This window comes from Barbus barbus (assembly GCF_936440315.1).
Source record: "Barbus barbus genome assembly, chromosome: 15".
NCBI lineage: Eukaryota > Metazoa > Chordata > Actinopteri > Cypriniformes > Cyprinidae > Barbus > Barbus barbus.
In genome coordinates this window covers 29533884-29605972 of record NC_136743.1, presented here as the reverse complement: position 1 = coordinate 29605972, position 72089 = coordinate 29533884, and the positions used below count along the sequence as shown (strand labels likewise).

Here is a 72089-nt window from a genome sequence, read left to right as displayed (position 1 = left end):
TCTCTGCCCCTCCAGGGGACTGTGCCATGAAGCTAACTGAACAAACTCAGGGTTACAGGAATGGTTTCGAATTGACTCACCCATTCATGCTTTACTGGTACGGTCTTTGCCAACTCAGGCTTTGACACTGAGTTCATGATTAACTTTGGAACATGTGCAATTAAAATGTGACTTCAGTGGCATGCTGTGAAACACTGCGAACGTGTGATTCACTTCTCGCAGGAGAATCAGTGTTGACTTTTCACTTCCGATGAAGATTAAGAGATTGTTAAGAAAAATATGAAGAATGCATTTACACAGCAAGAAAAAAAATGTTTTTTAACAAAGAAAGATGACTAAAAAATATCTGGATATAAAAGTACAAGTGAAGCAAGCTAGGTAATATTTAAGCTTAGTAATATTTAATGTTTTGAATATTGATTTTAAAGCTTATTTATTACAGGCTGTCTGTATATACAAATTAAACTAAAAGCATATTAATTGTAAAATTATAATTGTGTAATGATATTGTAACGGTTCAGTGGTTGTAGTCAGTGAGGCGCAAGACGAAGGTATAAACAAAAGTAGGAATCTTTAATGAACAGCTTCAACACACTTAAGACACTAACCCCCGGTTTCACAGACAAGGCTTAAGCCTAGTCCTAGACTAAAATGTAATTCTGAGCTGTTTCAACTGAAATAAACGTGCACTGACTAGTCTTAAAACATATCAGTGCCTTTGTTTTGTCTCAAGATGGACACCAGTAATGTTTTTTCTAAGGCATGTTAATAAAAATTACTTAAATGTCCTAATTGAACTATGGCCTAATCCTGGCTTAGTCTAAGCCCTGTCTGTGAAACCGGGCCTTAGTAAACTTAAGATCGGACAAACATAATGGCAAAACTGAGGACTTATAAAGGGAGAGTAGCAAACCAGGAAACAAGGTAATTAATTAAACACAGGTGATGACGATCATTAATTAACAAAACTAGAACACAAACTAAAACAGGAAGAACCAAATATGGTAGAAACAGAACAAAACCAAAACTGACACGTTACAGATATGGTATAATATATAAATCATAGAAAATAATGGTAACACTTATTAGGACTTATAAAGCATGTTAATATCTTATTCTGCATGACCATATTCTAGATCCCTTAATCCGCCCCCCTAAACTACATCACTAACTATTCATAAGCATCAATTTAGTAGTTTATTGAGGGGAAAAGTCGTAGTTAAAGGGGTCCTACTATGCTTTTTCAATTTTTGAATTTTAGTCAGTGTGTAGTGTGTATGTTTGGGCATAAAACGATACGATAGAACTACAACGAACGGCTCGTTTGGACTACAAAGTTGTTTTCCTGTATTTGTGACATCACAAATTTTAAATCCTGCCTACTGAAATCTGAATGGTTGGGGGGTGGGGAGAACGCTTGGTTGAGCACTGCACGTTTCAAAATAGAAACCCGGTGCGGGTGTTTTTATATCATAGTATTTCTGATGTCATTTTCATTTCATCTTGCATGTAATGTCTGATAAAGCAGCATTTGTGAGCGGAGCTCTGCTTTATGTACAGCGTTACCGGGAAACCTCACTCTCTCCCGCTCCAACAGCACCTCCTGCTGGCAGAGAATGGATTTTTATATATATGCCGCCACAAATAGTGTAAGTCTATGGGACTATGGTATAAGTAAATTCAACTGTATAACAGTTTCACTGCAATTCACGTTATAATATTAGAATTAAAGAACAATAAGCATAATACATATTACCGTTGCACTAATCTGTACATAGTAAATTTAGTTATTTTTAAGCTGTTGTTGACATCCTATCTAAAACGTGATCCCAAAAAAACAAAAAAACAACAACAACAATAAAGTTACCACTTTAATATGTCTTGCAATATCCGTGCGTGCAAAGGTTCTGCGCGATCCTCTTGTTCAATATTCTCGGGGTCTGAATTGATATGGTAATATTGATGAACTTGCTGTTTTGGCAAGGGGCGGGGCAATACTGAAACACCGTCTAAGCTGTTCGCCAATCACAACGCACTGGGACAGCTAACCAATCACAACACATTTCATTTTTCGGAAGGTTGGCCTTCATCAAACCCGGAACTAATCGAGTCGTTTGTGCCAGGCTGGAGAGAAAGGTATTGTAATAATGTCAATTATGTGAAAAATAATGCGATGCATGAGAGCATGTTCTAGTACACCCCCAAAACAAAATCAAGACTTTGTAAAAGAGCATAATAGGACCCCTTAATAGTGAGAATCAGACCAAAATAATTTGAATTAATTATCACTTGATTATCATTTTGTCTTTAAAACTCTTTTACTGTGAACTGACCTTTAATTTGGAGCAAAAAAACCTGAGGGAGTGACTTTATTACAACAGAGGTGTCACATTGCTTACAGCTGCTCCAATTTCGGTTTGAGATCTCTTACCCAGAACAAAAGCAGACGCGAAGCAGGTTAGCCATGGAGTGTAAGTTACTGTGGCATTGAACGCTGGTAAGAGGCCAAGCCACTTTCTTGGTGCCTAAAACCTAGGGTTGGCACAAACTAAACTGAATCTTACTTGGTTATAGCAACCTATATTGGCATGGTATAGGCCTCAGGACCAGAGTTGAGGAGCCTCATTCTAAGATGATAAATGGTTGTAAATTACAAACCACTAGAGGTCAGTATTGTTTGAAAGTCTTGTCATAGCTGTGTGTATTTTTGAAATATTTAATTCTATTCTAGTTTAATATGCAGGGACAACTACAAATCATCTGTATGTTGATTCATCTGTTTCTTTTAGCATTCCCATCATTGTGACTCAGCAACATTGCCTCAACCACAACCAGTGGCGTACATTTGGGGTAGAAGTGTGTTTGTCCAACCAGTGGCAGATAGGGGTGTGTTCAGGAAACCCACTTTTATAATTGTATAAAAGGTTTTTAGTTGCAGAGAAATTACACGTTTAACACAGGTTTAATTTATAGCTTCTACAATGTGTAATTCAACTGATTCAATAATTATAGAGACAAATAAACAATACATTTCAGAGCCAGGAACACCAGCAGAAACATTAATGCATGCTGACATTTAAAAGCCTATAAAAAAGCACAATAGTCTAATAACAAATGTTACTTACTCTTCAGGGAATGTGATAGCTAAGTTTAGCTAGGCATTGTTAACCGCAGCATACAAATGTGCAGCATTTGCAATCAAACTGTCAACTTTTTCATGACTCACTGACAACAGCCTGTCTTTTGGTGTTGAGCTAAATCTATAAGAGCGTTCTGAATTCCAGAGGAGAATGTTAGGACAGAACACAATGAAATACCTGTAGCAGTCAGTCGCTTTCAGGTGTTTGATCTGTCTCGCTCTTGCCAAACATCTCAGGCCAGTATGAGAGCACTGAGTAAGGAGCAAAATGTGGAGTGAATATGGGACAGATGAGAAAATAACTTTATGAGAAAATAGCCCACAAATTTGGAAGGGAGTTCTTGCAGAAGCACGTGTTTCGCAAAGGATTATGTATATGCAGCCGTTTGTTATCACAGAATAAACCCAGACCTGAAGAGGTTTATTTTATTTTGTGATAACAAATGGCTGGATGTACACGATCCCGCTTATTACAAGGCTTGACTCTGAAGTAAATACTAAAGCCCTATTCGACCGGTAATTGTTTCTCAGGGGGATGTAAGTGATTTTCACCATTTACAGGGGGTAGTTGGTGATTTTAATGCCGTCCGAATCCAGGATGTCAGTGTTTTTCTCTCACCACCCCTGTAAAAATCCCCGGCAGAATTACCTACTGTTTTTTACCCACTGTGCTTCACTCACTGCAGCCTTTAAACTTTTCCATCATTATGACAATTATGTTTTGTATGATTTATTAAAATATTCCTTTTTTTTCACAGGATTTCTGTGAGTATCCTTGAATTAAAACAGTAACACTAAATGGGAAATAAAATGAAAAAGTTATTTTACAAAACACAAAACAAAACAACAGATAAAACCAGCCTAAGCTGGTCTATTAGTCTTCTGGTCTAGTCTAAGTCCAGTCAGCCAGCTGGAGTATTTTTGGCAAACTGAAATACATTTTTTGCTGAACTTGTTCAGTGGTTAAGCAAGTGACCGGTTTATTATTAGACCTAGTGACACAATTTCTATGCTTAAAGTGACCTTTTCTGAGCAACGTTTACAATAACTCAGCATGCAATGTATAGGTTTGCTTTAATAACTTCATTCTCTTGGTGCTGCACATCAGAAACCGTGACACGGCTTATCGCGCTGTGCTTATTTTCAGACTAATTTCCTCACAATTGCATTATAGTTTTTGTTGTTTATCTAAACCATCATGCTGTCATGAGGAAGAACAAAGAGTTCTTGCTGAATGAGCCAGGTTTTGTGATAAAAAGCACACACAGATTCTGGTAGAGAATGATGTCCAACCTCCAGAGTATGTGGTAAAGAGAAACATGTTACTTTTAACACATACTTTTTCTATTATTCATTTGAATTTGTCATGGATTTTGAAAAACAATCCCTACAAGACTGACCCCAGTGTTAAGCCTATCTTGCGGCAAATATTAATCTTTTTTTATTCATTGCCTCCACCTTTTGAAACAAGAGATGAAACGCGACATCTGACTGTGTCTTAGTTACTCCAGACATTAGGATCGTTACAGCCACCTCCATCTGCGTCAACTTTATTCCATCCAATCATTACATAGCTGAAATCAGTCGGGTGGATGCCTCGTTCCTCCCTTTGCTGACTTGCTTATCTGACCCCGGCCTTAGAAAACCGGGCTCTTCCCTGGAAGCTCTCGCCCACGGCTGTCACTTTGTCAATCCCAGAGTCTGAAGAGACAGTGAGGGGCAGGAAAGGGCTTTTTTTTTGCTAAAGGTAGTGCCGCCTTTGATGATCACAGAAAGCTTTCATCAGCCATCAGGTTTGATAGACTAAGACAAAGCTCTAAGAATCATGGTCTATAAGGTTAACTGCAGGACAAAGTAGGCAAACCCCAAAAACCCTTGGTTGAGTCAGTTCACTGAAAACGACTCTCTCATTCACTGTTCCCTATATACTGGACAAATAAACAATACATTTCAGAGCCAGGAACACCAGCAGAAACATTAATGCATGCTGACATTTAAAAGCCTATAAAAAGAGAATGAAAATGAGATGAAATTTATGGCAGGAGGTGGAGTACAGAGGTCTGGTGAACAGTTTTGTGGTATGTAGCACGCATATTCTGGCAGAGAATGATGTCTAAACTACTCGCTGTCATATAGACAACACACACTGGGAATATGAGGGAAAGAGGAACATGTTTAGCAGTTAATCCAGCATCATTGCAACAGAAAGTCCTACAGGTTTGCGCCTGCTGCTATAAAACCTTCCATCTGTGTGGTGCAAGCAAAGAGGCCACCTGTAATATCATTTTACTTTACTTGACATTACTTTACTTTGAAACTATTTTATTGTACATTATAGCACATTATAGGCCTTATTTAGAAAGATGCAAATAACAAATATTCTTTACACGGATTATCCAACAAGCACAAAGCATTTTTTAATGAACATTTTTAAAAGTACAGCACAATATGGCTATAGTGTGACTAATATAATGTGTGAACTTTATGAATGAAAATGTACACGGTGTGATCTCAAGTTCAAATCGAATGGCCACATTAATTTTTTGAAATCCGAAATTGCTAACAATGATTTTTGAAATGTCCATGACAAAGGTTCAAACCTTCATGTTTCTGTCTCGCGATCATGCTGCATGCATAATGATGTTATATTCGTGGATGAATCTGCATTTTTGAGCAATTTGAAAATGAGTAGGGAATGAAAACAAGGGAAAAAAATTCTGCTTTGGTGTCATGCAGAATACGTTTACATTTAGTCATTTAGCAGACGCTTTTATCCAAAGTGACTTACAAATGAATACTTAACCACTCTCTTTGGAGGCTTTTGTACACACATAAAATTTAATAAAAAAACATCAAGACTTGTTGGTTCTTGAAGGACTTTTTGTTGCAAAGTGTTTTAAATCTGAACACTAGACATCATATACAGTACTTGCTGAATTTGTAAAAAGTTGCAGAGGAAAAAAACTAGGCATCAATCATTAAATGACTGAGGATCACACTTTTTTACAGACTTTCTGAAAACAAACTCACACAGAAACACATGCCTTTTTGCTTGGAGAATGAAAACAATATGTGCTCTAAAGTGGGCTCAAAATATCAAATGTTTGATATCTTCTCACTGGAAGAAGTCATATTGTGACCATCATACACTGTACGGTTTTCTATGAAATCTGTCAACTCACATCTGCAGACTGGCTCTGACTTTAAACAACTAGCATCAACTTGTCCAAACTGTAACACAGTCTGACCTGAACACAGGGTCAGTGAAAGAACTGAAATATTTTTGGTCAACTAATTCAAGCATGTATTTACATACAGTTGTATTTTACATGCATGTTGTAATAGAAAAGAATAAGCAAATTTATGAATTACATAAAACACAATTGCATGGCAACTTTAAATTGCATTGAGTTGCATCTAAAATTTGAGCTTTTGGCACACTTTGATTTAAGACATGCTGATTCAGTCTGCCCAACATGGTCAGTGTTTACAATTACATTGCCACCTAACTTACCTTGCTGCTTTCAACATTTTTACACTACAAGCAATCAGCTTATTTTCTTGTGATGTTGGGGTTGATTGCTATGCTACTGTGTTTCCCTCAGGGCCAGCAGCCATGGAATCTAAGCCCCAGGAATCCTTTTCCTTTATAATGTTTAACTAAGAAAACTAGGTTGTATTGTGAGGACAAGGAGTCTACAGAGAAAGCCTTAAGGAGATGGACATGCTCCTACATGCCATTACATATCAACAGAAGCATTTCACAACAATTAGAGAAGAGATTTGCACCAACAGTAGCTGACTGATATTTAGAACACTAACAGACAGGATCTTTCCATAGACAAACTTTGCTGCTCTACTACTTAGTAATGCACTAATGCATGCTATGCAATAAAGTCCATTAATGCACACTGTACAAACAGCAGTCTGTGGTTTCTATAAAAGCTGTATTCTGCTTGCACATTCCTCAAACACCTTGAATGGGGGCTCCTCTGGACTAGATCTATAAGTTGAGGAAATTATGCTTAAAATAATTCTTTACATTCTTTTTACTTGCCTGTTGTCTTTCACCAATATGCTAGATAATTGTGATGTATGAAGAGAATAGCACTGGTATATCTGAGGAGCAATTAAGGAATTCTGCAAGACAGGGTATATGCATGTGAAACATGGTGAATTCTCTCGAAAAATAGGCTATATCATATCAAGCCCATTTGCTTTCATGCTACTGGACTTTATTATTCACTGTCAATATATCCAATTTTGGGTGATACTTAAAAAAACTCTAATGAATGCATATGGAAGTAAATTGGCTTGTGAATGCCATTGCATATTGACTTTAAGTGAAATTTCTTAGCCACTATAGCAGCATAAAACAGAATTGCTGTTTCTTAACCAACCAGAAGTTGGTTAATGTTGGACCACTGAAACAACCAACCATTTTACTTCGGCAATGTGACGTGTTTCAAAGTGAAACAGGATATTCGATGAGAAAAAACATGTAGGGCGAAACTTGATTTTATCCATCTGGAATTGATTGGGTCATGAAAAGTGGTCTCTAAATGACAGGGGGTTGGAGGTGGAGGAGTTGAAAAACAAGAGAGCTTGGTGACATCAGCCAAAAAAGAAAGGCTTTTCAGAGCCAAAGCAAGATGTTACATTTTCTTTAAAGATTAGAGAGACAAACTTTTTTTCTCTCTTTGGAAAGGCTTTGCACCAATGAGTTGCTCACAATAAGACCAAGACCAACTTTCTTATAAGATGAGAGAGTAAATATGTGGCCAGGGTGTAGTGATGGTTGTGCTCTCAGATGATTCAGAGAAAATAAACACTAGAGGGTGACTCCAAAGTTGTCTGAAGTGCGAGACCTGAGACAGCCCCGCTCTACAGATGCAGTGTCAGCCTCCACATCCCAAACCACTAATGATGCCTAAAAATCCTGAAAATACCACAGGGCCCCGAAAAGGTTGGCAAGGGAGTCTGCCTGTGATGCGTTAATGTTAACTGGATGGAAGTTACAACTTATACACACAGCCATAGTCACTACATGAGGAATATATGTCATAAAAAGAACCTCACAACCCAGTTCCCAGCCTAGCTGTCCTTACTGATGGTAATCACAAGGGATAGATAGGCAGGAAGCACTGATTTATTGTATAATAGGGTTTTATATGCAAAGAGAGAAAGAGATTATTTCGAGCTTCACGTGAGTCTACATCTACATGCGAGGCATGTTGAACAGCTGTTTTCTTTGCAATAATTAAATCAAAGCTAAAATATGTGGAACACATTGAATACAATATACATTGCTTTGTATCAGAGGAAATTTTGAAATAGAAATTCTAAAATAGTACTGTACTTTCTTGTACAACTTAGTTGTTTTGTTTTAGTTATAACTTTGCAAAACTAATTTTTAATAGTGTAAGAGGTGGTGTGCAAATGCTATTAAATATGATTTTTACTAATGCACACTTAAAAAAAATGAAGTTAATTTTTTTTTAAGTTTTACTTAGAATCTCATTAAACTCATAGCATTTTGAATGGGCATGCACATTTTATGTTATTCTTTCTTATTTAATTGAAGGACATTTTTATTCTTATCTATACTTGACATTTGCACAGAAAAAACATAAACCATTTTAAGTGGTGGCTCAAAATGCTAATTAATTTTTCACTGGTTAATCACTCCTGTGCACATATTATTCTGATAATTTACCGGTGCATGTTTGGGCATGTCTGATCTGGAAAAACACAAGTATAAATCCACAGACATGGATGCACTGTGTGTACGAGTGAATTTGTCTTACACACCTAACCAAAAAAGCCTTGAAGGCAACAGGCTCGATTATTCACTAACCATGACATGGCTTTACACATCATTGCAAATGGCCTGTCAATCATCTTCTTCAGCTGTCTTTTTTTTTTTTTTCTTTGGTAAATCTCCATGCATACCTAACAGAAACATAAACATACATGTCTCTATGAGCTAATTCTTTCCATTAAATTCCACTCATACCCAATTCATTGAAACTGGTGTGAACATATATTGCAAACGAATGGGTGAAAAAAGTGAAGTTTTGCTACTGCCCCCTCAACATTTTATTAAGTACTCGTTTTATACCAGTGCACTACTGTATGTAGAACTTAAATTCCTCGTATAAAAACCAGTTATGAAGCAAGTCTGTTACAGTACAAATCACATTGTAATAATACAGGATAATACAATGGATTTCCTATTGTGCTATATGCAGAATTAAAACATTCGTTTTAATAACCATTAGTTGGAATTAATTAGTTATCCCCCGGTTTCACAGACAAGGCTTAGGCTAGTCCCAGACTAAAATGCATGTTTGAGCTGTCTCAACTGAAAATATCTTGCTCTGACATATCTTAAAATATGCCAGTGTCATTGTTCTGTGTCAAGATGCACACTTGTAATGTTTTCTTCTAAGGCATTTTTGTAAAAGTTGATTAAATTTCTTAATTTAACTAAGGCCTAGTCCTGGCTTAAGCTAAGCCTTGTTTGTGAAACTGGGCCTATATCTTTTCAGGAATTATAACTCCTATACTTCAGAATCTTTATAGATTTTAAAGTCTTGTCATAAATGCGTTTATGGAAGAATAATAGTGAATATAGTGAAATAGTGAATTTGTCACTATTGATTAGGAAATTAAAGAAACATGATGGTATTTAACATGTACAATGCATCTCAAATAAGTTTACTTCTCCTGTTCTGAAAAGTGAAGCTAAAAATGTTTATCGCCCCCCCAGTGGCTGGCTGCAGTATAGGTCATAAAATGGGACATTAGCCAAAAAAATAAAATAAAAATTGAATTAATATTCCCAAAGATGGTTTCCATGTAGTTCTTTTCATGCTGATATATGCTCAAGTGTTTATGTTCAAGTTTAGTTTTAGTTTATTTGATGCCATAAATCGGGGTATGGCGTCATGACAGTGTGTTTGTGACTGAGTCTGCGGGAGTTCGGGTGGGACTTTGATACTCCACCGCACAATCACTAGGCCTACTGCACATACACGGGCTCCAAATCATTGGCACAAGATTGCAGCGGCCATACTTGGGACATTTAGCATCACTTTTCAATAAAGATGTCTCATCCATCATTTTTTCCCCCTTTTACAGACTTCGATCTCAACACTAACATATTTTGTTGTATATCCTTGCATGCGTGCTTTCTAAAACAACAAATATCATATAAGCAGGTTTGGACTCTGAAAAGACTTAACGAAACAGACTTGTTTAGAACATGCTTGATGATGCATTTAGTGTGAACCTCCCGTTAAATTGCTTTCATTCAAAAGGTTATAAGAGATGATGGTGGTCTTTCCAAGCAGCACAACACGGTCTGCTGTCCAGGCCTGTGCTTGAAATTAAAGGAAAAGTTCACCCAAATTGAATTAATTACTCACCCTCATGCCGTTCCAAATCTGTATATGTTTCTTTCTTATGTTGAACACACACACACAAAGATATTCTGAAGGGTTTTCAAGAACCAAACAGTTGTTGGTCCCCATTGACTTTGTAGGGAAAGAAATACTATGGAAGTGTCACGGTTCACATATGCATTGCTTCCTTCTCGTCCTGTGTTGTGTCATGTGCGTTGTAATCATGTGTGTGTGGGCGTGACCAAGCCATCACAGCAGATCAGCGCCTCAGCTGAGGCTCGTTTGCAGCACCAGCTGCAGCTCATTTACGCACCTATAAATATTCACCTGGTTCTCTTCTCCATTGTCAGATCGTTGTTGATGTCTTCACGAAGTCCTCTGTACCTGTTCATGTCGTCATTGTGGATCCGTGCTACTGTCTGGAGTCGCTGTCTAGTTCGTGGATTGTTGCTGTGTTTCTTGTTACTCGTCTGGATGCATCACTCTTCACCCACGGTAAAGAATACTTACCCTTTGCCGTTGATGTCTTCAGCTTTCGAGAGGTTGCAGGGAGCGTCAATTTTCACAAAATTGGATTTACGTAATGCTTATCATTTGGTCCGCATGAGGAAGGGGGATGAGTGGAAGACTGCCTTTAACACCCCCAGGGGGCACTTTGAATATTTGGTCATGCCCTTCGGGCTGTCCAACTCCCCGGCGGTCTTCCAGGCACTTGTCAATGACGTGCTGCGAGATATGGTAGATCAGTTCATATATGTCTACCTGGATGACATATTGATTTTTTCTTCATCTCTCCAGGAACATGTGCAGCACGTCCGGCGAGTGCTTCAGAGGTTGCTAGAGAATGGGCTTTTTGTCAAGGCGGAGAAATGCGCTTTTCATGCACAGTCTGTTCCTTTCCTAGGGTACATCATTTCGTCTGAGGGAGTGCGCATGGATCCTGAAAAGGTTAAGGCTGTGGTGGAGTGGCCAAGTCCAGATTCCCGTAAGGCCCTACAGAGGTTTCTGGGGTTCGCTAACTTCTACCGGCGTTTTATCCGCAACTTCAGCCAACTAGCCGCGCCTCTGACGGCCTTGACCTCCCCCAGAACTACGTTCAGGTGGTCTAACACGGCCGAGGCCGTGTTTGCCAAACTGAAGGGCCGCTTTGTTTCAGCCCCCATCCTCATAGCCCCTGATTCCTCACGTCAGTTTGTGGTGGAGGTCGACGCGTCAGAGGTGGGGGTAGGAGCAGTGTTATCTCAGCGCTCTCCCACAGACGACAAGATACATCCCTGCGCGTTTTTATCCCATCGTTTATCACCAGCCGAATGTAATTACGACATTGGTAACCGGGAGTTGTTGGCAGTCAAGCTAGCGTTGGAGGAGTGGCGTCATTGGTTGGAAGGGTCGGGGGTACCTTTTATCGTCTGGACCGATCACAAGAACCTAGAATATATTAGGACTGCTAAAAGATTGAACCCCAGGCAGGCTCGGTGGGCACTTTTTTTCGGTCGTTTTGATTTTTCTCTCTCGTACCGCCCGGGTTCCAAAAACATCAAACCCGACTCTTTATCGCGCATTTTTGACCGTTCCGAACGCCCGTCTACTCCCGAGTGCATTTTACCCGAGACTCTGTTTGTCTCCGCTCTCACATGGGAGGTCGAGTCGAAGGTCAAGGTGGCCTTAGAAGGGGTAACGCCTCCGCCCGGATGCCCACCGAATCGGTTATTTGTGCCTGAGGGTTTACGGTCAGACGTTATTCAGTGGGGGCATTGTTCCAACGTGGCTTGTCATCCAGGAGTCAATCGTACTAATTTTTTGGTTAAGCAACGATTCTGGTGGCCACATATGGCTCACGACGTTCACAGTTTTGTTTTGGCTTGCTCGGTTTGTGCCACTGGTAAGACTTCCAATCGACCCCCAGATGGGTTACTTCAACCGCTGCCCGTCCCTTCGAGACCCTGGTCCCATATCGCGCTAGATTTCATTACCGCCCTCCCGCCCTCTCAGGGCAACACAGTCGTTTTGACTGTGGTGGACCGATTCTCGAAGGCGGCCCATTTCATCCCCTTGCCCAAATTACCCTCAGCCAAGGAGACAGCGTTGACAGTCGTAAACCACGTCTTTCGCTTACATGGCCTCCCGGTGGACGTGGTTTCCGACAGGGGACCCCAGTTTGTGTCCAAATTCTGGCGAGAGTTTTGTAAATTACTGGGAGCGACTGTTAGTCTGTCCTCAGGGTTTCATCCCCAGAGCAATGGCCAAACCGAGAGAGCCAACCAAGATCTGGAAAGGGCGTTGCGATGTTTGGTTTCCAAGAATCCTTCCTCTTGGAGTCAGCAACTGTCTATGGTGGAGTACGCCCACAATACGTTGCCAGTGTCGTCCACGGGCCTATCTCCGTTTGAATGTAGTTTAGGTTACCAGCCACCCATTTTTCCCAGTCTGGAATCCGAAGTCGCGGTCCCCTCCGCCCACGCCTTTGTCCAGAGGTGTCACCGCACTTGGACTAGAGCCCGTGAGACTCTACTCCAAGTGGGGGCGCGCACCAAGGCCAAAGCCGATCGCCACCGGTCTAAGCCTCCCGTTTACGTCGTGGGTCAAAAAGTGTGGCTTTCAACCAAGAACATTCCTCTCCGCTCCGTTTCTAATAAGCTTGCTCCCAAATTTATTGGCCCGTTCACTGTCACCAAAATCATTAGTCCGGTGGCAGTCCGCCTCAACCTTCCTCCAGTGTACAGGAGAATTCACCCCGTCTTTCACGTGTCCAAAATTAAACCCGTGTTTCGCTCTACTATTAATCCGCCAGCCCCGGTTCCCCCCCCGCCGCGACTCGTAGACGGGGAACCCACATTTTCGGTAAATCGTATTCTGGACTCAAGACGGAGGGGACGCGGATTTCAGTACTTGGTGGACTGGGAGGGTTACGGTCCGGAGGAGAGAAGTTGGGTACCTGCTAGAGACATACTGGATCACTCCCTTATTGATGATTACAATCGACAGGTAGGGGAACCTGGGAACGCCAGGAGGCGTTCTTAGGAGAGGGGTACTGTCACGGTTCACATATGCATTGCTTCCTTCTCGTCCTGTGTTGTGTCATGTGCGTTGTAATCATGTGTGTGTGGGCGTGACCAAGCCATCACAGCAGATCAGCGCCTCAGCTGAGGCTCGTTTGCAGCACCAGCTGCAGCTCATTTACGCACCTATAAATATTCACCTGGTTCTCTTCTCCATTGTCAGATCGTTGTTGATGTCTTCACGAAGTCCTCTGTACCTGTTCATGTCGTCATTGTGGATCCGTGCTACTGTCTGGAGTCGCTGTCTAGTTCGTGGATTGTTGCTGTGTTTCTTGTTACTCGTCTGGATGCATCACTCTTCACCCACGGACCCGCCTCAACTCACCATTCTTCTGTGTTGTCCATCTTCGTTCCTGCGCCACTGATCATCACTGTACTCTGTGTTTTCTGACCTTTTACAATTAAAAGCTTATTCACTCGCCAACTTGCTTCCTCCTCCTTCGAGCGTGACAGGAAGTCAATGGAGACCATCAACTGTTTGATTACCATTCTTCAAAATATCTTCTTTTATGTTCAACATAAGAAAGAAACAGGCTCATATGGGTTTGGAATGACGAGGTAATGATGACAATTTTTTTATTTTTGAGTAAAGTATTCTTTTAAAGTATAGGTGGTCATATGTTAGGATACATAGCTCCTTCCAGTGGAATTGATGGGATTCGGAAAACCCATATAACAGGTGCTTGGACGGGAAGGGTTGATAAATGAGAGGGATTTGTGTCGTCAGATGAAAAAGAGGTGGAGTAGATGGCAAACTTTTTTATTTGAAATAACTTACATTGAAGAATGCATGCTAAGAAAGTAAATAAGATCCATATTGATTTTGTGTTGACATTAGGAGACCTAGGTTTAAAGGAATTATGTAATCTTGCCATTTAGTCTTTTAACTCCGGTTCTTTAATTTGTGAGGTCGAGCTCCCCATCATCCGGTGTCAACAAAGCAGACGTCATTGCCTCGTGGCTGCTCAGGTAGATCCTCAGTAATGCCATTTCACCCTGCATCTTAGCAAACAGAAACTTGGCAAAAGCTTCCAGTAGCCCACCTGTTGTTGCTACTGTGATCCTTGTGATGAAAAGGTCCATATTGTTGCAGCATTCAAGGGCTGTCATTTCAAGCATGTCAAGGGCTCCTTCCAGGTGTACCCAAGAGTGAGCTGGAACCAGCTCAACAGATCCCTATCTCGCCAACAACTCACTGCCAAAACAAAGATGTGTAAGTGGTGGATAATCATGCCAAGTTTTGTGTTTCATCTGTGCTATTTATCTTATGTTAATGACACATCATTCTTTACGTGTCAATAATTGGTATCTCCTTGAAGGGAGAGCAGATTTGCTCATCAATAAAAAACATTCAAACAAGAATAGACAACCTCTTCTCCTCCGCTCTTGCCAAAACAAATCTCTCATCATGATTTATAACTTCCAACAATTCATTTTTTTTCTTGCTTATCAAACGTAAAGATTGACCAAAAATAATAGACCAGTATTCGCTCACTGCTGCTGAACTTGTGCCAGTGTGTCCTCTCAGAAAGGTATAAAAGAAATCTTGACTCTACTGGGTAAGCTTTAAAAGGATTGTTCACCCAAAAATGAAGATTATGTCATCATTTACTCTTTCCCATGTTGTTCTAAACCTGAGTTCCTTTCTTATATGGAACTTCAAAGAAGATATTTTGAAGAATGTTGAATATTGAATACAAAAAAATGGAAGTCAGTTGGGACCAGAAATTATTTGGTTACCCACATCCTTCAAAATATCTTCTTTGGTGTTCAACAGAAGGAAGAAAATTCACACAGAATTGGAACAACTTGAGGAAAATGATGACAGAATTTTCGTTTTTGAGTGAACAACCCCTTTAACATAATGGAACATGAATAATGGGAAAAATATTCATATGCTGGTTGAGTATGCTCAATATCTTTCATCAGCTCGAGAGATTTTCTCCGATATTAAAAAGTTATATAGTATAGCCAGATGCAGTAGGCTATATAAGAAAACCGGTGCACTTACTCCATTTCAGAAGTATCAACATTATTAGTGCACATGCTTAGAAACAATCTAGCTTTCTTATTACAGCAAACGCAAATAATTAAACCAGACTTTGAAAATCCAGCTGCCCATTCAGTCCCCCCCACCCCAGCTCTCTCTCTCTCTCTCTCTCGTTCTCTCTCTCTCTCTCGTTCTCTCTCTCTCTCTCGTTCTGTTCTAAGTGAATGGGAGGGGCGCAGAAAGTGTATAAGAAGTGCCGTTCTCACAAGCAGGGATTTTACGCAGCAACTCAGGACGAACGAAATGAGCTGCCCCAGAGACGCTACAAAATGCTGGATGGACACCTTCTCCTGGGATGGTTATCATTTACCATTATAGTGCATCTGATCAGCTTGCCTGGACCGTGCACAGCTTACTTCGGGTAGGCAGAGGAACTCTTCCTCAAACTTTAAATATTTTTCAAGCCTCACGTTTGTAATGAATAGACTAAAGATAGATTTGAAAATTATGAATCAAAAATCACACAAAAAGACAACGCAATCTAGGAAATGTTATGTAAACTTCTCTCCGCAACAACCTGTAGAGTTCAGATTCAGTGATGTTCTCATTATAGCATGTCTGCATTAATAACTTATTTATAAATGAAATAAATTTGCCCTTATTTACAAGTTCATTAAATAGTGCATACCGGCGCATTTATCAATATTTTAATTCAATAGCGTGCTTTGAATGGCAGGTACTAGCCGGTCAGGTTTGTCTTTTTCATAGATGCTTGTAGAAGAATGAAAACAGACACGAGCAGCTCTCAACAGCTGTTAACAATAAAGCTACGAAGATCTCTAACCTGGTGGCCAAAACGTCTGTTCAGATCGCAGATAATATTTCTTCATCCAGCATAAACACTCGTTTGGCACCCCATCGCTCGCTCTAAGTTTAATAAGCGCAAGTTCAAGAATGTGTGTTGAATTTACAGTTTCCCCAGTTCCCCCTATAAACATTCCCCTAGCATAATTTTAATTGAGGTAATTGTGATACCGCGGAACGCCTTTGGAATATGTTCCTCAATGACGCGTACATTTCTGCTTATTGATATTCTTCCATTACGCGCCTTCATTTTTCAAGAAGCATGTGTTTAACTTTTAATCATCGTCTTTAAAACATTGTCACTTGCATCAACAAGCTTGAAACCAAGTTTGGAAGGTAAAAGTAGAGAGGTTGACTACAATGAAAGTCTTTTATATACAGACACAGAATATGTAAATTACATAAAAGTGCATGTAATCCAACATTATTGGACGTAATCCACGGACAGGTGTGCGTTAACGCTTAATTTGTAGTGATGCACAAGACAGCATTTTTTCCCATTCAACAACTGCTCAGAGGTTCATGACACTATCATTATTTCTCTTGGCTCAACAGTGATGGAAGATTCTGTGTGAAAGGTGTGCTAAGGAGAGGATATTGTTAGGGCAAATCAAGGGCCAGGGCGGGAGTGGCTCCCTCAGGCCCCATTGAACATTATGAAGCAGTAAACCGGTTTGTTGGGCTGCAGTGGTTGTAGACTGGGTCTAAGCCTATTCTACCCCCTCTTAGGAAGTCAATAAATTTAATAAATGCTGGCCTGCGTTCGCATGGGTGGGACAGTACAGTACTTCACATAAAGATTTATAGTCTCCATTATTTGATCTGAAAGATTGTTATCAATTGGAGTTAGCCTCTTAAGAATATTTTCCCTTTGTTTTTTGGCACATTTAATGGAAAACAATAAACTACAATGTCTGATAATGAGCAGATATGCAGCGTCGAGAGGCTGTGTCTAATAAATGTCTTGATATTTTTAACATTCAATTTGTCATGCTTATGTGAGCCATTGTTTAAAAGTACTCAAACTTTTGCCAGTTTCAGCACTTTGTCGACTTGTGCTTCCATGTTATCGGGTCATGAAAACAAGCTATAGGAAACTCATTAGTGATATACTTCACTATGGGTGTTCTTTCTTATCTCACACAATGAGTGTTAATTTTGAACGCTGATATAGGTGTCATTTTCTAGGCTTTTTGTTGAACTCTATAGTCAAAAAGGGGGGTGACTCCTCAAGACAAGGACACAATCACAAATCAAACAAGTCATTTCAACCTTGTGCTAGAAACAGCACGAACCCATTACCTTCTGATATGTTGTCACACTTGCTTCCACTAACGTGCAAATAAATACCTTCCGTGAGATGAATGCATCTTCTGGCCACTGATTTACTTAAATAGAGGGTCAATGTTGCATACCCAATTTCCCCGGTGCGGTGGAGCATATGTGAAACTTAAACACAGTCTCTGTTTGACCTCGGTCTGTGTCTCTGAGGGTTGGGTGGGATTCCTTGCCTAGTTGAGCCGCTGCTGAAATTGTCATCCTGGCCACAAGAATGCAAAGCCTTAGTTTTTACCAGCCGTCCCCTCCAGCCTGTAGCAGCAGGTGCCCAGTGTTTATTTCAGCTGTATCTCATTCAACAGCAGTCCCAGAGAGACCAGGTTCGGTTGGATGGGGACAAAATGGTGGTGGAACATTGCAGCAATACGGGGGCCTCACACTTTTTGTCTAGGTGTAGAGCTCACCTCAAACAGCCTGAGGGACGAGAGGGGAAGAGGTTACGTGCTGGGAAAACATAGGGAAAATAAGTGGAATATCCATGGAATGAGATTCTTTTGTACCTGGCTTTGACAAGGTTATGCAGATCTCCTAAGGAAGCCAGCCTGGGGTCACACGTGGGGAACCTGAATTGAAATGAGGGTAAAGACTGATTCGTGAGAAGCTGGTAATTGCCACCTAAATTATGATTCTAGAGATGCAAATTATGTGATGCGTTTACATTTGAAAAGCCCCAAACTGTTGCATTGCTATCAGTAAGTTATGACGGATGTCTTGCCATTTAAAAGCAAGACTGGTGAAATGCACTCGACCTGTTAATAAGGAAATATTTAAAATCTTTATTAGTTGATAAATGCCAGACACTTTATTTTAACACCAGCTGTTGCTCACATGTTCCAAAATCCTGTGTTGAAGATGTTGGCTGCAACAAGATGCATGTGTATGTGCATTATAACCCTGTAATAAGGGCTCAACCGATTCTGGTTCTGTTGTAGTTCTGGCCCCTAGAACCCAGTCAGAACAGGCCCAAACCTCCCACAGTATTTCTTTAGGAAACACTCAGACTCTTGCCTTTTGCATTTGTAGATCTGCAGTGAAAAATGTGCATCACTCCTCATGTATTCATCTGTCATTTATTTTGATTTCGTTAACTAAATAATGAGTCATGTTTTGTCACGACCTGTCCATCAGTAGGTGCAGCAGCAGTTGCAGTGCCTGATGTTTCCACCAGGGGGTGGAGTCACTACTGTAAAAGCACCCTGCTCTTCAATCATCAGCTGATGCTTTATGAAACCTTAGCACAGTGGGAAATGAGTGGCAAAAACAGATATGAGCACAGAGAGCTACGTGACGAGGATACATGGAGAAGGTCAACAGAGCAGCAGTTTTATTCAAAGGTAGTTGTGGTCAGTTTGATCTGTTTGCGATGGCATTTTTTGGCTGCGACTCTCAGGAAAGCCCCTGTACAGAAGCAGTTCACTGCATAAGACTTCAGATTAAATCTCCTGACTAGACTTGGGCTCGGGAATGTTGATGAGAGCGGCTGCTTGAGCTGTGGTGGATCGCCTTTCAGTGCCAGAGAATAGCAGTGTCTGCAACTGAAGATCCTCACATGTGACCACTTCCTATACACACCCACAGACATTTGACTGAATCATATGCATGTTTTCTTTACATCAAACTTAAACTGTGTTTCACTTAACAGACACGTGATGGTCTTTTCTAAAGGTGAAACTCCACCGAGGTGTGTGTCATTGCTGGACAGCTTAACACAGTGTAACGTTTCTACTATAAACACACTTACGATTATGAACATTTCTATGGCTGTCGTGACATTTCAAGTAACCACTTGAAAAACATCAATCCGTGTCTCTATATTTCTACCGGTTTGTTTTTCCTCAATGGCTTTCTCGACAAGCTGTGAGAATGGCTTCTCCCGCAGGAGTCATCCCAACCCTGCCTTGATTATATGGTATTATTGCTCTGGGGAATGTCTTTAAATGTGTTTGGCACACTTGCATCCAAACGGCTCAATATTCTGGTAGTATGGCTCCAACCACAGTTTGGAGGTCTGCCTCGATTTTTTAAGAGAGGGCGGGTCCGCTTCTGCCATAACCCAGTCAGCGGTGTGTTTTGTAGATATGTAGGCTGTTGTTGGGAATGCAGTGATGGGCATCGCAGACAGGAGCGCATTGCCAGGCAAAACCGGAAAGCCAATATGGAATCTGAATAGCTTTTGGTGGTCAAAGATTGATGAAATGACGTTAATTAGTGGCACTACCATGTCATGTGTTTTCCGTCTCCCACCACAGGCTGTTTTCCGCCACAAAGGGCTTTGGGTGGACTCTGGGCCAAAATGATCAGTGACTACGGCCAAGATTAGATGACTGAAAAACCATAAGATGACTGTAAAAACCCTGAGCTATGAACCATACATGCACATTTATTACGTGGACTGGGTGTTGATGTCAAAACAGTAGGAAAGGCAAACCAAGAATGTACCTCGAATTCGTGCTTTTTCCGTTTCATTATGCTTGCATCAAACTTGGAGGTTTTAATTAAAGCTATTTTGCCTTTTCATTTAGTCTGTTAGAGCCGCACTGCCTGCATAACGTGAACAAACAAACAAAAACACACAACCACAGATGAATGTCATATATATATATATATATATATATATATATATATTATATAAAAATTCAAATACTTCAGCTGGTTCCTCTAGGCATCAGTAGTTGTTCTTGTACACATAGATTTCACGAGAGTCTCTAATATGTAGGAAAAGATATATAATCTCTGTCAGCAGCAAATATAAATAACCAACTAATATAGCTTGCATTTTAAGATTAATTGGTTCTGTGAAATGCATTCTGGTCTTTGGTTCCTCAAGGCACCAGCTGCAGTACTTGTAACTGTAGTACAAGGTACACTTAGACTTTACGGGAGTCTCTAATATGTAGAAAAAGCTATATAATTTCTGTCAGCAGCAAATACAAATAACTTTAACTAATACAGCTGTCATTTTAACATTAATTGGTTCCGTAAAAAAATAATTTTGGTTTTCTATTTGGAATGAAGATGATCAATGTATCAGCACACCCATAAAATCAGTGTCATTGATGCCGTGTCATTATATTGTCACGCAACTTACAATAAGAACCATAAATGCTACGTTACTAAGCCCCGCAGTCAAAGCATGTTAGGATTCCCATCTTCTCGAGTCCATTTTTATGCTTTTATGGTCAGGAAAAACACATCATTAAGGGCTATGTTTGCATGCTTTTAGAAAAGGCTTTTAGTGGAAGCCCAAATGAGAGAGTGGAGCAGCTCTCGTACCTGTCACTGGGTGCTGGGGTTCTCAGTGCCATGGTGTGAGGTCGATAGGTAGAGTCATGTGGAGCTCTGTGGTGCACCCATGCTGTGCCAGTCACACAGTCACCATCGCTGAGCAGCTGACCTGTGCCGAGCCCCGTGGTTAAACCTCTTACTAATGCTAACCACACGCACGGTACTGTACGCACCAACCTACTGTGTGTGTCCTACTCTACAACCACTACATTTATAGTTAAGTTATTTTCTAAGATATTCTGCCCTGTTAATATTGTTTCACCATTGAGATGAATGGAGACTATTGCTGTGCTGCTTCTCAGCTTAGTTTCCAAATAATACAAGCTCAGTAAATACATTAGTGACTCCTCAATTGTATTTCAAAAGAAATCACAACAATATGAAAAACTATGGCTATATTTGTCAAGTTAACATAATTTCTAAAAAATATTAGACTTTTTGTCACCTGAAACATGCTGGGACTGTGTGTTCCAAAGCGACTTATATAATGCCATTATGCCAAGTGCACATATTTGGATTCCTGCTGAATGAGTGAACTGAAGTTTATTTGTATAACGCATTTCCCACACTCAGGTAGCTTCATTTTTTCCTCATTAGACAGTCTGTTGACTATAAGTAACTTTGCCACTACATGTCAACTACTAGTCGTTAAAGTATTAGTAGACCATTTGCTTAATATCTGCTAACACTTTCTTCAGATATCTGACTTTGCAACTATAGTCAACTTAGTCCATATGTGACCCTGGACCACAAAACCAGTCATAAGGGTAATTTTTCTGAAATTGAGGTTTATACATCAACTGAAAGCTGAATAAATAGGCTTTCCGTTGATGTATGGTTTGTTAGAATAGGACAATATTTGGCTGAGATACAACTATTTTATCCGAGGGTGCAAGAAAATCTAAATACTGAGAAAATCGCCTTTAAAGTTGTCCTTAGCAATGCATATTACTAAACAAAAATTATAAAATATCTTCATGGAACATGATCTTTACTTAATATCCTAATGATTTTTGGCATAAAATAAAAATTTATAATTTTGGCCCATACTATGTATTGTTGGTTATTGCTACAAATATACCCCAGCGACTTAAGACTGCTTTTGTGCTCCAGGGTCACATACAGCCTGTCTAATAATACTATACTAATACTTTAATGACTGGTAGTTGACATGTAGTTGCAAAGTTACTTTTAGTCAACAAAATGTCTAAAGGTGATCATCAAAATAAAGTGTAATTCCAGTTTCGCTGTGAATAAATTCATTTTAGCTTGGTGTTCATAGTTTATAATGAATGATACCATAATTTATGTTTGTTTTATACTTATATTTTTCATTCCTGTCCTGTTACCATTAAAGTAAAATGATTTGCTATGGAGTTGAGGGAAATAAAATGCATGTTTATAGTCTTTCTATGTTTGTAAGCATTTCATTTTATTTACTGGTATTATACATTATTTCTGAAAGTAATAATACATTTGGAATTACACCAATGCGACTTGCCTGTGCTTTTTCTTTCAGCAATGCAGATTTGACCTGGTGTGACTTGTAGTCATTTTCTGAAAAATACGGTACCTACATTCTACATTCAGACATCAGTGGATTAAATTTTTATTAAATTAATTTGTCATCAGATTCTGCTAAGACCAGGTATTGCTCAGGTATTAAGCTAAAAACAATTTTGTTAAATGCCTAACTTGTCCCTCACCGTCTGTGCTACAGGCATGAATGATATCTCAACTCATGCATCTTGTTGAGGAAAGATGTACTACTACATTTCCAAGACTTAATGTATGATTTTGGCAGGTGAGCTTGAGACGTTTCTTTAGCAGTGGTCTAGCAACAATCCACAGCATCGTGTCAATTATTTTTTCATGGATAAACACCAACTCAACAATTGCTTGCTTATTTAAGACTGGCTCATTTTAAAACAAATTCGAGACAAACATCAATGACAACGTTGATATTTAATTCAAACATAACTGAGAAATCCTGAAAGAAATTAAGCTTTCCTTTGGGATGTTCTAGGTATTTTCCATTAACTTTTCCTTTAGATATTACACCTGGTTACAGCTGTAGTAGACTGGCAACTCTGTTAATGATTTTAAGTACATACTCATGTGACCTTGCCAAACAAAATATTAGTGCCAAGTGAATAAACATGTCATCCTCATCCATCTGGCCCCATTAACACATGGAAAACACTTTTCTTTGCGAAATGTTTCAAACATTCTGGAATGACTATCCGTGTCCGATTGATTTTTAGCCATCCTGTGTGTGTACATCTGCAGTTTTTCTGTGTTCTGTCATGACTAGAACTGATAAATTTACAATGTGATATTTCTCAACATCTCAGCTATTGTGCCAGTGACTGGTGTTGGGAATCCAGAGAGCAAGTCTCATTAGACAGCCACAGCCCACAGTGACTCTAAAGGTCATGGTGACGCGTTCACATCCTGTGTGTGTCACTCAACTGTTGCCGTCATGTCCCGTCATCTTCTTGCTGTTTGGGAGCACTTTGTTCTTGCAAGGCAGACAGTTCGCTGGTGAATTCACAGATAATTTTAGGGGTGCAGACTGTGTTCATGAAGATTTGTCATCGTATAGAGCAGTTTCTGTATGCTGTCATGATTTATTCCAGTCCCAAAAATGATAATCATAGAACTGACTACAATGCATTTTTGTCAAATTTGTGTTAAGAATTTTAGAGAAAGATGGAAAAGTCATAAGTGATATTTACCACTAGGATTTAGTCAGGTTCATTCTCTAATGTGCAGTTGTTCATATATACAGTATATATATATATATATATATATATATATATATATACAGTTGAAGTCAAAAGTTTACATACACCTTTCAGAATCTGCAAAATGTTAATTATTTTACCAAAATAAGAGGGATCATACAAAATGCATGTTATTGTTTATTAAGTACTGACCTGAATAAGATATTTCACATAAAAGATGTTTACATATAGTCCACAAGAGAAAATAATAGTTGAATTTATATAAATGACCCCGTTCAAAAGTTTACATACACGTGATTCTTAATACTGTGTTGTTACCTGAATGATCCAAAGCTGTGGTTTTTTTTGTTTAGTGATAGTTGTCCATGAGTCCCTTGTTCGTCCTGAACAGTTAAACCGCCTGCTGTTCTTCAGAAAAATCCTTCAGGTCCCACAAATTCTTTGGTTTTCCAGCATTTTTGTGTATTTGAACCCTTTCCAACAATGACTGTATGATTTTGAGATTCATCTTTTCACACTGAGGACGACTGAGGGACTCATTACAGAAAGCTACTATTACAGAAAGTTCAAACGCTCACTGATGCTCCAGATGGAAAAGCTTATTTTGGTAAAATAATTAACATTTTGCAGATCCTGAAAGGTGTATGTAAACTTTTGACTTCAACTGTATATATATATATATATATATACAGTGCCCTCCATAAGTATTGGAACAGTAAAGACAAAATTGCTCTGTTGGCTGTGGAGTCAAGACATTTGCAAATATGATTAAAATATGAATATGAGACAAAACTACAGAATGTCACATTTTATTATTGGCCGTTTCAACACATGTTTTACCAAATAAAAAGAACAGCACTTTTAGAGTTCATCCCACTCATTGATGTGAGCATAAGTATTGGGACAGTTGAACATAAGGCAGATATAAAAGATTAAAAGCAATTATTTAGTTGCAGATCCCTTGCGCACAATCACAGCAGTGAGTCTGTGACCCATAGACATCACCAGACTCTTGCTCTCATCCTTTGAAAGACTTTTCCCAGCCTTTAATGCAGCCAATTCCAATTGTTGCTTGTTTTGGGGAGTTTCTGCCTTTACTCTCCTCTTCAGCTGGTGAAATTCATGTTCAATCAGATTTAAATCTGGAGATTGACTTGGGCAATCTAAGACTTTCCATTTCTTTGCCCTTATAAATTCCTTGACTGAACTAGCAGGGTGTTTTGGGTCATTGTCCTGATGCAATATGAAGCACTTCCCAATGAATCTGGTGGCATTTTCTTGCATGCATGCCCATGCCATGACACCACCTCCACCATGCTTTACAGATGAGGCTGTATGCTTGGGATCATTGCAGTTCCCTTTTTTTCTCCACATTTTTGCTTTCCCATCACTTAGATAAAGGTTCATCTTTGTCTCATCGGTCCATAAACACAGTTCCAAAACTCTTCTGGCTCAAACTCTAATCTTGCCTTTCTATTTTTGGTGCTGGTCAGAGGTTTGCATCTTGCTGTGTAGCTTCTGTAATTCTGTGTCAAAGTCTCCTGAGGACAGTAAATTGTCAGATCATCACCCAAGCTTTCTGGAAGTTGTTGATGATTTTACAGACACGTCTTTTAGGATTAATTTTCACAGCTTTTATGATTTGTCTGTCATTAACTACAGTTGTTTTCTCAGCCGATCAGGTCGTTGTTGGTTGCTGGTGGTTTCCAAACTCTTGATTTCTTTTTTTGCTAGAGCTCTAACTCTCTTTTCTTTTAGCATCCAAATTGCTTGCTTTTCTCTCAGAGAAACCGTGAACACACCGTGAACACACCCGGAGCAGTGGGCAGCCATTTATGCTGCGGCGCCCGGGGAGCAGTTGGGGGTTTGGTGCCTTGCTCAAGGGCACCTCAGTCGTGGTATTGAGGGTGGAGAGAGCACTGGACATTCACTCCCCCCACCTACAATCCCTGCTGGCCTGAGACTCGAACCCGCAACCTTTGGATTATGAGTCCGAATCTCTAACCTCATTAGGCCACGACTTCCCCACTACGGCACATTCCCAGATTTTAATATCTGAAGAATTAATGCAACAGGACACAGCTGATCACTTAGAAAGACCTGTGAGGCAACTGTTCCAATACTTATGCTCACATCAGATAGAGGGATGAAACTCTAAAAGTGCTGAACTTCTTAGCTGGTAAAACATATATGTGTTGAATACTTTTGGAGGGCACTCTATATATAATGGTTCCATGTTTCTCAGGTAATTTTCCATGTGTGACTTCCAAACAGAGAGAAAATATTGGATTGAAGCATTGTCATTGAATGCACATTCTTTTACTTTGACAGTTTTTTGACTTTTTATGGCAGTGAAGACATTGGCTAAATGCATCTTTTGGGAGACTTCTTTACCTCTAAAGACACTGACACTAAGAACACTGAGATTCAAATTGCTTTCAAACCTGTGTACATAAATGTTGTCTAATAGTAAGTATAACTGTAAGTAGTACAGTTTAGAGTACATAAAAAACATTAACCAGTTACTGCTCTCCTAACATAATACACAACGCCTGTATACTTATCACTTCTTCACAGCTGCCACAATTCCTTCACAATTCAGAAACTCATAAATAATAAACACATCCAGCAAGTCTTACGATATATCCACCTGTCAAACCAGTAATCGCTAACCTGCAATGCTAACCGCACCCCACAGGTAAACATTCGCTTGAGCGTGATCATTATGAAAGGAGTCATTAGGATTTTTTGGCTGCCACACGTGGGGGCGGAAAGATGTAAAACAGGCTGCCACTGCTGCTTGGCTGGATCTACCACTGTTGCTTTCCTGCTGGGTCAAGCCAGCCAAACTGTAGATGGGACTCCAGCACTGCAACCTGAAATTCATCAGCTCTCCGAAGGAGATGTTCTCCTACCCCTGGAGTAGGAGGAGGTGTTTTCAGTACCCAACAGAGGAGGTGTTCTTTTTCTAGTGGAGTGTTTCTTGGGCCCCTCGTCTCCTGGAGGAACTGTTCTGACAACAAAGTCAGCTCAGACAGGGTCAGGGTTGGAGGCCACAGGTTCATTTCACTGACACTGAGCAGATATTGTGCAATTACGATTTGCTTGCTATTTTTCTGGTATCTAAAACATTCATTGTGATGTGTGAAATATCTTTAAAGCATCTTGAAACGCTCTGTCTGAATGAACATAACGTTAAATCCATCTTGCTGACACATCTGTTGAGATCTGGCTAGGATTGCCATGTTTTTGTCCAGAGAATTGAAGAAGTACATTCCAAGCCAAAATCAGAAACACGAATGGACTCCTCGAAGGTTTTTGTTTGGCTTGTGCGAGTAACTCACACTTTTCCTCACATCTGTCTTTGTTTTGGGTTACTGTGGTAGACAGCTGGGGGGGGGGGGGGGGGGGTGTCTGAGAAAAGGCTTTGTTTGGGGTCAACAGCTGGGGAGAATGATTGGCATGCATTTGAAGTAATTGGGGACCCTGACTTGCCAGCCGAGGGAGACCACACAACCAGCAAGCCCAAACTCGCAGAAAGCAAGTTCGCTTTGTCTATGTTCAAGACTGTTAACTGTCTTGTGTGTATGAGGACTTGTTTTTGTGGTGGGACCAAAGCAGTGACATTGAGTGTTGCTGTGTAGTTTGTTTGCAGATATTTACTATAAACACTACAAGATATAAACTCACTAAGTGCACACTAAAAGACAAAATAAGCAACTGTATTTAAAGGAATAGTTTACCCAAAAATAAAAATGTACCAACCCTCAGATTATCCAATATGTAAAGTTTGTTCTTCATTGGAACAGATGGGAGAAATTTAGCTTTGCATCACTTGCTCACCAATGGATCCTTTGTAGTGAATGGGTGCCGTCAGATTTGTGCCCTCACATTCAATTTGACCCCCTCCAACCCCTCGACGATCACTGGTGTGTTTAGAACATCACTGATAAATTCAAATGTGTTTTAACGCTTTGTCTGGCGCTGAGCCAGAGCCAAAGCTCAGTGCTTTTCATAGCCTATATCACAATAATTCAATGTTTTAAACCACATAACATTTACTTTAGGTTTCAGACATTTACAATTAATTAATGGCAAAAAAGACATTGCATAGATGTTTGTGAGTTTGTTAAATACACTGGTAAGGAAATCTGCAATAATAATCCTTTTAATTAAAATCTGACGATGTGTTTTATTCACATAAACGTTGTGTAGTTAAATATAAATTTCACTCTGTTCTTCTCCTAGTTCAATGGTGACTTACTTTTATGCACTTCGTGAGAAATGGGTGAATTTGTGTGATGCTAATCCAAAGATACGATTCTCTGAATGAGTATTATAAAGTTTTTAAACGACAAACACATTCACTTACACACATTTGACAATGTGTGTAAGTGCATTAGCCCCCCTGTGAATTTGTGTGTCCTGGCGCTGGGACTGGAATATAGGCAGGAGCATAGTCCTGAGCATCCAGCTCTATGAGCTCCCAGATGAACATTTCAATGAGCGTCAGCTCTGTGATGAACATGGCATCAGGCTCTGCCTCTGGGACTGAAGTGTCAGCAGTCTCTAGCTCCATGGCGGGAATGGACTCTGGCTTCATGGTGGGTGTGGGCTCTGGCTCTGTGACCATGCTGGGTGTGGGCTGTGGCTCTGAATCTGATGCAGGCTTGGGGAGAGGCTGGATGAGCTCAGGAGGGTGAGCTGGGACTGGTGCAGACACTGGGGGAGGGGGTGTTGAGATCCTCCTCTCTTGCACAAATACTGTGAGTCCAGTCCAAATACTCACTAAGCAACCCTCAAGGACCAACTCTGAGCTGACATGCTCTCCTCTAAGCTTTGAGTCATGCATGGAAAAGCATGCAGAAGCTGTCATTGGTGTAGTGGACGGTGGGCAATCTAAAACAATCCTGTGTGTGTGGTCTTTGAGGGAGCAATTCCCGTGTGAGAGGAGAAGGATCTGTACTGCTGTTAGATCCATTTTAAGGCCCGTTGTTCTGTCATTGGGTGGTTGTGGAAGCAAGGACAATAGATGAAATTAAGAGCTATGTTTACATGGGAACAAACAAGATACAAAATGAGACACAGGTGTACACAAATGTGTAGCTATGGTAAAGCTATAGCTAGAATAAATCGGAACTGATTTTAAATCACTGGGCATCATACACTGACCGACTGTAAAAATCACAGAGGAAAAACTGGCCATCATACATTAAACGACTGAGGATCACACACTACCAGACTTTTAAGTTGTTCCGATAACAACAAACTCAGACAGAGTCGTGCGCCTTTTTGCTTGGAAACGCATGACAAATAAAAACAACATGAGCAATATTGGCTGAAAATATCAAACATGGATGGAATCAGAGCCTGAAGCTAGAGAATCTGAGTCTGTGACCATAATATACTACGCGATTTTCTATGGAATCTGTCAATTCTAATCTGCAGACTGGCTCTGACTTTCTGCAACTTGCGTAAACTTATCCAAATTGTAAATCGTGTTGTGTAGTCCAAGAACTAAACAAATGAAACAAGGTGCTTCTCAATATCCCTCCTCGTTTCCTTGCACCAGTTATTAAACATGTATAAGGGCAGATCCCTTTAGCGCAGCTGATGACGCTTTATGTGACACTTGAATGGTCAAGAATATTCCAGTGTTCATACTTTGATTCCTCTGTCCTCATTTCCTTCCTTTGCATCCTTCCCTCATACCCTAAGGGGGTGGAGCTAAGACACGAGGAAAGGAAATGAGGATGCACATATAAGAATTGAGAAGCACCCACAGAGAGTGTAGGAAATATACATATCAAAATAAGAGTCCATGGATCAGAACATAAACGTGACATTTAGGTGAACTTAAGAGTGATTTTTACCCCCCCCCCCCCCATTTAGGACTTAAGTACATCTTTACATGCAATTTCATAATTACTTATATTGTCTTTGAAATACAGTTAAAGTGTACTGCTGAATGTACTTACAAGCAGGTATGGTGAACTAAAATATACTCAAAAGTTATTTCTATTGAAACTTGTATATTGTGTATTTAAATATATTTACATTTACACATTTGCAATGTACAATTGAAATAATATTAACTTTAAATGTAATGCCAAATAAACTGTAGATCAAATTATAATCAGGTACTTTACATGTACCTTACTATGTTATTCAACGCATCGAAATAGATGTACCTTTTTAAAGCACAACAAATGATTATTAAAACAATGATTTGAAATGTACTTTAAACTAAAACTTTTAATTTGACTTTTACTTTTAGAAAGTGAAAATAGTCATAAAAGTGTACTCTCAGTGGAATTTTATTTCAATAATATTATCAGCAAGTAAATTAAAAAAAAGTAAACTTTCAAGATTTGAACGGATGTTGAAGGTCACGGGAGTGATGTAAGCAGATGATAAACAAGCTCCTCCCGAACTTTTGTTTGGTACTCCATATCTCAAACTGTCAGGGTTCTGAGTGTGATTAGTTATGCTGTGTCTCTTCACATCTGTTTTCTATAATCTCTCTCCCATGCTACGAACAACATCAGGTTTTTAATGTTATCCACTGACCTTTCCTCTCCCACAGGAGCCTTTTCTTTTCCCAAATGATCTCTTCTCTTCTGACATCATGTTGTTCGTGAGCCAAACAATTTCGTAGCTCACATGCACACACTTACCGTTATGGTGCATGCAAAGAACTGTTTAACAGAAGGTCATGATCTTGAGCTTGTGAATGGAATGTAGTGGACAGCAAGCAGAGAGAATGGCAAAGTTTGAAACCCCATTTCCACACAGCGGTGTGGAAAAGTTGCAATGAGTGTTTCTGTGAACAACATAAACAGATGTCTTTTGCATTCAGATAAAGTTCTTGAGGAGAAGGCACTGAAGGAAATGTATCCATAGATAGATATTAATTTTGTAGCTGTGCTAGTTACTTAGTAAGTTGTCTGTTTTTTGTTAACAAAATTGTGTTGATAATGTTGCTAATGCGTTGCAAAGTTTCAGATATCTTACAAATCCTTCAGATTGGTTAGCTGACAAACTTCCTCCAATCTGCACTTTATTTACTTCCTTGATTGTTCTTTTACTGTTAAGGTGAAATTCCTTAGCTGGTACCCAAGGTAAAAGAGAGAAGAGTCACCTGACGCTGACTCACCTCAAGTGATGCGCAACCAAAACTTATAACATTAATTTGGTGCCACATGTGAGAACCACTACAGTCATGTGTTGTCAGTATGCAGGAACTTTAGTATTTTACTTAGTAAATCCTCAAGTTTACAGACAAGGGCATCATTTGCTTTACTGCAGTACACTGAGTTGTGGCTTTCCCTGTGTCTCAGATTCATCTTTGAAATCTACTCATCCATTATTCATAAACATTTTATTGCAAGGTCTAATCACAAATATGCTGACCAGACAGACAACAGAGTTCAGAACAAACAACAAGTTTAAGGAACCTGGCAAGAACCTCCAGAGTGTGTAATGAACCATTTTAGTTCAACCCTCACCACGGAAAATGCATATGATGGTTATGTCACGGTTAATATGAAGTGCTGACAGTAATAAAAAAGGGGCAAACAAGCCCCAGAGCGCTGAGTGACAGAACTGCAGCAAAGACTCTTGTGAGAGAGCACGATGGAAAAAGCCAAGTGGTGAAAAAATCATACAACCCTAAAGATAACACACCAGTGCTGTTATAATCTCATGCCGAATGTGAACACCTGTAAAAAAAAAAAACTGTAAATGGTCTGGGACTCATTATATGAGTCAGGTCAAATTTATTTGTCTAACACTTTTCACAATACACATCTTTTTTAAAAGAAGCTTTACAGTAAGTCATAATGTTTTTCCTATAATATCTTCTTAAATCTTTAACATAGATCACTTTTTAGAGCTGGATAATATGGTGATAACAATGGTATAAATGATCCTCCAAATTCAGAAATTTAAAATTTAGATTTAGCTATGGTATATTTATTGAATTCATTTTGTGTAGCAGATACATTGCCAACGTTCTGATGCAAGTCTTTTTTTTTTTACTCGAAGAGCAATTTATGACATTTTAAATAAAAATATTACGAGTTCAGTTTTTTAATGTCAAAACATAGATTTGGGTGAATAGTTTACAAGACAATCTATAATATGCATTTACATCTTATTAAAATATAAATATTAATCTGTTTTGTTTGAGGCAAGAGTAAGCCGTTCTCAAAAAGTAATAATTAAGATAATAATATATAATAATGAGATAAAATTTCATTTCAAATAGTAACATCTCGGTACACAGACAACACAAATAGACAGAATTATTAGGCCTATATTGTGATGTCTATCTTTATTTTGGTTGAAAATGACTCATATCATGATAAAAATTTTAGTCATGTGTTTTCGGAGTTTTTTAGCGTCCAGAGACTCTGAGTATTCCTATGGACCCTTAGTTTATTTTACATTCCTTCGTATTGAATTTCCTGGTTCACGTTTGTTACCTTAGTTCCTAATTTTATTTTATATATACACTATATCAGCCACAATAACAAAACCACCTGCCCAATATCATGTTCTGTAAATCCCCCTTGTGCTGCCAAAATATCTCTGATGCATCGAGTCATTGACTCCACAAGACCTCTGAACGTGTCCTGTGGCATCTGACAACAAGACAATAGCAGCAGACCCTTTAAAGGAGTAGTTCACCCAAAAATGAAAATTATCCCATAATTACCAATAGCTGCTCGCATTAAATTCAAGGCATTAATGTTTGCCTACAGAACCACCACTGGCTCTGCACCCCTTTACCTAAATTCTTTACTTCAGACTTATGTGCCCTCTAGAAGCTTGCGTTCTTCAAGTGAACAACGAATTATTGTACCATCCCAAAGACACAGAAAAACACTTTCAAGGACTTTTTCATTAACTGTTCCCATCTGGTGGAATGACCCGCCCAACTCGATCCGAGCAGCCGAATCCTTACCCATCTTCAAGAAACGGCTAAAAACTCATCTGTTCCATCTTTACTTGACCCTCTAACTCTAGCACTATCTATTCTAATCGTATTTTATCTGTCTTTTTATTAAAAAATAACAATAATAATAATAATTATCTGTACTGCGTTAGGCTAACCAAGACTTGTAATAGCACTTGCACGTTGTTGCTCTTTTGTTGGTTTTGATTGCTTCTTATGTCCTCATTTGTAAGTCGCTTTGGATAAAAGCGTCTGCTAAATGACTAAATAAATAAATAAATAAATAAATAATTTATTTACTCTCGTGCCAGACGTGTACGTGCCTTACTTCTTTCATGTGTCGTAACTCGATTCTCTTGTGAGCGCACGTACAGCCGTTGCTGGAATCCAGTGATAATAGATTATAAAGTTTTAAATTTGGATTTTTTTCTTACAAAAACCCATTGATTCACTTCAGAAGGCATTCATTAACCCACTGGAGTCGTATGGATTACTTTTATGATAGATGGATGTGCTTTTTGGTGCTTCAAAAACTCACTGTCATTGCAAAGCTGGGAAGAGCCAGGATATTATTTAATTCATCTGAAAGAAGAAAGACATATACGTGGATGGCTTGAGGGTGAGTAAATGATCATTTTAATATTTAGGTGAACCATTTCTTTAAATCCTGTAAATTGTGAGGTGAGACCTCCATGGATTGGATTAAACAAATTATCGTGACACAAATGGATTGAGATCTGGAGAGTTTGGCGGCCAAGGCAACACCTTGAACTCTTGTTCCTCAAACCATTCCTAAACTATTTTTGCAGTGTGGCAGGGTGCATAATCCTGCTAAAAGAGGCCACAGCAACAGGAAACACCATTGCCATGAAGGGGTGTTTGTGGTCTGCAACAATCTTTAGGTAGGTGGTACATGTCAAAGGAACATAAATGCCAAGGTTTCCCAGCAGAACATTGTCCAGAGCATAACATGCCAGCATGCCTTCTTGCCATGATGCATCTCTTCCCCAGGTAAACAAGACGTGCACCCAACCATCCATCTGGTTTAAAAGACAACATGATTCATCAGACAAGGCAAACTTCATCCATTGCTCTGTGGTCCAATTCAGACGCTCAGTGGTGGACATGGGTCATCTTGGGAACTTGTTTGTTCTGACACCTTTCTATCGTGGCCACCATTAAGTTAAGGTTTCAGTAATTTGAGCTACAATAGCTCTTCTGTGTAATCGGACCACCTTCGCTCCCCACGTGCATCAGTCAGCCTTGGGCGCCCATGACCCCGCCCATGACCTTGTTCACTGGTTGTCCTTCCTTGCACCATTTTTGAGATTGAGATCTCTGCAGAGTAAAAGAGGGCGTTTCTGAATTTGTGGGTGTTTTCAAACTGCTGGGAGTTTCTCAATCATACAAACAAAAGGATCCCCCTAACCTAACCCCACCCCTAAACCTACCATCACTATGACGTCAGCCAATCAGGACACATGGTCTAAAAACGCCCCGATCTGGTAACTCCCATTACTTTGCTGCAGAGACCTATACTTGCCATTTTTGGTAGGTACTAACCACTGCATACAACCCACAAGACTGGCCGTTTTGGAAATGTTCTGACCCAGTCGTTTAGCCATCACTATTTGGCTCTTGTCACTCAGAACTTTTCGCTTGCCCGTTTTTTTCTGCGTCCAACATATGAGATTCAAGAGCTAGCTGTCACCTGCTGCCTGATATATCCCACCGCTTGACAGATGCCATTGTAATGATACAATCAATGTTTTTCACTTCACCTTTCAGCGGTTTAATGTTGTGGCTGATCAGTGTATAGCACTCTGTTTCATTAGTTTCATAGTCGGTTCTTGTTTGATATGGTGGGTTGATATTGGTTGGTTCTTTTTTGAACATTTTATAGTTAAACTGTTTAGCTGTTATATTTGCATTTGCCTTCCTCCGTGTTTTCCTTATTGTATCATCTGCTTCTCTACAGAATATTAAAAAAGGGCTGCACTCTGTCTTAAAATTGCATGTGTCAGATGTGTTCAACTGACTTCTCAGAAAAGTTAGCAAGCTAGTCTGTTTTTGATTGATTCTGGAACTCAGTTTTTCAGTTTCCTCATTTTTTTGTGAGGCAAATTAGTCTTATATTGCTCACATCCGTACCCTGTGTACAGTTTATTTGTAGAGACCCATAACACTAACCTTGCAGCAGCAAACATGAATCTGGCAAGAGTTTAGAAAATGAGGTTCTAGACATAACCCTACTTTCCTGCAATGTTTAGTTCCAACTCTAATCAAACAAACTTTAACCAGTCAGTCGAGGTCTTTGAGTTCACATGAAAATGACAGGTGTGTTAGCGCAGGGCTGGAACTACATTCTCTGGGAAGGTGGATCTCCAGAAGCAGGATTGAACATTTCTGATTTGGAAGAACAAGAGATATGATCTTTTTTCTTCTTCATATATTTACCATATTGGCAGCAAATTCTGTTGTAGTCTCCTTCCTACTGATGCATCTCTGATCAATCTGATGGATAGAGTCATTGTTTGTTTCCTCCTTGTACTTTATCCTGCTCTGTGTTCACAAATTACTTATCTTCTATTTATCTATAATTATTTATCTATAATTACTTATCTTCTATATATCTATTTATCTTCTTCATATCTATTTTTGATAACCTGTTGTGCAATTAGTACTTAGTACAAAGAGTTGTTTTTACTTGTTTGTGAAAAAGTTCCAAAGCCGTTTCAAATAATAATAATGTAGCATCCAGACATATTTTTGAATAGAGTCAGCCTTGACAGTCGTGACAACCTGTAGGAATTTAACATTCACTCACTGCCATGTTGACAAGTACACAATTATTCATAATAATCATTCAATGGGAGATGTAATAACACTGATTATTCTGGGTGTAGTCCTACCTTAAATTTAAAAGAGATAATTGTCTTTTTGATAGAAGTTTTGCAACACTCAATATGTCAGCCTTATAGTTAAGTTCTTAATAATTCCTGTCTAACAGTTAAAACAGCCGGTTTGTTTACTCCAAAATGTGCATGTGGACAAGCTGGAAAGTCTAAAAAAAAAATGATTTATGTATATCTTTCTTTTTATTTTATTCCTTATAAAAAATTATTGAAACATAATTTTAACATTTTACCATACAGTTACCATAACATACACCATTTTAAATATGCTGAATGGAGAGTAAGCTTTTACAGTTGCAGCGAGGGGATGGATAACATCTTGTTATGAAAATGAACTGTGTGACGATTCTTCAAAAATTATCTTTTGTTGTGTTCTATGGAAATAACAGAGCATGGTTTTGGAACTGAATGAGGTTTAGTAAATAATGAAATGGCAAGTTTCCTTTTTGGGTGATCTATTGCTTGAAGAAGTCAAAGGTTTGTCCAGAGATAAAACTTCAATGTAAGATTTATTGCTAGTCTCTGTTGACATACTGTAGACACTGTGAGCGGTCTGTCAAATCTATACGGTTTTGGAAAAAGAACACACATAAAAGCTCACACATATCTGAGGTGACTTCATCTTTCAAAAGCCTGAATACTTGACTGCTCTCCATTCTCACACATCCAGGCTTGCCCTCCAGCACTCTGGGTAAAAGGCTAAAAATACTGGGCTGTAAGCCATCGCCAGTAGCCCAGGGATTAGTGGAGCTCAGTGTCTCTGGCAGCTCTCCAGTTCCATAGTAGCTTTTGTGTTTCAGATAGAAGCATGTCTCAAAGACTTCTCAGAGGCCAGACATGACATCTCTGTTTTGTTTCTGTGAGATCTGTCAGTTTGTTCGCCGTTGCTTGAATTCTTACAGCCCAACATGTCTCTGGTCTGCATATTATCGGCTGATAATGAACTCTTATTCCTTTTTTAAAGGACTGAAGGGTAAATGCACAAATGCATAAGTTTTGCTTTGGGCCAGAAATAAACTTTATGCAAGAAATTTGTAATTAAGTTACAAATCCATCATGACAGTAGCTGACTTGAACGAGAAAAAAATGACAATAGAAGACTGTCTTAGCTATTGTGGCAACAAGTACTTACAGTAAGTTGCATTATGAATGGTATTTTGAAACATGCATGTCACATGCAATTCAGCTTGTGTAGCTTGAAATGTTTGTGTTCACATACTTTTGTACAATATGTTTTGGGCTTCATACAATGACTGCATTACTTAAGTTTCAGGCATTGCCATTAGAAAGTATACAGCTATGAACACTACATCTATTTTAAAGCTTTAGTTTAACTGTTGTGTCTTTGATGTTCGATAACTATTAAGCAATGGTTACTTGTGAGTGATTGCAGTTTGCACCAAATGTGTACCTTTAGTATTTCTTTGAAATGAAGTTTGATACTAATGAATGAAGTTCACTTGTAGCGTTAAACACGGCAGTGTTGCAGAGGGATAAACTGTCATTATAAATTAAGCTATGGATGTGGGTGTTGTTAATATGCTTTTGCAAGTCTTTGCTTGCCTAGTTTCTGTTCCTTAACTTGTCAATAGATGTCAAATTGCTGCAGTAAACAGATTCCTTACACTTAGCTTCAACTTACAAAGATTTTGTTTGTGTTCATTTAAACATGCTGAACTCATGCCTCGTCAGGGCTCCCGAGAGAAGTGTCTCACAGACATTTGCAGCCACCTGTTTAAATCTGTGTTATGTGTTCAGAATTTCCCTTTAGTACTTGGAATGAAACCTGTAGACTGTATTTTTGGCTCTCATGACCCTTTGCATCATATACTTTATTTTGTCAGCTTCTCTGTAGAAGCGTCATTGCACTTGTTTGCTTATTGAGGTTACACTTACAGTCTGCCTTCTCGTCTGAGCTGTACAAGAAGAAATCACAAGTATATTATAGCCACTATATGATGATGTAGTTATAATGGAAAGATACACTTTGCTGAGGAATTGAACATTCCTTTTTTTCCATTCCCAGAGGACCGTAGTATGCTGGTACGTTGAGGGTGGTCTCTCTGCGAGCCAGGATATTACAGGATCACACAGGCAAGCCACAAGCGTGTCTAATGTCCTAATTGGATTATGCAGTTACGGTTTCTTGACAGCAAATTATTCGAACAACCTGAATCCCTCGTGTTTTCGAGAGATGACAAATAATGTAAGACAGCATTTTTGGCGTACACCTCACAATTAACTCGACTCGACAATGTTCAGACGATATCGCCAGGTAGTATGTGACCACATAGGTCAAGCTCATTCATGAAGCGATCAAGAACTTTGTGGTCATTGCTGAGCACCCCACACATTCGCTTAAATAATTCCTGGGAAAAGTTACTAGTTTTTGCCCCAGAATTCCCCCATTTTGTCAACCAGATCTCACAACAAGCCTGAAGGTTACAACTTAATAAAAACACAAGTGGACCCCCTTATATTTTTGCATGAAGTCACCTTTAAGCAACTGAATAAACATCATGTTTTTTCTGTGTCATGATTTCCTAATGAGGCAGCTTCTTTTCAAGCTCAGAATATATTGCATGATTGTTTGGAAACTTAACTGCATGACAAAAATCAGTATTTCGCAGGAAACAACTTGGTGTCTTGACATCCTCTGCAAAATTACATTGAGGTGATCAGAGCAGAATACCTCCAGTGCTGTCATTAATATCAACATCTGCTGCTCTGTTGATCTATGTTTTCTGGGCAACCCTAGGTTGTAGTTAATAATAGCCAGCAACTATATTAGGAGACAAAAGTGGCAGATTTAAAGCTATAATCTTCACTGTAATAACATATGCGTTTTAAGACCCGAGCCTGTGAGTTTTGTAAATCCATTTATTCCTCTGCCTGTCATTGAATGTGTAAAAGGAACCCAGAAATTGCACATAATGAGCTACTTCTCTGCCAGTGCTGTCAATTGGTGTGACCAATATGGTCATTAGCTGACAGTCTTGTCCCCTGTATGTGTTATGAAAGTAACTCTCAGCTCTCCTCGTTACAAACCGCAGAATGCTGGTTAGATGTTCGCCAGCTATGCGGCAGACCCAACCAGTGTGTTTTATGCTTGCATGCTCTAAAATAAACTGACAAAAGAGGTGCTGCTCCATCGCATGCTGCCTACACCATGTCTAAAACATGAGCTAACATTGGCTAAATACTGGTAAATAAGTATATGTGTCTTTCTTTGTTTTTAGTTCTTATTTTTGTAGTTATTATTACTATTATTGTTGTTAAGGGCTAGGGATTTGAACAAACCCCCAACTTTGGTGAATGATAACTAAATCTGTCTGTCTAAACAAAGCCATAGAGATTTGGCTGTTTTCACTTGGGCCACCTAGCAACCCATCAACATTTCAGGCCTTGAAAAGGTCTTGAAACAATATGATGAGCTGAATCAGGTGTGTTTGATTAGGGAGACGTCCAAAATGTGTACTTTCAAACAGTGTTGGGAACCACTTCCCAACGTTTGTAAACCCTGTTTGGGTTGTGTCTTAGGGAATAGGGAATTATACATTTAACCACATCAGAATTCATTCTTGCTATTGAGCTGACAGCACAGCACATAAAAAGTGCCCAAAGCACCCCTCATTCATTTTTCATTTCTGGCGGTGAAGCCAGGCTTGTCCTTTCACTTATTTAATTATATAGCAAAAACTGTAAGGTAGTTTCTATTAGTCTGGACTGTGATAGTATCACATTTAAGACATGGCCACACTTTGTGCTCCTTTTACCTCCATTCATACATATACAGATAAGAGATCAGCAACACAAGCTCACACAAAGAAATGGGGCATTATACTGCGTATGAAAGTTGAGGTTTGGTGAAGTTCAAGTTTGATGTAGGACCAATCCAAACACCAAAGAGCAACCTCTTGGCTTAATAAAAATACTCAAGGTTTGCAGTGTTATACATAGATTATGTATTTTCACATTTTGAATTTATTAATGTTTATATGTTGTATCATTAATTAAAAACTCTAGCCCTGAAGTATGACATCATATCCTGTTCACGGTGCTTATCTGGGTGCTGTGAAAGTGAATTTGGTTATTAACAGTTTCCTGTTATAAAAATTAGGTCCATTGGCATTACAATATACAGTCCTCCTCAGTACAAAGTTGTATGTATAACCCATTTCACTTAATAACATAAACTGCAATAGATAACAAATTGATTTTCTTATGATTTCTTTTTCTTTGAACGTCCATTGGCAAAACAAACAGCTTGGCTCAATGTGTAGAAACCTGTGTGCAAACATTAGGATTAGGAGTTGGTCGAACTTTCAATATCTTATACCATGGTATGAGAACATTTATATCACAATAACGGTATTGTATATCACAGTAAATGTACTGGAGATAGAAAACTGCCGGTCAGTATATTAAATGGACTTTTGGACTTGTCTATGTTTGTGACAAACCCCTTTCTAAATGCTAAAGACACATCTTATCTGGCCTTTTAACAATTCCTCTGTAACGGTGATTGTATTTGTCTCTCTTGTAGGCTAACAGGTAATGAACCCCTGTCCATTTTGCCACTGAGCTCACAGCCAGATGAAAGGGCAGGCAAGGCGCACTACAAGCTGTGTGATCGACTCAAACTGGAGAAGAAACAGCGCAGAATGTGCAGACGGGACCCTGGCGTGGCCGAGACTCTAATGGAGGCCATCAGCATGAGTGCCTTAGAGTGCCAGTATCAGTTTCGCTTTGAGAGATGGAACTGCACCTTGGAGGGCCGCTACAGGACTAACATTTTAAAGAGGGGTATGTAGAGTGTGATTTCGTTCAATTTCTATACAATATGGTGGACAAGGAGACACCATCCCTCACAATGTAGAGCGCTTTGAGTGCTTAGAAAAGCAGAAAAGCGCTATATAAATGTAATGAATTATTATTATTATTATTAATATTGATGGTTTACTGACTATAAGTAACTTTGCAAGTAAAAGTCAACTTAGTCGACTAACCCTAACCATAGCCTAATAGTCTAATACTCTGATGAGAGTTAGAGCCCGTTTACGCAACACCGTTTTCAACTAAAAACAGAAAACATTTTATTCCTTTTGGCCGTTCATTTACTTGACAACAGCATTTTGGAAGTCTGAAAATGCCAACCCAGGCTCACTGAAAATACGTGCTTGTCGCGACGTTTCTGCAACATTGATATTACGTAACTCATTGTATGTTTTGCCCAGTTTCAACATGAAAGGTCCAGTCAGTGGTGCTAAAATGTGTATTCATTATGTTGGTATGTTGGTACAAGTATTGTGGATTTTTAATAATGTAGCTTCAGGCATGTATTGGAGCGGTACATAATTCAAATGTCTGGGGAGTGTCTCCAAAAAAGGTTAATGTCCTATCGTGTTGGAAATACTCCCTATAACAAACCCAACCCTAAACCTACCTGATAGTGTTGCCGAAAGCAAATTCATATAAAAACACATTCGCTGATGCAACTGTGCTATTTTAACTTCCTTCTATGCAGGTTTGAGCTGTTTTGTTGAACTGTAGTTTGACGGGACTGTCCCGGTGAACCTCCGTACCGGAGCGCTTCACTTCACGAGTGCAACGCCGTATCGCGTGAGCTACCAAGTAACTACTACATTATAAAACCCTGACATATGAAGCTGTATATGTGATGCTAATGTTCAAAAGAATCCGTTTTCAAATCTCACAGCATGCTAGAATTGTTTTGAAGCCATAACACAATATTGTGCAGGAATTGTGCGAAAATTGTCCTGATTACAATTGTATATAACTCTAGTGATTTGTACTGTACGTATAGGTACATTTTTGAGCTGTGCAGAAATGTAGGTAGAGGCACCTATTTCCAATGAGCCTGAGTAGGAAAACGCAAACTTTTGAAATAGGGTTGCGCGAATTATTGGTATAACTTCCGTTAAGCTGTAAACAATCAGTGAAAGGCTCGCTCTATGAACGCAATAATACATTGTTTTAAAAACTGGGTACAATGAGATAACATTATACTACTCACCCTTCAACCGTCGAACAATAAAATGACATTTAAAAGTGTAAAAGCATAAACAAGGTACTTTTAGCAGACTGTGAATAACCCCAAAAGCGCAATTCTTTCCATAGCAATAACGGACGGGTGAAATATAACTGTAGGAATATATATCTGTATTATATAATAACATACATTGCCTTAATCAAAAATGTTCATTAATTTAAGCATTGCGTGATACTATTTCAAAGTGATTTCTGTCATTTTGGCAGATAATAAATTGTATTTACCTGTGAAAGAGACGTGAGGATTTGAGGAGAAAAACTAACAATTCCTCTTGCATTACAGGGATTTATTAATGGCATATATCGTAAATTAAATCGGGAGAATATAGTCCTTTTTCATACTATTACAGCGGAATGCAAAGGGAAAAAAGAAAATAATCATGAGGAAAAGAATGCAGCGACTGAAAAAAGCTCTTGCCATAGATTTTCTTGTTATAACATGTCACTTTAAAATACCACGTGTTACGTTATTCTCATGATGTCTAAAAAATAAAACATGAAGGAAAAATCGACAGCTCATTCAGTCAAACAGATATGTAAGCTTTATTTGTAGAGCAACCTTATGATTTGGAATGATTTGTTTCAGTTTTTTTGCCACCCATGATTCAAAACACAGTAGGCTTGTCAGGAATAAGGTGGAAAGGCATGCATGAGTTTCTTTACAAAGTGACATCGCCAACTACTGGCCTGGCATACTAAATACAGCATTTTAGTCGTTTTCAGATCCATGAGAACTGGGATCGTTTACACAATGTTGTCACCTGAGAATCTTTTCAAAAATGCAAAGAATTCTTTTTTTCATTTTATAGTACATTGTTGTCTTGTAAACGTACCCTTAGGTGACAGGTAGTTGCAAAATTACTAGTTAGTAGAATGTCTAAAGAGGACTATCAAAATAAAATTAAACTGCCTATGATACTTTTTTTCCTGTTTAAATTTTTTTCAAGGTTTCTTTGATGAACAAAGTATTTATGCAAAAACAGAAATCTTTTGTAACATCATAAATGCCTTTACTGTTATTTTTGATTCATTTAATGTGTCCTTGCTGAACAAAAGTAAGTGCAGGGGGGGCTTGGAACTGTTACTAGCATTTTCTGTAAAATCACAGGATTGAAGGTCAGGAATGAACTATTGGCTGCCTCGTAATCTCCATGTTCCTCACAGGCTTCAAGGAGACGGCATTCCTCTATGCCATCTCTTCAGCAGGCCTGACCCACGCCATGGCCAAAGCCTGCAGCGCTGGCCGCATGGAGCGCTGCACCTGTGACGAGGCTCCTGATCTGGAGAACCGCAAGGCTTGGCAGTGGGGAGGCTGTGGAGACAACCTCAAGTACAGCAACAAATTTGTCAAAGACTTCCTGGGTAAGAGGTCCAACAAGGATCTCCGCGCTCGGATAGATATGCACAACAGCAATGTAGGAATGAAGGTAGGCTGCTAAGAGATATTAAAAAGTATGGGGATCATGGGAGTTATAAATAATGTGGGAAATGTTATGTGACAGAAACATGCATGAGAAACATGGAGTTATCTGCATATATTATACTGTACAGAAGGTGATTGTATCATTTATCTTTCTTGCTTTCTCTGTGGTGGTTAAATGTTCAGCTTCATAAATTCTTTAGGGTTACTCAAATAGTCTGTAAAGGTCCCATTTTAAATCACTTAAATTGGCTATTTAATTCAGTAATTTATAATAAGTGCCCATTAATCAAGGTTAGGTTTCCCTTACAGTCGAAATAGCACTAAGTTTGTCCAAGTCTTCCATTGTTTCTGGTAAGAGAAAGAGTCGAGGTAACATTGAGGCCGTCATAAGAGTTAAAAAAAAAAAAAAAAAGACCCATAACAGAGAGCCAAAGTAAACTACAGGTCTGGCACCGATAGATTGTCTCATATTGTTAGTTTTAGTTGTAGAATGAATATAAATTACAGCAGCGCTCAGCAGACTTGCCCTCTTTGCTCAGTCCATCTCAAGTAGTCGTCCTCAGGCCATTTTGTCTGCGATAAGAGATTTACAGCACTGCATATTTTGGTCCATCTGCACATGTAAGAAGGTGTACGGGGTTTGGGGTCAAATCCCATATGGAGAACAAACTTGGAATGTGCTAGTCTCGGCATCACCTGCATTTTAAAGCTGACGTTACACATTTTCCTCTCCTTCCATTATGGTGGATTTGCAGTTTCTGTTGAACTAGTCTACAACATGTTTAACACAAAATGTCCAGACAGCACCTTTTATATGCTTATCTTAAAGTTCACTTTCTTAAAGAAATGTTGAATGAATGGAAACTCGAAACGGTCATCTTTGGTAACACAGGCTGTTCAGTGTTCAATTTTGCATTGTGCATTCATATCTTTAAAGAAAATTATCACTTTCTGATTCACTGGTTCTACTAATTTATTATGAAATTTCCTAAAACATAATTTCACCTACACTCTAGAGAGTAAATAAAAGAGTTTTACTGTGAAGTTATTAGTACAATCATTCAATATTAGAACAAAATATGTGATGCACATTTAATTATGGCATAACTGTAAACAGACTAGTAGAGAGAATACTACAGACAGTGGAATCTTAAATTCTGCATGGATATACAGTATTGATTAAATGCAATCAAATCATAACTGCTTCTTTAAATCATTGCAAAAAGCAAAATAAAGGATTAAATGATTGCAATTTAATTTGAAAACATTAATTTTAATGTGTCCTTATGATAGTGTAATTATACATTTAAGTACTGAGGAATATTAATTAACAACATGTACTTAGGGTTAGAATTAGGGTTTGGTTTAGGGTTAGTTGTATGAAACTGCACATAATGTACAGTTATTAATTTAGTAAGTAGATGCATGACGGGATCTGTTAACACTTTATTTACAGTGTCCTTGTTACACGTTGCATTGGCAAGAACACTGTAAAACAAAGTTTTAACAAATCTCGTTATCTATCCTGAAATGTTCCTGATGGAATATTTTTTGGCATTTTCAAAAAACTATGCATTACGAGTAATGCAAAAGTTACATATCATTTTGGGCAGCTGTTTCGATTGATAGTTAGATCATTGTAATGAAATTAATCATCTCAGCAACTCATCAGCAGTCATCTCAGATGTATTTTTAAATGTTATAGTTTCTACAATCCTTACGACTCGTCTCAGTTCTTAGTTCTTTGGTCATTTTTTCAAAACTCTTCACACAGTGAGCACAACAGCAGTCTATGTGGGCTAAACTGTGGATCATTTATCATTGCTTTGGCACAAAATGCATTCAATGACTACAGCTTTCAAATTACATGAATTCTTCTCTTACTCAAACACAACCACCGCCAAAACTACCTACCTACCTACAGGCCAATTTGCACGTTTATACACTTTTCAAAACTGTTGAACTTAAATTCAAAACCAAACATAATACAGAACTGAATAAGACAGCCATTTACTACATTTCTAGAATGCTACCATATTGAAACACATTCTACTAAAAAACAAAATAATGTCAAAACAATTAGATGTAGTTGAACACCCAAAAAGGTGTTAGACTTTTATTAAATCAATACAAAAAGGGACAACTTTGTGATGATTTTGTACTGTTGATGTGATGATATGTGTCCTAGTGATTATAAAATTCGGTAAATTGTGTTATTTTGAATAGGTGATTTTAGTTCAATTAACAAATGAGGTTAGGTTTTTGTGTGTTGCATCCAAGCAATTGGAGAAAGGTTGTGAGTTTTGTTGTTGGAGTTAAAAAATGTTTCTGGTTCTTACAAAAAGGTTTGGTGACAATAAGGGTTATACAAAAACTGTAATGTTTAGTATACATCTATGTGGAGCAAGATACAATTTCACAAAAGGGCTACGCAGTGTGATGCAACATAAACAGGAACAAGTGTTGTGTGTTATAGCTAGGTTAGGTCATGCATAGAACTGAATTAGCAATGAAGACATTGGATTGATGGTTTTTCACTTTAGCAGTTTGTGTCATTGTTTTGTTTCAAAATTATAACATTTCCCATTTTGTATCGGTATTGTGTAAACTATATGCAACCCATACTGGTAACTCAAGAACGACCATATTTAACATATATAACCATATATTATACCGTACTCTTATTGAATATATCATTATAAAACCCAGATATATCATATTACCATATTTGTAATAATTGTTAATATTTTTTATATTTTAATACAATATAAAAATGATTATATTGTAAGTCGCTTTGGATAAAAGTGTCTGCTAAATGACTAAATAATAATAATATTAAAAAACATCAGTAAGCCTCCACTTTGTGTCTTGTGACTAAAATTAAAGTTACCACAGCCATCATGATAATTACATATTTGATCGACCTTTTCTTAAAATTGTATATAACTGACATATTTTAAAACACAGCTTTTTAATGTAACTTATGCTGCTTTTGATAAAACCAAAATTACGGCAATTAGGTAAGAATGACGATAATGCCCTACTCCTCAATGGCCTGTATTATATCTTCAGTCTTTGGTTGGGAAAGTTAAAAGCAATCAAAATATTTGGGAACATCAAAGTCACTGCCTCAATGTGCTTTTGAAATACTTGTTTTGTAAATAGCATTGCCCATCTGTTTAACTGACCTATACAGATTTTTCAATACGAGGGGCAACATAAGGGTTTGGTAAACACTGCATTTACCGCGTCTTTGATGTATTGCAGCTGAGCGCAGTGCTGTGTCTGCTGAGATAATTGGAGACGTAAATGTTGATGTTTGGTAAAAATCTCGAATGTAATTCCTTTGATGTGTGTAGTCTGACTACTTTTAACATTTGTCCCGCACAGGTGATCAAGGCGGGGGTGGAGACCACCTGTAAGTGTCACGGAGTTTCGGGATCGTGTACCGTGCAAACATGCTGGAGGCAGCTGGCACCCTTCCACGAAATCGGCAAGCAGCTCAAGCAGCGTTACGAGACTTCAATCAAATTGGCCAACCCCTCCAATGAGGCGACTGGGGAGGGGGAGATCTCCCAGACCAGATCCCAGGGGCAGCAGCCCTCTCCGGGCCCTCGAACGGAACTCATTCCCCGCACCTCTGACCTTCTTCACATCGAGGACTCGCCAAGCTTTTGCAGGCCCAGCAAGTATTCGGCAGGCACCATGGCCCGCAAATGCTACAAGGATAAGAACTGTGAGGCCATCTGCTGCGGTCGGGGCCACAACACTCAGAGCCGGGTGGTGACGAGACCGTGCCAGTGCCAGGTGCGCTGGTGCTGCTATGTTGAATGCAAACAGTGCACACAAAGAGAAGAGGTTTACACCTGTAAGGAGTAAAACCGTCACGACCATGCAGAATATCTCTCACCAGTCTGAATGAGCGGAAGGCAAAAAGATAAGAGAATCGACAAGTTGTCCTGGTTTGGAGAACGGTCTCAAAGACATCAAACTAGTTGAAAGCACTTTTTTGAGATGTTTTGCAGGGCATTTTTTTCTGTTTTCCATGTGGAGCAGCGTGAAAGCTGTATAATATACCAAGCCTAAGGGAATGGTCTACAGCTTTGAGAGACACCTTGGAACTAGATGAAATATTTCGAGGAGTAATTTGTCTGCCAAGATATCAATCAGCAGTGAAGTCCAGTCTTGGACAGACAATTGTTTGTCCAGTGATTTAACAGTCTCTGAATAATAGCTTCAAGCCGTACGTGTAAGAGTATGTGTTTGAATGTGAATTAATTTCAACTTGGAGATGGAATTTGCAATGAAAAAATGGTGGCGTCAGATTTATTCTACATGCACATGTATCCTACACCCACACAAGAGTGTGTATGCATATGTACATAGATAAAATTACATTATAATTATATTATATACACCACTTATCTGAGTATGTTAAATAACCACTAACCACACAAATGTTTTATTGTTTGTGTGCTTGCATTCACTTTGTGTTGTAATTCTCTTTGACAAGGCCCTTAGGAAAGCAATACTTTTTTTATTTGTGTTCTTCTGTGGATATAATTTATGGAACATCTCAAGGAACAGTCCTTGCATGGAAGGAAAATGTGCTTTTCCTTCCTTTTTGTTTTTTATTTTATTATTTTCTTTTTGCTTGACAGGGGAAATCTTTGCCAGTCTATTTAAGATTTAACTCGGCCTTAAACCAACTCTACAAATGACTGTTCAGGGAACAAGTGAAACCACTAAGCGCCGTTGGATGGTAAAGAAATCTCAGAGATATCGCAAGGAGCGTTAGTCTCCATGATTTAGGCTTCCACTTGACGACAGATCTGTCCATCCAGCTGCTGATACATTGCTGTAATCGTTGCAGCAGTGCTTTTCAGGACAATGCTGGTTAAATATGAAATATGCCATGGTTCGTGGCCACTTTACGTTCTGTCAGTTTCACAGACAAATAAGAGTTGAGAATAAACATGACAGCAAATGTGAGACACAAATTTTTGTAATTTACCCCTTTTTGCATTGTATTTCTAGGGGGGAATAATTAACCTCAGAGCTAATCAAACACATTTTCCAGCAGATATTGATGTTGGAAAATTACGGTGAACATTTTTTACATTCAAGTGTGAATGATGTACTGCTTGACTGTGGTTCTCTCTTGTCACATTGTTAACTTTTACTCAGAAATTTATGCTGAATTACCATATTGGACAAATGCCCATGCATGTTGATCAAAAATGACTGTTTCATTGAATCTATTCACAATTGTGGAAAGGCTGGACATGGCATATTTTTATGACTATATGGACGTAGAAGTCCATATATCTATATTGTAAAATATAAACACTGAAATTACATATTTTTGAAAATTATTTAACATAACAGCCTGCATGGAGAATGCGCTGTGTGACCAAATGACAGGATCTAAGTTTCTGATCAGACTTTTAATCATTTAAATGCTCTGTCAGTCTAGTGGCAGCACAAACATATGACTTTGTATTCAGATCGCCAAACTCTTTTGAGATACACATCATGTAAATACAATATATAGAAATTAAGATATGACAAAATATATATGAATGAATTATATATGCTCTTTTATTTTTTTAGTTTAGTGTGAATGAACTACTGAGTGAGAGACCGACAACAAGAAAAATGGCACCATTCACGCACTGAAGCTTGGAAGCGCTTTTATTTATTTATGTATTTTTTTTTTAAGTTGTAAATAGCTCTGGTTATGTTCCTGTGGCATACAGACAAAAGTGAGGCACATGCATACCGCTTTTGGACAGCAGTTTCCAGAATAAAGATGTTTAGACCTGTCTGACTAAGTAGAGGTATGTTGTTGATGTAAGTTCAAATTCAAATTCAAACTCAAACTGTTTTTTTTTTCAAACTTTTTATGAAGTGCCAAGTTCAGTGCTTTGTAAATAAATGTCACAATTTTACATAATTATCCTCTCTGTGAGGATATCTCATTATCTCTGTGAAAATATGCATCATCTGGAAAGCACTGCATTTTATCTTATTTGTGTAAAATCTTTAAATAAGCAAAATTACTTTTTAATTTTTGATCAAATGTTGCAGAAACATCTGATGGATAATTCAATAAGGAAAGTTTTGGTGTTGCATTGAAGATGGGCAAATGCTCAACTAAAAAGACATCTACATAAATAGACAGCTCCACAAAAAAACATATTTTTTTTAATAGTAAAGAAATTTTAAAACAAGACACATTTACTTTTACAATTTTGTGTTAGATCTTAAGACTTTTTGCTTCTCAAGTAAGGATGTTCATATATTTGCCATGAGAAAAACAAAAATGCTGATACTTCATATTAATATTAAGAAAAAAACATTTTCAGTGAGGATTTTGATGCAAATGTTGAATACAAAAACCAAGGGGTGCAGGAAATAATTCTGTCTGAGAAGGGATTCAATTTTTCTTTCATTTAAAGTAACGAGCTGAATTCCAAATAGTTATTTGATGGGGAGACATGCCAATTAAAGCATGCATGTAAGCATAAACATACGCTAAATGGAAACCATAATGGCTATGCCCAGTTTTTCACCAGTCATGTTGTCTGCCCACAGCAGAAGTGAACAGAAAACAGCAATGACAAGATTCAATTCTCTTCAGCTGCCCTTTCACATCTGTTCTGATTCACTAAATATGCTGACAAACAATATAGATATCACATATAGTTGCATTTTTGGCATGCTGCATGTTCTCAGTAATCAGTAATATTTTTTTTTCATTGACAGAAGGCATTGTGAAAGCATATGTTATAAGTTTCTTTATGTTGTTGTCTTGGTTCCTTATACATACTTTCCAATGCAACCTGTATAAAATGTATTTGGTAGGAAAAATGGACACAGAGACAAACTATAACTTATTTTGAAATGTTTTATGAGCATGTGTTAATTGTACATTTTGTAAAGTTCAAGATGATTTTCTATATATTTTCTCTGTCTTGCATTTGGCTTGTAATTGGGTATTTTCTTTCTGTTGTTGAGGTATAATTTTTTTTCTACAATATAATTGCTCCCGATGGTTAAAAGAAAACATTTCCCCCCAAGATAAAGAACAATGCAAACCCTCTATAATTCAGTTCCACGTCTGAAGTGCAAATTAGTCCTTATTAAAAGGAATGTATACCAAAGATTAACAATAAATAGTATGTAAACAATGCAAAATTACAATATTTAATACGACTATACATGTCCCAGTTAGCTGTAGCAATCTCATCATTTGTAGCATAAAGGCTGTAAAATGTTATGCTATTTTATACTACTTTGTTGATTATATGAAATAAACATAACTAGCAAGTCAGTTGATTGTTTTAGACCTACATTCATTGAGAGTGGATCTCAGATACTTAGCACTGAACAAACGCACAGTAATCTTTTTCATAAATTCCAATGGCTTGGTCACTATTCTGATTTTTGTCAGGGTTTGTGCAATGCTGTAACTATTAAAAGGCATTCTTTTTCTTTTAAGGGCAGAGTATTTGTCAGTAGTTTGTCTTCGTCCACTTTTTCTTGTCTTATGGGAAGCTATTTTCCTCTAAATTATTTTCCTCTACCTCATGTGTATAGCTTGTAGGTATAAACTGATCATGAATGACTGGTAAGAATGTATTTAAGTTATTTAACATCTTTGTATAACAAAGGCAAGAAAATCTGAAAATAATAAAAGAGTTTTGAAAAGAATGTTGAGATTTTGTGTTTCTTATTTCATTTATCTGAAAATTGGTGATCAGAAATGACATTTTTACAGAAATGTAAAAAGGAAGAAGAAACCTAAATGATCAGCATTACTAAAGGTAATCCTCTCTACTGGTTAGTTGTTAAAAAAAAAAAACCCCAAAAAACTTTGGCTTCTGTTGGATTTCATTCAGCTATATTATATTTTCATTATTAAAAAAGTAACCTATGCTGGCAGGTTAACATGTAATATGATATTACAAACCTTATGGTCTTTTACTGACCCCCTTTCCTCTGAAATTTGGGAAAGCTACACAATCAAGTGTAAAGACATCATCAAGGAACTGGGAACATGAAACTTATCAACATGGTGTGTCGCAGTTTCCTGTTCTTGTCTTTATCCTATTTTGGGGGAACAGAGATTGATTACAGGCAGGAAACAGCTGTCTCAAGGTGCTTTTTTCAATGACTTATTTCTGTAATGACTTTATATTTAATGGCTTTCATATCTGTAGTGAATTTCACAACCTTGGTTCAGCTAAAACCATCAATTTCAAACTCCTGCTGGAATAGCATCTTCCAATGTACGGCTGTAATCGGGGATGGGACTGAGACTGTCGCCACCAGAGATGTAATTAGTGAGAATTGGTGAGCTGAGAGGAAGATGTACATCTGGACAGATAGACAGGACATGAGGGGAAAAATATGAAGTATACAATTCCATAATTTGTAACATATGTCCCTGTCCCTGTCTGTTGTGCTGCTGAGAGGTTTGTGAAATATAGAAAATAGAGACACAAGCCACCATAGTCCAATGTTTACCGGGAGCCAGAGCACCTGACATCTTGGCAAATTTAAAAGTGCTGGCTAATGCTAAACGTAAATTCAGTAAGATTGTTATCCACGTCGGCGCTAATGATGTTCGCCTTCGCCAGTCGGAGATCACTAAATATAATGTTAAAGAGGTGTGTGAACTTGCAAGTACGATGTCAGACACTGTAATATGCTCTGGTCCGCTCCCTGCTAACCGGGGTGATGAGATTCATAGCAGACTGTCGTCACTCAATGGCTGGATGTCTAAGTGGTGCCCGCAGAATAACATAGGTTTCATAGACAATTGGAAGAATTTTTGGGGCAGACCTGACTTGTTGAAAAGAGATGGTCTTCATCCCTCTTGGGGTGGTGCCGCTCTTCTCTCTAGAAATATGGCACATAGTCGAGTTAGTACTTGACTAACTGGGGCCCAGGTCAGGAAGCAGACAGACTGGCTAAACCGACCGTCTGCTAGTCGCCTCACGTCACAGAAGTCAGTTAATTCTCAGCACATAGAGACTCTGTCACCTAGATATCACACTATAGAGACTGTATCTGTTCCCCGAACTAGAAAATACAGAAAACATCCACACCAAAGTAAGAGTAACAATATAATTGATGTTCAACAAATAAAAAACAGATATAATACAGATAAACAAATGATAAAGCTTGGCTTATTGAATATTAGATACCTTTCTACAAAAGCACTTTTTGTAAATGATATGATCACTGACCATAAACTAGATGTGCTTTGTTTGAATGAAACCTGGCTAAAACCAGATGACTACATTACTTTAAACGAGTCTACCCCCCAAGATTACAGTTACAAACATGAACCGCATCCAAAAGGTAAAGGGGGCAGTGTTGCCACAATTTATAGCAATATTTCCAGTATTTCTCAGAGGTCGGGTTTCAAGTATAATTCGTTCGAAGTAATGGTGCTTCATATAAATTTATCCAAAGAAACAAGTGTTAATGATAAATCTGCAATGTTTGTACTGGCTACTGTATACAGGCCACCAGGGCACCATACAGACTTTATTAAAGAATTTGCTGATTTTCTATCTGAGGCAGTGCTGGCTGCAGATAAAGTCCTAATTGCTGGTGATTTTAATATCCATGTTGATAATGAAAAGATTTGTTGGGATCAGCATTTATAGACATTCTAAACTCCATTGGTGTTAAACAAGACGTTTCAGGACCTACTCATTGTCGAAATCATACTCTAGATTTAATACTGTCATATGGAATTGGTGTCAGTGGTGTTGAAATATTGCAGCAGAGCAATGAAATCTCAGATCATTACCTAGTTTCGTGTATATTCCATATAGCTAAAGCTGTAAAGCCAACTCCTTGTTACAAATATGGTAAAACCATCACTTCTACCACAAAAGACTACTTTATAAATAATCTTCCTGAATTATCTCAATTCCTCAGCATATCCAATAGCTCAAAACAACTTGATGATGTAACAGAAACTATTGACTCTCACTTTTCTAGCACTTTAGATACGGTTGCTCCTTTACGCTTAAGGAAGATTAAGGAAAAGAGTCCAACACCATGGTATAATGAGCACACTCAGGCCCTAAAGAGAGCAGCCCGGAAAATGGAGCACAGCTGGAGAAAAACAAAATTAGAGGTATTTCGTATTGCTTGGTGAGAAAGTACCCTATCCTACAGAAAAGCATTAAAAACTGCTAGATCTGCTAACTTTACGTCTCTTATAGAAGAAAACAAACACAACCCCAAGTATTTATTTAATACAGTGGCTAAATTAACAAAAAAATATAACATCAGCAGGTGCAGAATTACCCAGTGCACAGTAGTAATGACTTTATGAACTACTTTATTTCCAAGATCGAAACTATTAGAGATAAAATTGTAACCATGCAGTTGTCAGCCACAGTATTGCATCAGATAGTGCACTATAGATCCCCTGAGGAACAATTCAACTCATTCTCTTCTATTGGAAATTAATAATTGTATAAACTTGTTAAATCATCTAAACCAACAACCTGTATTTTAGACCCTGTTCCATCTAAGCTCCTAAAAGAGGTGCTTCCAGAAGTAATAGATCCTCTTCTGAATATTATTAACTCATCATAGTCATTAGGATATGTCCCAAAAAAACTTCAAACTGGCTGTTATTAAGCCTCTTATTAAAAAAACACAACTTGACCCCAAAGAATTAATTAATTACAGACCGATCTCGAATCTCCCTTTTCTGTCAAAGATATTAGAAAAGGTAGTATCATCACAACTATGTTCCTTTTTAGAGAAAAATTATATATGTGAGGATTTTCAGTCAGGTTTTAGACCATATCATAGTATTGAGACTGCTCTCATTAGTTACAAACGACCTGCTTTTATCATCTGATCATGGTTGTATCTCTCTATTAGTGCTACTGGATCTTAGCGCTGCGTTTGACACTATCAACCACAACATTCTTTTAAATAGACTAGAAAATTATGTTGTCATTAGAGGAAGTGCACTGGCATGGTTCAAATCGTACTTATCTGACCACCATCAATTTGTGGCAGTAAATGAAGAGGTATCATACCGATCACAAGTGCAGCATGGAGTACCTCAAGGCTCAGTACTTGGCCCCTTACTTTTCATGCTTTACATGCTACCCTTGGGAGATATCATGGTGTTAGCTTTCTCTGTTATGCTGATGATACCCAGCTCTATATTTCTTCGCAACCAGATGAAAATTACCAGTTGTATAGTTGATATCAAAAACTGGATGACTAGCAATTTCTTACTGCTAAATTCTGAAAAAAAAACAGAGGTATTAATTATTGGGCCAAAAACTTTTGCATGTAATAACCTAGATCACTGTCTAATACTTGATGGCTGCTCTGTAAATTCTTCGTCATCCGTTCGGAACCTAGGCATACTTTTTGATAGCAATCTTTTCTTCGAAAAACACGTTTCTAGCATTTGTAAAAGTACATTTTTCCATCTTAAAAACTAAATCTAAATTACGACCTATGCTCTCAATGTCAAATGCAGAAACATTAATTCATGCATTCATGAACTCGAGGCTAGATTATTGTAATGCTTTATTGGGTGGTTGCTCTGCACGTTTAATAAACAAACTCCAGCTGGTTCAAAATGCAGCAGCTAGAGTTCTTACTAGAACTAGGAAGTATGACCACATTAACCCGGTTCTGTCAACACTGCACTGGCTCCCTATTAAACATAGTATACATTTTAAGATCTTGCTAATTACCTATAAAGCCCTGAATGGTTTGGCACTTCAGTATTTGAGTGAGCTCTTATCGCATTATAGTCCTTCACGTCCACTGCGATCTCAAAACTCTGGCCATTTGATAATACCTAGAATATCAAAATCAACTGCGGGCGGGAGATCATTTTTCTATTTAGCACCCAAACTCTGGAACAATCTACCTAACACTGTTCGGGAAGCAGACACACTCTGTCAGTTCAAATCTAGATTAAAGACTCATCTCTTTAACCTGGCTTACACATAATACACTATCGCATTTTTATAATTAAAATCTGTTAAAGGATTGTTAGGCTGCATTAATTAGGTCAACCGGAACCAGGAACTCTTCCCAAAACACCTGATGTACTTGTTACATTGTTAGAAGAATGGCATCTATGCTAATATTAGTCTGTTTCTTTCTTATTCTGAGGTCACCATAGCCACCCAGATCCAGTCCGTATCCAGATCAGATGGTGGATCAGCACCTAGAGATGACCTCTACAGCCAGGACACCTAGATGAGCCCCAGAGACTGATCCCCAGTGAAGACCCTGTCTCCAAGACGGCCATCGGGACAAGACCACAGGAACCAGATTAGTCCTTTGCACAATCTGATTCTGCTTTAGCCTAACTGCTAGATTTAAACTGCTGATTTTGTCTGGCCAGAGGAGAATGACTATTTTGACAAACTATTTCCCTATCTAAATACTGTAAAGCTGATATGAAGCCACCCAGCTTTATATCAAGCCGATGTAAAGCTGCTTTGACACAATTTGCATTTTTAAAAGCGCTATACAAATAATATTGACTTGACATAATTTTGACATGTCTTGGTACCAAATTCTACAATGATTTGTAAAATACAAAACAGCAGAACAGCATTTATATGCACCTCTCTGCTTACACGTTTTTGCAAACCTGTTCTATATCATGCTGACATGACTCAAGAATCTCTGAATATGTTGAATCAGAAGTCAAAGAACTTTGCCAGATTATGATACTAACTCCCCACTGAGGATCTTTTGCTCGGTCAACAGCCTCAAGTTCTTCACCAGCTGTGTAAAACCTTATAGTGAGAGAGCTCTGAGTTTCCCAATAACACTCAGGAGCTAAAAACATAAGAAAATTGCTAATAAATGTGACTTGGTATCAGAAAATCTACTTGAGCAATTCACATAATTATTAATAGCTCACCCTAAGGCTTCCCCCAACTAAAGATTTATCTAGTCGACTAAAAGTCATTAATTTATGGCATTAGTTAACTAATCGCACTCTCATCATTCATATTAAATTACTTAAATATGTACTTGGGGGGGGGGTTTAATATATAGCCTATTTAGTGCTCAAGCATATGTATAAAGCTCGCAAAAGTAATGACCATAAATGTATCAGAAAAAATAGCAAGGAGATATTTTAATAATTAATAAGCTAGTGATTTCTGAGTCAGGGTCAGATGAAGTTGACAATGCTGACTCGCCGTCTTTCAGAAAGAAATGCACCTTTAATTTGGATTAAATAATGACTTTCTGCCAACTTCAGAAAAGGAAAATAAGGAAAAAACGATTCTTTATAGGAAAACAAATGACAGAATAAGGGACGCTTAAAATATTTGTACTGTACCATAGTTTGTAATTTCCATGCCTCCAGTATGTAAATAAAAGGTGTATTCTCAGAAATACCAATACTTATTTGCACAAAAACTCATACAGTGTCATACAAAAAAACATAACATGTCATAACACGTCACACATTACACACAAACCATTGGCATGAGTAAATTGTACCGTTATAGATTGTGACTGCACAAGTGGTATAGTAATTTAGGAGGTGGATATACCATAAAGTTACATACGGCATAAAATTTGAGAGCATAACTGAACGTCAATGAAACGGTCAAGGATCTGCAAGAAATAGGACCCAGATGCAAATGAGTAGACAAGGGGTTTTTATTAACAGGACCGTAGACTAGAGACAGCAGGGAGAGTGAGGAGTAAAACAGTCCAAACAGACATCACAATACGGGCAGGAGGGATGACCACTGAGACTGTCCAAGTTGGCAACAGACTTGAGCGTGGAGGAGGCGGCTCCAGGGGAAAGACTAGGCAGGAACACAGGGAACCTATAGCTTGATGTAGCTCTCAGATATAGCTCCAGTCTTGCCGCCAGGTAGAGGCTCACAGAACCAAAGTCTAGACACGAGAGAGTGGAGAGATGCTTCCAGGCAGTAGTGGTCTGTGGCCAGGGAAGTCTGGATGCAGGGCAGGACAGAACCAAACAAGACGAGACTCAGGACACCACAAGACATGCATGGGTTGCATGGTACGTAAACATGCCACTGGCTGGATGTTGGGCTCATTATCAATAATCACATTCTTTGCATATGCCCAAACTAATTTGGTGAAATTAAATGCTGACGGTGAAGAGAATTGCTGTTAAATCATCAGTTTAGAGTTTGTTATTTGTATGGTCTAGGTGGTCAAATGGCCTGGCAAACTGTGTTGTGTATAGATTTCATACAGAAAGCTTCTTGGATGCATTCAAAGAAGCAGACACTGCAGGTGAATAGGGTAAAAAAAAAAAAACTAATAGTTATCACCTTACTTACCTATTTGAATGATAATTGCAAACATTACAAGCTTTCTAAAATGTTAGGTTTAAATATGCAAATAATGCATTATTTAATGAAATATGCGCTAATTTGCATACATTTCTAGAACAAAACTCTAAACACTGGATGAAGTTGGTTTCAAAATTCTTATTCCATTTTATTGACATATTAGAGTCAAAAGTTTTTACAGAGGGAATTTTGGGTATCTCATTTTGCCACTCCATAATTCAGAAAATACTCAGAACAGACAGAAAACAATACATTTTTCACAATTTTGGGGGGAATAAAATGTTGTATATATTCAAGCAAATTATATATGAACAAATTGCTCTGTAAAAACCTTCAGGATATAGACAGGAATAAAGATGCAAAGTTTGGTGTGTGTAAGTGCTACTGAAGTGGAGATATATGGCTCAATGTAGGAGAGAAAACTCATTTTGAGAAAACGGCCTTTAGAAATATGGATTGTAATTGAAATCTATTGACACAAAGAGATAAAGTGCTATAAAAGAAACACTTAACAGTATCTTTTGGAGGTTTTCTTTCCTCTAGTCTGAAAAAATACTTTATGAAAAACCAAAAAGCCCAAAATCTCAAATTTGACAGGTGCATGAAAAAAAACGTTTCTTTGCCTGCAGTGTCTCCCCTTAACATTTAGTCGACTATGAGGGGGGCAGCCCTACAATTAAAGCACATATCAGATCAGTCCACCATTCACTTATTCTATTGGCTGCCTCTCTATTACATGGATGCAAACTGATCTTTACATCAGCCTCTATCTTCTGTTAGTCGATACAACAGAACCAATACAAACAGAGTGCTTTAACTGTTAATAAAGCCTTTATCATTATTATTTGACAGACTATTTGGTCCTGACTGGATAACTATAACTGTATGGATACTTTGAGCCTCACTATGTTTCTTCAATAACATCTTGTGGTGGTGGTTGCTATCTAATGGTGTATGTAACAGAATATTCAGTTTTCACATGGTTAATTTTTGTTAGATCATCACAGAAACCCTGTGATGTATCTGACATATGTTACAAAATGACAAGCATTGGAATGGCATCGTATTAGCTTTTCCTCCCTTGGGCTGCTCTCACCTCGCTCTGTATGACCCTTATTCCCAGCATGCATCACCCCTCCAAGCTTCCTGTCCTGTGCCAGGCTCTAACGCCAGCCGTAACTGTGCGGTGTACTGTAATCCTGCAACGTTTTGACAGCTGTTACCATTGAGGAAGTGGGTGCAACTAGAGCAAAGGCTGTAGAAAAAATACCAACCAGACAGACACATACACACACACACACACACACACACACACACACACACACACACACACACACACAAAATCAATCGGTTTCCTACGTTCTCATCGTTTTGTCTGCGAAGTCCCATAACATGGTTGATGTGGTCAAGAAGGGTGGGAATGTGAGATAATCTTCTCAGTTAAAACACCCTTGTGTGCTGAAAACAACACAAGTACGCAGCAGTCCCCTCACTAGTCTCCCATAGAGCAGAAGTGTGTAGTTGCCCATTCCACAGAAGCTTTGTGCTGAGGCATGTTTCATTCTGCCTGAGGTTGGATGTGAAATGAAGGGCTACGAGGTGAAGAAGCCACAGAAATGGAAGAGTTTGCACTGCAAGTTGAACAATGTTTACGCAGGTAGAGACCATCAGATCAGTCAAGCTATTACAGTTACAACTTCCAAATATATAAGATCTATATTTTACTCCTTTTGAAGAAAAGTTCATGATGCATGCACGTGTTTCAGACACTGGTTCGTAGTGTATATGGCATGATGCAACGTTTTTTTTATGAGCAAACTAGGTCAGCGGTAAATGAAAATGAACAATAAATGAACAATACTTTGATGTTTTGCTCTACAATGTAAATTACACACACCAATAACGAAAATGTGAATTTTGAAGTTTGATATTAAAAATGTTTGTTTGTAATAAGTAACTACATAAAAACTTTTGGGTTGTTGGACGCTGTAGTGCCAAACATTCAAGTATCGCCAAGTTATGTTTACTACAGACCTTATTATTTTACTCATGAATTTAATAACCTCATTATAAAAATCCATAGGAAAATCCTGAGGGAAGCCATGGTTAAAATTACATAGAAGTCTGTATGTACATTTGTCATATGAAGTAAAAACCTAAATAAAATGTATTAGAAATTGGAACAATTTAATATATTGTCATGTATGTATATGTAACACAAACAAATGCATATGCTTATTTATGTGAAATACATTTTTTGGACAAAATCTGTTAATATATGTTGATATTATATAAGTAAGTAAAAGATTGACTTTTTTTGGATTTATGTTTTTGATGTTTTTTTCCTTTATTGCCTTAGGACAGTATAAACAGACAGGAAGCGAAGTGGTGGAGATGGTGGGATGGGATCGGGAAAGATCTTCAAGTTGGGACTCAAACTCACGTTGCCAGAAGTGCAACCGTGCTATATCTAATATATCGCATATATTTCTGTATGGGTAAACAGGTGTAAAGAAACTGAACTCAAAAGAACCAAAACACAGATTTGTGACATATGTCTGGTCTACAGAATGGCAAATATAAAACAGCGTTAAATTATATCTCAATGCTTAAGCTTTCACTGCATCCTAACCAGCCACAAAATTTCCAAGGACAAATGTTTTGTCTGTGCACCCTTTTAAATCATATTTAATAATTCAAAAATGTGACATGAAGTTATTCATAAATTCTGACAGGTAATTACATTCAGGAAAAAGACAATAATAATAAATGAACAAAATAATCTATAAATAATACATTTATTAGGGTTAAGGTGAAGGTGGTGATCTCTAATTCAGGCTAAGATATCTGAAAGGCACACAGAGATACAAGCTTAGATTAAGTTGTCAGACTGAAATCACAGGTTGTCGAGCAAAGGAATACAAGCAAGGTATTTAATTTAATATTTATTATTTATTATTTTATAATTTAATATTTAAGTAGAGATTTAATTGAAAACAACTCAAATAGTTTTTGATATGGGTGGTAGAAGTGAGACAGGTTTTCCTTTAACACAAGATTATAATAAATAAACAAATCCATCTATAAATAATACACAAAGCATGTGTTTTTTGCATTGACGCACATACTTGCTCAGCTAGGGAAAAAACTTTGAGAGACCATAGCTGGATTTCAAATAAAATGAGACAAACATGAAGTGGATTTGTCCTTTGGGTCTCAGATTCTGGCAGATCTCACATGCTTGTGTTTGCTGTGGGTGAATCAGCACTTTACCAGCAGAGGTGCAGGGTTAGCAACATTTGAATCTAAAAGGAAATTCCACCTAGTACTCCATTATTCATTCTAATCTCAGAAGTACAGTGGTAAAGGTCTAAATAGACATTTGTGTAGAACTGTGTGTGCTGCACATTTAATTAATTACTAGTGTGTAATATTTTATATTTAGAAATTGAAAATATACTCAGCTCAGTTCCCTACATTTCCCTTGATGTTATTCATTAACCTTGTAATTCACAAATTTTGGTTAAAAACTATGTATATTTATGCTGCAATAATGGTTCATCAATAAATTTGCATGCAGACATGTGGAATGTGTTAATTGTAGAATGCATTGGTGTGCAACCCCTTTCAGTCTAGAGACCTAGAGATGCCTAGAGACTCTATAACCCGGCCCAGCAATGTTATATCAACAAGAATATTGGGCCAAACACAGATCCCTGTGGCACCCCAGACCAGAAATGAAAGTGGATTGGTTGTCATCTGTAGGTTATTCTGTGAAAGACATGCAAACATAATATGCTGCAATAACGGGAAATCAATAAATTTACATCTATTTTTTTTTTATTTGCGATAAAAATTTAGAACCACTTGTATGCTAAAATCACTCCTGGTGGCCTTAGATATGTGGAATGCGAGGGGTCCTATTATGCGTTTTCACTTTTTGAATTTTAGTCAGTGTGTAGTGTGTATTTTTGGGCATAAAAAGATCTACAAAGTTACAAATCTCAAAGTCCACTCTAAAGGGAGATATTTCGTTTTTAAAAAATCCCTTTTCAAGAACTACAACGAACGGCTCGTTTGGACTACAAAGTTGTTTTCTTGTATTTGTGATTTCACAAAGCGGCCCATTAGAATATCATTAGAGTTTGTGAGCAGAGCTCTGTTTTGTATAAATAAATTCAACTGTATAACAGTTTCACTGCAATTCATGTTATAATGCTAGAATTAAAGAACAATAAACATAATACATATTACCGTTGCACTTATCTGTACATGGTCAATGTAGTTATGTTTAAGATGTTGTTGACACCCTATCTAAAACGTGATTTGGCAAAAAAACAACAACACTAACGTTACCACTTTAATATGTCTTGCAACATCCGTGCGTGCAAAGGTTCTGCGCGATCCTCAATATTGATATAGCAATATAGACGAACTTGCTGTTTTAGCAAGGGGCAGGGCAGTACTGAAATGCCGTTCGCCAATCACAACGCACTGGGACAGCTAACCAAGCACAACACATTTCGTTTTTTGCAAGGCTGGGGAGAAAGTTATTGTAATAATCTAAATTATGTGAAAATAATGCTATTTTCGAACCACCTAGCATGAGATCATGTTCTAGTACACCCCCAAAACAAAATCAAGACTTTGTAAAAGAGCATAATAGGACCCCTTTAAGCGTAGAATGCGTTGGTGTACAACCCCTTTAAGTCACTCTAGAATTTGGACTTGGACTATAAATTGTTATAGCTTGATCCAGGGTAGGTTGTAGTGAACCTATAATGAAATACCCATGTAACAGACTTGCAGAGAATGACAAACTCTGGGCACATGCTCCCTCCTTTATAATCAGGATTTTTCAACTTTGAACTTGGTAGGCTGTTCAGAATGATCAAAATAACTATTGAGATGATGCTTAAAGATGTACAATTGGCTACTGATGCTTAATCAATAGACCAGTCAATTCTGACTTTAGTGAGAAGCATACTTTTATGTAATTTCCAAGTTAATAGCCAACAAAGTCTGGGTTTTGAAGATGCAATATCACCACAAATGGAACACTTTGAGGTCGGAAATGGGCAGCATTAACTTGAGTATTTCCACTTCCAACTCTGTCTGGATTCAGCAGGAGCACTTGAGTGGAAACTGTCCACTATGGTGAATCAGGTGTCTGTTATTTGTGTTGTAACATTCTGGAATACCTTTACAGAGAGGGCAATGATGTTTTTCCATGTCTACAGGTGGCTATCATGTAAAAAGCTAGACAAGGAACAGTAAATAGTGTGAGTGCTAAAGGAAATATTGTCCTCAGAATGACAGCCATAAATCTCTCATAAGCCATTCTATGTCTAATGTTTATTCACTTACCGGATTTTTGTGTTACCATTTACATAAAAGTGAGGAACCACAACCACAAAATGAGATTACAGACCACCCAGATCAAAATCATGTGGTGTTTCAAAAACACTCACAACACTTGGGTGGATAATTTGGTATAAAAATAAAAAAGTTATATCAGCTGACATTAAATATGAGCAAAGTAACATTAAAAAAAATATTGTTATTACATTTTTGGTTAATATGAGCTGCCGAGATAATGTGGAGTTCTGTCTAAAAGGCAGAAAGAGATATGAGCTTATATTGTGAAGTTGTCAGGCTCCAATGACAGGTAGTGTTGCGTATCATGCCAGAAAAAGTTACATAAAATGCTTAGAGACTCTATAACCCGGCCCAGCAATGTTATATCAACAAGAATATTGGGCCATACACAGAACTCTGTGGCACCCCAGACAAGAAATGAAGGTGGATTGGTTGTCATCTGTAGGTTATTCTGTGAAAGACATGCAAACATAATCATCTCTTAAAAATCTAAAGTTTACTGAAAACAATTCTATTAAGGGACAGAGACAGGCATGCAGATTTTGACTGCTGAAGTGTTGACTTTTTGAGCACAGGGTTACCTAAGCCTGCATAATTATCATGGTATCTCTTTCTTGTTCCTTAAATATATTCTAAGCTCTATTTATCTGACTTGCAGAATGAAAGATGCATGTGGAAGCATACCTTACAAAAAAATACGTTTATTCAGGTGTGCTATTAATATACTTATTTTAAACTAAAATAAGATGAAGTCCAATCCTAGGACTACAGCATAGGCAAGGTCTTTGGAGGAGAGCAGCAGCCCATAAAATATAATCCTTCTTGTGGAGTGTAATCTGTAGTTTTATCATTCCTAACTGGACTTTTGCTTTACCATTGGCCAAATAGAGCAGACCAAGGGATCAGGGATGGAGATTGTCTGCTGGGGCAAGCTCCTTCCAAAGACTCGTTGGCTTTCCCTTTCCAGATGCTGATACTTATGTGGGCTACTAAATTTTGAGCTACAGCAATGACGTAGAAGCAGTGGAGATTATTTTTTTTCCAGGGGTTGAAGATGATTTGGTTGTAGTTGTGGAAGACACAGTGTTGTTGAAGGCTGACTACCTGGCTTCAGAGTCATCTAAAAGCCTTACAGTTTTGGATAAAGTTAACTTAAGGGGGTCACTTTTGACAATAGGAGTGAGGCATTTGTCCAGTCACTGAAGGTGGAGGTAGTGGGAAATAGTGGTGGCACACTGTTGTTATGTAAAGCTGTCTTTTCTTTTTCTTGCATTCTGAATCTGTCCACCAGTTCAGTTTTAGACTTCTTCAAAGTTGCCTTCAGCCCCTGGGTAAGTTTACAAACGGCTTTCCTTTGTTTTTCCAACAATGTATTCCATTTCCTTTGTACTTGTGAAGTAAGTTGTTGTCCCAGGAGTTAAGAGTACAGCAGGCATGTCCTGCTGTGCCAAAGAAGATGGATAGGAAGATTCAGGAGATGTGCATTGCTGCATGTAGTCTGGATCCTGTTCCCAGGTAAGGGTTTATACTGGAGTGCTGCCAGTTAGTACTGAGAAGGCAAACTGCACATGGGTTCCTGGATGGATGTAGCTGGAAAGAGTAAGAGTGTAAGTGAAGGAGTCGCAAGGTGGAGGAGGTCCAAACAGCTCTAAACAAATATGATTACTTGTGGATTATTGTTATGTTTTATCAGTTTGAGTTCACATTCTGACGGTACCCATTCACTGCAGAGGATTTACTGTTGAGCAAGTGATGGAATGCTAACTTTCTTCAAATCTGTTCCAATGAAGATACAAAGTCCTTTACATCTTGGGTGGCTTAGCAAATTTTCAGCAAAACTATTCCTTTAATGTGAGAACTTGACTGCACATTTCAGCACCAATTCAATTCAATTTATTTCTAAAGCATGTTTAAATTCCTCCTTTGTTGGCCAAAATGCTGTACAAAGTAAAAAAAAAACAAAAAAACAATAAAGATAAAAGCAAGTAAACACATACACATTACAGAGAATGAAAAGAAAAATAAAAAAGATGCGTTTTTAACCTAGATTTGATATTCGTTAACGTGAAGGGAGCTCTGACAGATAATGGCAAGCTGTTCCATAGCTTAGAACCAGCTACTGCGAAGGCTCTGTCTCCCCTGCGTTGCAGGCGAGACCGTGGTATTCGCAGAAGATGGCCATCTTGGGATCTTAGTGACCTAGCCGGATTATAAGTGGTGAGTAGATCAGAGAGATACCTAGGAGCTAAGTTGAGCAAAGTTCATTGAACTTTGAGTTTTACACTTACCTTTTGATGTTGCCTTCAGTTTGTGAAATAAAGAAGCTCTTACCTTACTCATCCTTGTGTGCATCTCCATCCAGTGTGTGACAGTAAGATATGGAGTAAGTGTGCCAAGGTCAATGGATTTTACACCTGAATGCTCTTTTGGCCCAAATTGAATGATTTGGGTTTTCTCGTCATTGAGTAACATTAAGTTATTTGTGAGCCACTCTTTGATTCCTTGCAGACAGGCTTCCAGTCTCTTAAATGCTGAGTTATCATTGTTTTATGGGTATATATAGAGTTGTGTATCATCTGTATAGCAGAGGAACAATACCCCGAATTTACTCATACTAGATCCCAGAGGTAGCATATAAAGCAAAAATAACAATGGTGCTAAAATCGATCCCTGGGGTACACCGTAAGTAAGTCGTGCCATCAAGGATGAAAGGGTGCCAAAATTAACAGAGAAACTACAATTTTTGACAGGAAAGATTGAAACCATTTCAAAACTGTACCAGAAATGCCAATTGAACGTTCAAGCTGGGATAAAAGAATCCTGTGGTCCACAAAGTCAAAAGCTGAACTAAAATCTAACAACACTACTGCCATAGTATCACCGGCGTCCGTGGTCATTAAAATATCATTAAAAACTTTCAAGAGCGGGGGGAGTCACGTGACGTGCTCATGAACCTAGTCACACTTGAGTAGAGCTCCGGACGTTTGGCCTGTTTTTGCTGATTTTTTTATTTTTTTTCGTTTTGTTAAGTTTTATTCATTGGTTGTGCTTTACCTGATGGCATGCAGTCGTAAACATCAGGAGGTGTCTCCATCGGCTTCTCTGTTTAAGAAGAAATCCAAGTCACCGAACTCAAGCGATATGATGGACAAGATGACGAACACTGTTACACACTTTGAGGACATTCTAAGAACCGAGTTGACTGCGATGGAGAACGAATTCGCTTCTCACATGTCAGTTGTTCAGTCGCTATGCTCTAAACTGGATCTTCTTACATGGGAGATGTAAGAAGAAAAGAAAGTTGGCGCAGATCACAATAGACGCATTGCCAAGCTTGAGCAACAGGTTGTGGACTTACAGGATCGCAATAGGCGCAGCAATCTGCGTCTGGATGGATTGCCTGAAGGTTCCGAATAATACGACCCTATGGGCTTTTTGAGAAGATCGCTACCGACATGGCTCCCATCTCTGGCGGGCAAAGAGATTGAAGTGGAGAGAGCGCATCGCGTGCACACAAGGCCCCCCTCAGATTGTGCTAAACCACGGGTTTTCATCTTTAAACTGCTGCAGTACAAGGACAGGGAGCTCATTCTGCGGGCTGCCAGACTTCTTGCCCCGGTAAAAACTTGAGACGGAGCAACTCTGTCTTTCTTTCCAGATTTTTCACCGGTCACCGCAAAAAGAAGTGCATTTGCGCCAATTCGGAAGGAGATGAGAGACGCTGGCATCCAGAATTTTCTCCTTTATCCTGCAACGCTGAAGGTCATTCTCAATCAAGGTGAACCTAAAATGCTATATTCCCCAGAAGAAGCAAGAGTTTTTCTCAGATCCCTTTCATCCACCAACTCTCAGTGAACTTCAGCTGGACATTTGTTGTCTAATCGGAGAAGAGATGCTCTAAATGGTTAGGTCACTCTGTCTTTCACTGTTCACTTTAATATTCACTTAATTCATAGTTCATTGTGCATACAGTATCGCTTACTGATTGATATTTTATTTGTTTTAGTTGTAATCTTTATCTATCTTTTTTTCTTTTTAAATAGAAATATTACCTAGTCAATATGTGACTATGGGGTCAAATGTTGGTGCTACAGTAATGTGCAGGGTTTTGTTGATGCCACGGACCATATTAAGGGGTGCTGGCAGATCAAGGTTTCTTCTTGGTTTGATCTGCCATAGTTCATGGGAATGTGTTTGTTTTTTTGAATGGTAACGGGGATGGTGGGGGGTGGTTTAATGGTAGACTCAACTGGTTTTATTTTCAAACTTGTATTTTGTCTTATGCAGTAATTCTGTTTGATACCTATGACTGACCTTAATATTCTGAGTTATAATATAAATGGCCCTCACAAACGTACAGGAAGAAAAAAGATTTATATAATGTTTGTCCAGGAATCCCATTTGAAAGAGGAGTATATACACAGGTGTAATACGTTTTATGAAGTGGTATCTCACTCATCTTCGGATACTAAAACCAAGGGTGTCCTAATATTGGTGCGGATGACTTTTTATTTACTATTTTATTAGTAAATATTACTATTTTAGATAAAGGTTATGATACAGATGGTAGAATAACACATATAAAACAATAGTGGAGAATAGGAATATTGTATTTCTCTCAGTTTATGCCCCTTGTAATCCTGACCCTACTTTTTGTCAACCTATCGCTTGAAGTTTTCAGATTTTGAAATTAATTGTATTGGGTGCAGATACGAATTCTGTAATGTCGCATATCCTAGATAGATCTGGACCAAAGGAATCACACTCTCAAGCTTTGTGTTCCGACAAACTTCGGCAATGTGTAACCTCATCCTCGTTGGTGGACAGTTGACATTTATTAAACCCTTCTGCTAAGTCTTTCACTTTCTTTTCTGCTACTCATAAATCCTATTCGCGAATTGACCCTATTTTCACTTCTACTTCTTTATCTTCAGCTGTTCGTGATGCCGATATCTGTTCCTTATCTTTGTCGGATCATGATGGAAATTTGTGCAGATTATCTTTGATCCCTCGGCCATCTCATGCCACTAGATGGTGATTTCACCCTAAATTGTTACAGGATGAACATTTTTGCAGTCAATTCAGAAGTAAATTTGCTGGGTTTATTGAAATTAACCAAGGTTCAGTGGATGATCCTCGAACACTTTGAGTTATTCCTTATAAACCCTTTAACTGCATTCCAATTTCATATGCCTCTTTCCTTCAGACAAACCGACACGAAAAGATAGTTGAACTAGAATCACAGCTCCAGAGCTCCAGAATCTGAATAGAGATAATCAGCGTTGTTTCTCAGACAATACACTCAGTAAAATCATGGCAGTTAGGTCCGAACTCAATTCATTACTGAGATCCAGGGCAGAATTCCTGATCCTAAGATCCAGGCAGAATTATTATTTTCAAGGGAGTAGACCAAGCCACCTTTTAGCCCTAAGATTATGCAACAGTGAAAAGTTTGCTAATATTTCAGCAGTGAAATCCCAATCTGGGCTCATTACGACAGACTCAAAATACATTAATATAGCCTTTCACTCTTTTTACTATAACCTCTATACTACTTCTGCTGATGGTGACCCTCACTCTTTTGAATCTTTTCTTTCCAACCTTGATTTACCTAGGCTGTCAGATTCGGAATACCTGGCTGAACTGATCACTCTTCAGGAGCTAGAGTCAGCAATTCGATCTATGAACAAGGGAAAATCCCCAGGCATAGATGGCATTCCAATCGAATTGTATACTACTTTTTGATCGGATTTAGGCCCCTCATGTTAGATATTATAATTTTTTCAGGTACTCAAGGCTCATTTAACCCATCTATTAATACAGCTGTTATTTCTCTCTTGTTAAAAAAAAAGATAAAGATCCAACTTCCTTTTCTAGTTACCGGCCACTTTTGTTTGATAGGGACTGATGTTAAATTTATATGCTAAAGTACTATCTCGTTGTCTAGATACATTTATGAATAGGCTAGTTCATTATGACCAAACAGCATTCATTAAATCTCGCTCAGCTTCGGATAACTTATGCAGGTTATCATATTATTAATTCAAGTAATAGTTTGTCCTCCCCTTGCACAGTATTTTCTCTAGATGCGATTAAATCTTTCAATTAGCTAGAATGGAACTATTTATGGGCGGTTCTACAGTGTCTGGGATCAAGTTTCATAAATATGATAAGTTCTGTATGCCAATCCAGCAGCCACTGTTCTCACAGGTGCTGTTCGCTCTAACTCATTCTTTATACATCGAGGTACTTGTCAGGGTTGCCCGCTTTCTCCTCTGTTATTTGTCCTATCCTTGGAACCCTTAGCTCAAGTGGTCTGACAATCTCAAACTATTTCTCCCATAAATATACGGAATACTCATCATCATATTTCTTTGTTTGCTGATGATATCTTATTGTTTTTGGAGAAGCCGTCACATTCTATTCCTCATGTGCTGAATTTATTTGACCATTTTGGATCTCTCTCTGGGTTTAAAATTAATAGGAGTAAGTCATGTTTACGTCCCCTCAATTCTAAAATTGATTCCATGTCCCGTTCAATATCTATTCCATTGATATAAGGGGTGCCTTGGAACTCTCAACTGCCCGTTCACCCTTTGCGCAAACTAATCCTTCCTTCTGAGGAATCTCCCTCCTCTGCTTCAGTCATCTATCTCTTTCTTCTTGAGCATTCATACAAACCTTTATCTATTACTACTGTTTGGGCTAAGGATCTTAATGAGGATGTGCATGTTTTATTTTCTGATCAGGTATGGGGTATGTTTAAATTGTCTTCTAAAAACCCTAATCACCAAATGATTCATTGGAAATTGTTGCATAGGGTTTACTTGACTCCAATGAAACGTTTTTATATGAATCTGTCATCTTCTCCACGTATTTGCTTTTTTTTTTGTGAGTTCCCCTCTCTCTCACCTTTTTTTGCACTCAGCTCTCACAGGATCATATTTGTTGGGTACTGAGATATGTTTGACTTTGTGCCATTTTTTCATGAATGACTTTTGGGACTTCACCTTGTCCGTCCAACAAAGATCTTTACTGTTAGCTGCTCTCACAGCAGCAAAAAATAGCTTGTCAACCGTTGGAATCCTCCTCACACAATGGACAGACGAACTTGGACTGTGTATTTGTTGGACATTATCTCAAAAAATCTCCCTACTTCTCGTATACATGAATCTAACGTGAAAACTGTACATTCATGGCATTCAGCTTTTAATGTTGTCTTTTCTAAAATGATTGTAAAAATTATTTTATTGTTATTTGTTTATCTATTAATATTAATTAATGTGTTTATTATTTTGATATTTTTTTTTATTTTTTATTTTTTAGTGGGCTCCGTAGAGTAGCTATCGCTAAGATATACGCTAAACAATACTCGGCAGAGAGGAAGAGGAAGTCCATGGTTTATGTAGGGTGTGTGATCAGTACAATCAGCTGTGTGTCGTCAGTGCAGTGGATGATGGGAACTGTAGTCTGAGGTGGCATGCAGCAGTTAGTGTAGTGCAAGAGTCCCTGTGGTGAGTGAGTGACCTCTGGTGGTGAGCGAATGGAAGTTCATTGCCAGGATTCGTGACAAAGAGAGATCGGATACAGGTTGTATCGAGGTAAACACTTGAGCTCAAGTAGTAGTAGTTTTTTTTTGTTAGAAAAAAAGTTGAGAAATTTTTCACACTCAAGAGAAGAGATAACAGAGGAAGACTTAACAGAGGGATTAAGAACAGAGTCAATGGTTGAGAATAACGTTCTAGAACAGTTTTTTTTTTTTACAATAAAATCAGATAATTTATGCTTAGCAGTTCTGACAGCCTTTTGGAAATTTCATAAGGAAACATTCAACATTTCAAATGATATTTGGAGCCTGTCTTTCTTCCATTTATGTTCAAGCCGTCGACATTGCTGTCGTAGTGATTGGATATCGACATTGATCCAGGGCTGAGACTTGTTTCAAGGATGGATGAGCTTTCGAGGTGCAATACAATCCAAGATTTCAGAACATTTTCTATTAAAAGATTGAATCGGCTCGTCAGCATCTAGGTATGACGAGCACCAAAGACATGAAATTCTCCTCAGATGGTGTACGAAAGTAGAGCACACAGCATCATCATCATCAAAAAATAAATAAATAAATGAAAGAAAAAGCAAAGAAAGATAATTTTTTAAGTAAATAGGTTTAATGCCAGAGAATCCTCACCCTCTGATGAACAAATAATGGCAAATGTTGAAGACTAAAAAAAAAAAAATTCTGTAATAATCTGAATTTAAGAAAATGTGCTTAATTGTGTGTGTTCATGATACGCTTGGTCCTACAAGATGCATTCATAAACAGTAGACTCATAAAGCACAATAATTTGTTTTAATATGATAGGACTTTTGTGATTTTCACATTCCATGGTCTCATGGGCTTACTTCCCACCACCCCTAATATAACTGTGAATCAGAGAAAGATAAAGGGCACACTAACAGGCTACATCATGCACAGTTTGGCTCGTAAAGATTCTCCAGCTGTCCAGTGGATTAAGTTTAGTGATTAAAAGATTAAGCCTCATGGCACCGTGGCTGGAGCAGGCGCCTCTGGCTCAGGGATGGGCTGGTACCTTCCCTGTCATCAGGTCAGACATTCTAGACCCTCTGGTCTATTCTACCAAGAATTGATTCTGTCTATTGGTATTTTGAGTGAAATGTTGCTTCAGTGATATATTAATGTTTGTTGAATAAGGGATTATTAACAGAGATGACAATCTGTTAACAACTGTATCTGTTTAACGAAATGTTTCATTGCTATTGCTTTTATTTGTTGGTTGACAGCATAAGAATAGCATAAACTAATGCAAATGGGATGTTTATCTTGTTGCCCATAATCTGATGCCAGTAAACCCTATGAGGAAAGAATTTGCCCTTTTCTTGTTAAAGCAAATCTCACCTCACAAATGAGGTTTAATATTTCTCTGCTTGCTCCTAAGTGATGATGTGAGGTGTCATTTAAGGTGGTAAATGGTAATTGTACAGGCTGATCTGATCGTTCAGGAAGCACTCTGGGTTCTTTGTATCTCTTTACTCAAATGTTGGTTCAAATGAGGTAACTGGAACCCAAATGACATTTGGGATGACAAACAGAGTGACACACCGATTCTGTGCGTAGATGTA

The 72089-nt window shown here is 38.3% G+C and overlaps 1 protein-coding gene across 1 annotated transcript; it reads left to right on the top strand.

The window, feature by feature from the left end:
* Nucleotides 1-15818: 15818 nt before the first annotated feature.
* Nucleotides 15819-47076, top strand: LOC306881610 (protein Wnt-9a-like; the record flags this gene model as incomplete). The annotated part of the gene is made up of 4 exons (XM_079435777.1): nucleotides 15819-16015; nucleotides 40249-40508; nucleotides 42939-43201; nucleotides 46588-47076. 4 exons carry the CDS (start codon nucleotides 15819-15821, stop codon nucleotides 47074-47076), a joined length of 1209 nt encoding a protein of 402 aa, XP_079291903.1.
* Between the last annotated feature and the right edge of the window lie 25013 nt (nucleotides 47077-72089).